General features: G+C 42.1%; 1 protein-coding gene, 1 non-coding gene and 2 pseudogenes across 2 annotated transcripts; 2 read left to right on the top strand and 2 right to left on the bottom strand.

The window, feature by feature from the left end:
• Window positions 1–28,577: 28,577 nt before the first annotated feature.
• LOC143341476 (uncharacterized) lies at window positions 28,578–29,453 on the top strand (annotated as a pseudogene).
• Window positions 29,454–35,039: 5,586 nt separating this feature from the next.
• On the top strand, window positions 35,040–35,818 carry LOC143341076 (uncharacterized). The gene has a single exon (XM_076763677.1). The coding sequence runs from the start codon at window positions 35,040–35,042 to the stop codon at window positions 35,793–35,795; it is 756 nt and encodes a 251-aa protein (XP_076619792.1). The 3' UTR covers window positions 35,796–35,818.
• A 22,880-nt stretch (window positions 35,819–58,698) lies between these two features.
• Window positions 58,699–58,871, bottom strand: LOC143341491 (U2 spliceosomal RNA; annotated as a pseudogene).
• A 7,788-nt stretch (window positions 58,872–66,659) lies between these two features.
• LOC143341558 (U2 spliceosomal RNA) lies at window positions 66,660–66,848 on the bottom strand. Its single transcript, XR_013079655.1, has one exon. It is a non-coding gene; the product is annotated as a U2 spliceosomal RNA (small nuclear RNA).
• Between the last annotated feature and the right edge of the window lie 5,241 nt (window positions 66,849–72,089).

Below are 72,089 nucleotides of genomic sequence, written 5' to 3'. Positions count from 1 at the left end.
TTTTAGACTCCTGCGCGCAATCGCATTTCCTTACACAGAAATTCGTAGATCGCGCAAAATTAAAGACAGAAAGGGTCGAAATTCCGATCACCGGTATGAACCGAATGACTTCACAAATCAATTATTTCGCGATCGCGCATATGAAATCGCGAACTACAGCATTCTCTCAGGACCTCGGATTTTTAGTGGTGAAAGAAATCGCAGATATAGTTCCATCCATACAAATAACTAAAAAAGACTTGGAAATGCCGAAACACGCCCGATTAGCGGATCCAGATTTCCACACTCCCGCAGAAATTGACGGTCTATTAGGCGCGCAACTATTCTGGAAATTACTCTGTATCGGCCAAATTAAGTTACCTTCCTCGAGCATGTATTTGCAAAAGACGATACTAGGGTGGATAGTGGTAGGAGAGATGCACGCGCAGCAAAGAGCTCCAAAGGTCAGATGCTGCGTGACGTTAAGCGCGTTGCAAGAGCAGCTCAGCAGATTCTGGGAAATTGAGGAAGGTCCACGAGAGCGATTACTGTCCGGGAAAGAAAGCGAATGCGAAAGGCATTACAAACAAAACACGCGTCGCGATCCGGAGACGGGACGATACCCGGTAAAATTACCATTTAAAGCCACGGTACAAAATCTTGGAGAATCGCGCACGACGGCATTAAAGCGGTTCGAAGCGTTAGAACGGTCGTTAGCGCGCAACCTCCAGTATTACGAGCAATATAAAGAGTTCATGCGGGAATACGAAAGTCTCGGTCACATGACCCAAGTAGATTCGCATTCACCCTCCAAAGGCTACTACCTACCACATCACGTAGTGCGAAAGGAAACGAGCCTAACTACCAAAACCCGGGTGGTCTTTGATGCATCGGCAAAATCATCGACGGGCATTTCCTTAAACGACGTGTTAATGATCGGCCCGGCCGTTCAAGAGGACCTCTTCTCTATCGTGGTCCGATTCCGGAAATATAAGTATGTGCTCACAGCCGATATTGCGAAGATGTACAGGCAAATAAACGTAGACGCATCAGATCGAAAATACCAGAAAATATTATGGCGCGACGACCCAACAAAACCAATCGCCACGTACGTCTTAAACACAGTCCCATACGGAACCGCGTCGGCATCATATCGCAACAAAAACATTGCACCAGCTTGCCGAGGACGATGGGCACACGCATCCCATCGCCGCGGCAGCTTTTCGATACGACTTTTATGTCGACGATTTGCTAACCGGTGCAGACAATTTTAAAAACGCGCTACACCTTGGAGACGAGCTCAATGGCCTCGCTGACGATTCAATGCGATAAAGAAAAGAAGACGTTAGGTTTATCGTGGCATCGCGAGCAGGACGTTTTTAAATATGAGATGACTCGTAGTGACGTACACAATCAAGTTACGAAACGGGTCATACTATCATGCGTCGCCAAGCTTTTTGATCCGTTGGGTCTCCTCGGCCCGGTAATAGTTAAGGCGAAAATATTCATGCAGACACTATGGCAACTAAAAATCGATTGGGACGAATCAGTCCCAGTAAGCGTGCACAGCTCGTGGAAGGGTTTCGAGGCGCAACTCCACTTCATTGAGGAAGTTTCAATTCCGCGGCTAATCGTAAGAGACAAAGCGGTGGACATTCAAATACATGGGTTTTGTGACGCGAGCGAGCGCGCGTACGGCGCATGCCTATATTTACGGTCTACCGATGCAGCCGGTCACACTTTGGCACACCTAATTTGTTCGAAATCTAGAGTCGCACCACTCAAGACGTAGATGATACCACGGCTTGAGTTGTGCGCCGCGGTATTGTTAGGAAAATTATTGAACAGCACTTCTCGATTCCTGAAAATTAAAATCAATCAAACAATTTTGTGGTCAGATTCAATGATCGTGCTGCATTGGATAGACACACCCCCTCACACACTCAAACCGTTTGTTGCGAACAGAGTCACAAACATACAGAAGCACACAAGTCAGGTGCAATGGCGGCACGTATCGTCGCAAGACAATCCGGCAGATTGTTTGTCGAGGGGTATAGACCCCATCGAATTAAAAGAGCACGAGGCATGGTTCACAGGCCCTCGATGGTTGAGGGACTCGCCCGAAACATGACCGAAAAAAGCTCTCGAACGATCGATGGTCAATTTCGATACAGGAAATACAGGCCGCGGCTACTCGTATCATCAAAATATGTCAAGAGGAAGAGTTTGCTGAAGTATTGCGGGGACTTCGCGATTCAAATAAAACACACAAGGGCAGGCTAGCCTCACTAAACCCTTTCTTAGACAACAAGGGTGTACTTCGCGCCGGCGGTAGAATCACGCGAGCCACGATCGCACACGCCGCGAAACATCCGATTATTTTACCCACGCAATCGCACATTACAGCATTAATCATACGGCATTTTCATCTAAAGCACTTTCACGCAGGCGCGCAAGCCACTTTAAACGCCATTCGTTAATGTTATTGGGTGATTGACGGAATAAGTAAGGTAAAAAAATACATACGGAATTGCATCGTGTGCCATCGCGCAAGGCCTCGTCTACCTGCCTACCAAATGGGTAACCTACCCATAAACCGCGTTACATTCGAGCGCCCGTTTCAGTCCACCGGAGTGGACCACTGCGGGCCCGTTCTACTAAAAGAAAAACGCCTTCGCAATACAAAGACGGTCAAAGCCTAAGTGGCAATATTTGTTTGCCTCGCGACAAGGGCCGTACACGTCGAGCTAGTAAGTGACTTGACCACGGAAGCCTTCCTAGCGGCATTAAAGCGATTTTTTGCAAGACGGGGGAAAGCGGTTCACATATTGTCCGACAACGCCAAGAACTTTGTTGGAGCTGCTCGTGAATTGCGCGAATTGCACAGGTCATTCATTCAAGCCACAACCAATCCCGTTATCCGGGAGTATATGGTGACCGAAAAAATAAATTGGCATTTCATACCACCACGTGCTCCGCACTTTGGCGGAATTTGGGAGGCCGCGGTAAAATCAGTAAAATCGCATTTAATTAGAGTAGTTGGTAAGACGGTATTAACTTTTGAAGCCATGAACACTTATCTAGTCGAAATAGAGTCCATATTAAATTCGCATCCTATTACTCCACTATCTTCCGATCCAAGAGACTTATCCGCCCTTACCCCTAGTCATTTCCTCATCGGTGACGTAATAGTAAATATTCCGGAGCCGATCGTACCTCAACTGCCATCGAACAGGCTGAACATGTGGTCACACGTCCGGCAAATGAAACAACGTTTCTGGACGCGCTGGCACAAGGAATATTTGCACCAGTTAAATGTTCGCAGCAAATGGCACAGCAACCAACCCGTTGACGTAAAAATCGGCACGCTGGTGATCGTCAAGGAGGTGCCACCTACCACCCCACTGCTGGCCACTTGGACGGATCATAGAATTACATCCTGGGAAAGACCAGATCGTCCGTATCGTAACGATAAAGACAGCTGGGGGCGAATACAAGCGGTGCATTAAGCACCTCTCTCCGCTGCCCATAGAAAGCTAACCGCCTCGTGTTAGCAGTTCGTGTAAATAGTCATTCAGCATCAATTCTCTCCCCACGCGCATTCGAACCATAGTTTAATAGCTTAAGACAATGTAAATATTCAGCGACCATACACAAAAAAAAAAACCACACCCACACACCCTCGCATGTACATAATTAGATTAAGATGCACCCCTGTGCATTTGCACACACATACATCCGCATGTATATATTGTTGATCATTTCGTAGAATACATATTGACCGTAGCCGGTCAAGGGGGGCGATATGTTCGGGCGTACAGCCGGCCCGCGACGTTGCCTACGCGCGTTATGGCCACTCTAGCATTTTTTTTCTGCACTGTATTGTTTTTCAACACGACAGAACCGAGACGATGTACACCGCGGGCATTGCCCAGACCACTCACTTGTTCTTCAAACGTGCAATCGTAACAATCAATAAAAGAACCCATACAAAACCGCTCAGTGCATTATTTATTCGGAATCTGCTCCGACGACATTGATTTGCCGAACGAGCGAGCCGGATCCTCGAGAATACCTATCCGGTACATCTCTATCTTAATTGCTCTTAATTGCAGCAATCGCATATTTTACATAATAATGGCAGGTACATTCGCCTGGTCTTTAGTACTGTATGGACGGGGCCGTACTATCTTTTAATGATTTTCATTCGGTCAATTTCAAAGTGACGAAATTTTTAAAAATTGCTAATTAAAGAGGACAAATGAGACTATATTCTCAAATTTTCTTAGACTTTTAAATTTGTCCCAACTATAAAAAAATGTATTCACAAATACCGCATTTTGTAGTGTTAACTACAAATAATTTTCATTCGGCCAATTTTAAAATGATATCATTTTTAAAGACGATAATTAAAGGGGATAAATAGGCCTGTATTTTCAATTTTTTTTAGATTTCTAAAACTGTTCCCGCGATAAAAACATGGTATTTGTTTAAAACAATTATGAAAGAAGGTAAAACCACTTTTTGTACTATAATTGTTAATATTATAAATTAATGTTTTAAGTTAAATATTATGTTATAACAGTCAATGTTGTTTATCAGATATTATAAATTTAAGTTAATATCATAGGCTAATACAATTCTGTGTATTCATTTATTATATGTTTTTTATTGTGGAATATTTCAGCATTTCTATCTGGCCCAAGTAGTAATTTAAACAAGCGTGTCACGGTAACTTAAGTGAGGTATGGTACAGGAAACCGGGAACAAGTGCAATACTTTCAAAAATAATTTGAATAAAATACGGGATTTTCCGTTTGATTCCTGCGTTTTAAATGTTTTACTTATTTTTAATGATAGTAAAAAATATCTTTTATCAAGATCATCGATGTCTTCTTAAATAGAATTACATATACTTTTATCATAACATGATAACTGAAGTCAACAAAAATCCAACAACCTATAGTATTGTGACTATAATGTTTGCTTACGTATGTAAAATTCATAATAATTAGATATGTGAAACAAATAGTTAAATAACTATGACTTAAATGAAGGAAAGTTTATTTTCGAAAGCATTTTAAATTATATCCATCAACTTTAATAGATTTCTGTAGATTCTGGAGGATACAGAATGATTTATTTTTTAGTCCTTCTTGTGTTTCGAGAATACTATTACCTCTCAGCAAATTACAAAGGGGGCCAGAGAATCATTTATTAAGTGTTTAAAAAAATGTATTGAAGTTGATAGACATTATTTTGGTCATTTTTTAAAATAAATCTTTTAAATCTTTAAAATCATTCTATCAGTTATTTCACTCTTTCCGATAATGTTATATATAGTATGTCCGTTGTACGTTGGATTTATTTTGACCTCAGCTATCACGTCGCACAGTGGTCGGAATTGAAAAATTCAGTGACATTTTTATGTAACTTTTGAACTATAGAAAATAATTACATAGAATTTGATCTGAGTAATGTAGGAATGTTAATTTACAAGTAGATTAAAAAAAATTACAATAACAATTATATATTTTAACGATAAAAACAATAATATACAGAGGTCAAATATTATAATATATGCTTTTCACTTTTATTTGGTAAGGAATTTTGCAGCTTCAGCATCCTGTTTTGTGTATTCTTTATTGTAACATTTTATTCTTATTGTAGATATGTAGGGATCAGATGTTAGGAGAAGTCTGTAAAACAGATCTTCTTTTGTTACTAATTTTGAAAATTTTCTTCTATGTTTAACTCTAAATTTCTTAAAATCTTAAAACTTAACAATAATTTTTAATATAATATATGCATTTAAAAATTGTTCTCTGAATGTTTCACTGATGCAGCTCGAATGGTTCTATTTCAACTGACTGCAGTAAAAAGATCAAAGCCTTAGTCAACAAAGAGTCGAAGATCTATCAGCACCATAGTATAAACATTTTGAGAGTGTATAATCTAAACAGTCTTTTCGAAGACCGTCCTACAATATGTTGCGTCGTTCCAGAGTTTCAACGATGGATACGCACGTATGCGCGTACAATGATACGACGCACATGGCTTTAAAATGTAATAATTAAATCAGTGGAGCGTCGGGGGAAATGATTTTTGTATAATTATGTAGAGGAAAGTGTACTGGAAATATTCCAATTTGTCCCAATGCGGGACTCCTTGGGACTTCAAAATTACACCTTATCAATTCTAAAACATTTGAAAATTTTAATAATAAATTGATAATAATAAATAAATTGAAGTCATGATTTCTTATCTTGAAAGAATGTCCTTTATTACACAAAAAAAAAATGGAAACAAAATATCAAACGAAGTCCTCAGAACATCTCGAAGAAAGAAAAGTTTCACAAATGAAAAATGCTACCTTTAGAATGTTCAACTTTTTAAGTGTTTATATAACTTAAAATTTATATTATATTTTAATAATTTTTTCATTTCCAAGATGCATGGATATTCAGAAAGCAATAAACATTAACCAGATATTGATAAGACAAAATTGATTTTTTGCCAAAATGTCACTGAATTCTTCAATTCCGACCACTGTGTGTCGTGATAAAGAAAATAAGTAGGGGGGACTGGGGCTGGAAGTTCCGGGGGTAAGTTGTTTCAAAGGTTATATCTTTAAGATGAAAAAAGATAGCGTTGTGCTTTCAATTATTTTGAAAACATAAACTGATCACGCCACGCTGTTAAACATTTTAATAGCATCCGTGACAACAAATTGTGTAGTTTTTGACAAGAGGTAGTCGCGTATCAGGTAAGTAAATATTTCACAGTCACTTTTTTTTTGTCGTATTCAATTATTTAATGTCAATATCGTTTATTGTTCTGTCGTTATAAATCAAATAACATTTAAGAACATGTTGTAAGAGCATTTATGAGAATATTTGAATATATAAACAAAATATTTGTAAATATTGCCACATATGTAAATTGGGGCTAGTTGTTTCTACGACTCGGGGCATGTTATTACTGTAACAACTTATCTCAGATATATCTTTTACAAATATAATGTTGGATGACCAACCTGATGACTCAATGCGGATAAGCGTATCGAAACCGCTGCGTCCAAAATAACTGAGTCAGTCTTGTTTTTCACATTTCTATCTTAAGTAATCCTGGACGAAGTACACAAATGTCTTATCCAGGACGAGTCATCGACAGTCAGTCATCAGGTATTAAGGGTCACCGACATCCCCTCCTCAGCGAAAAGCCTAATATATAAGGACCAGCATCATTAGAGCACGGGCTTTTTACTTTCAACCCTATTGCGGTAGCGGTCGATCAAAACAGTTATTTCCGCGTCGTTCTGTATGTGTGTCCGGAGTGTACGTCTCTCACCCGGATCCCAACAATAAAAATAATTCCTGTTGCGTTTTAGCATGCGACATATAAACGGAAAACGGGAAGAGGTATTATTTCCATCGAAATCATATGTAAGGCAGCTAAATCCGTGTTGCAAGAAGGACAGAATGTAAAAACCATCGTCAGAGATTTTAATATTTATCATATGACTCTCTCCAGATTTATTAAACAGTTACAAACCGAAGAAAAAGCCACAGTAGGTATAAGAAATAGGTTCATTTAACATGTTATTTATATTAGGTTTAAGTAAAGTTGTTAAGTTGGAAACAGACAAGCAACTTTTCCCGTTGCGACATTACAGCGATTCTATGTGTTTCCTTGTTTCGCAATTAAAACAAGGAAGACAGACAATATCGGCGTTTTTATGTCTGCTTGGTTGTTTGCAATTGCAAGACAAGGAAAAACATAAAATCGCTGTGATATCGCAACGACATTATTCATTATGTTAGATTATAGTTTTTATTTTATTACATTAATGTTTATGTATGTAATATATGTACATATATAATGTAATTTAATTACATTAGAAAATGTTCTTTACCGATATTCATGTCACTTGATGCTGTAAAAATAAAATTATGTTGACTTTAATCGATGTGAAAAATGTCGAAAACGCAAACGTGTAACTGGTTGACGTTAACGTTTGGATGTGGCCTTTGAAGGTAGTTAAATTGATTGTCTGGATACTGGAACGTTTAAAAAAAGAAATGTACGAAAAGAAAAGAATAGAATAAAAAAGGTTTTCGGACGATAAAGACACGTGATGTAAAAGTTAAATAATTTCTACAAAGGACTCATCAGTTTTCGTTGGTAAAGTTTGTTTGAGTTAATAATTAATCGTTAATTAGTTGAAAATTTTAAATACTATAAAACGAATTACGAGACAAAGGATTGGTCGCCCGAGAGAACTCGAAAGAAATAGCTTACGAATAATTCCCGATGATGTTGTTTCTCCAACATACATATGTATTTGTGTTAATCCGGAGTTAATAAACAAACCTTATTAATAAAATTGTGTACTTATTCTTCATCAGAGAATGAAATGTCTCATTAGAAAGTAACACTTATTTCTTAGTAACAACTTACCCCAGAGCGATAACAACTTGCCCCACGATGGGGTAAGAAATTCCGCTTCGACTAATCACAAAAAGTGAGTTTTTATGAAAAACTTATTGCAATATATTCAATTTGAGCTGAACATTATTTACTAGTAATTTTTTTTGTTTTCTGAAAATCGGAACTTCTAGTCCCGGTCTCTCCTGCTCGCGACAATGCCGACACGGTTTACAAATTGCAAGTATGTACAATGTATGTTTCGGCAATAGTGATACCGAAACACCCTATAGATATAATAGTAATCATATTGATATACCTATAAATAGTCAAAATGGATGTTAAAATTAATGTTTTGAACTCTGTTTAACTGTCGATATTATTTATTAGCATATCAGTAATAAACGAAAAATAGATTACTGTAGGCTTTATTTTTAGGAGGTAATGCTTCGGTGAACAAGAAAAAACAACTCTGCTGTTCTTGTTCACGCGATGTAAAGTAATTACATACATTGTATTTGAAATTTGTAAACTGTTCCAGTTTTAACGTGAGTACGACCGCAAAGCGACCGGTATAGAAATTGAATTTTTGTGTTAGTCGTTAAGGATACTATACATATGTATATGTATATGGTTGAGTTTAGAATAAAACGTACTGTCTCTTTTATTCTATGAACAATTGCTATAATTTTACAAATAAACATGGCGGATGCAGTTTTTTAAAACATTTTTGAAAATTTTTTGTCAACTCAAACATTTCCTTTTAACATGTCATGAACCATTCAATTTTAGTAAAAACATTTTTTTTCTATCTCTAATTGTTTCCGATGTGCACAGTGCACTGGTGTACATGATAATTCAAAACCTGTTCAACCGAATTTAATTAAATTTGGTGCACATATTGACATAACATTCTCTATCAGTTGAGAATGTCGGTTTTTATTTTCTTTTTCTTTAATTAGTTTTTGAGATATTAATAAAAAAGCATTCTTGAAAGATCTATTTTTCTTTAAACTGCTATAATTTTTTAAATTTTTTGAAATTCTAAAAAATCATATACTGACCGATAGAGAATATTATTGAGAATGTGTGTACCTCATTAAATTCGGTTGAATAGTTTTTGAATTAACACATACGCCAGCATACCGTACATGTTTCGGAACAATGCCATTTTCTTCGTTATAAACATAGGCATTTAAGCAAAATTTTTTTCAAAAGTTCAAGAAATGATTTGTACGTGGTAATTAGGTCATTTCAACTGTGTGCACACATTCCCTGTAAAAGATTCATGAAAATACCGCTCGTTTTGGACCCACCAAGGTGGTGTAACGCTTTAAGAGGTAGAATTTCGATGCCACGTATTACGAAAACGTGTAGAAGGTGAAAATTCGCCATTCATTCTACAGTACGCGCAATACCGTAACATCGGTAACTTCCAATAAGATTCTTCGATAGGTAGTTCCCTCGTCGACACCATGAAGATGACGGTCGTTTTGGTCGTTTTGGACGCCTTAGAAAAGAACAGCAACATGCATAGCAAAGGATGGAATATAGTACGAGCCAGTGCTTAAATAGGTTTGGCTAAAAGTTAGTCGATAAATGGACAACATCGCCTCTGCTATTGCCTACCTCTCAGAACTTAACTTAGACGAATTCTAGGGCACAGTAGGTTTGATTATAGGCAGATCTCAATTATTCTTTGGTAACTCCAAACGACTAGTAACGAATCAATTGACACACATGCTGATTCAAAATTTTACTACTGGACGTCGGGTTTATTTCAATCGTACTCTCCCGAATATTCTAATGATCGTACAGTCCACCCATATTCCTCATATTCGACAGAGGGCCGATTTCTTTCAAGTATACTCTCTTATGAAATCGGTGAAAATCAGGCGATCATATTCGGGGATTCTCAGACGGACGGTCGGTTAAAGGTACGTTGATACACATCCGTGTCGTGTCCGTTCCGTGTTACGACCGATTCCCGGACACGAAACGGTACCATAGTTCCATATGAAACAGTTTATACATCGTCCGTGCCGCAATTGACGATCTCCGATATTTTTTTGCTTCACGGCCTGATCACGTAAGGCCACGGAAATCGCTCGGTTTTGTATAAACGTGTTTAGACGTGTCCCGTCTGTTACCATACCAAACAAGTCACTGACAAAACCTAAAAATGGATGACGAGAAACTCATAGAATGTGTACAAAAATACAGTATGTTATATGATTTATCTCACGAAAAATATATGGATACAAAATTTAAAGAAAGAATGTGGAAGGAAATAGGAGAAATACTAGAACAACCGGGTTAGCATATAAGTTACAGTAACTTTATTTTCAGTATAAGAATAACAAATAATATTTATCTTAATTTGTTACATTATAAACACCAGTTGGTGATAGAAAATAGTTCATAAATAGCTCTCTAGTATTAAAAGCGTCACGAGATGCATTTCCTCCTTGAAACACTAAATTTTGAAATGTAGATATTGTTGTCAATGTTTCTTCAATAGAAGTTGTAAAACCATCGTACTTATGAATGAAATTATGAAGAATACAGGTCGCCATTATAATATGTTCAACATTTTCAGGAATTGCCTGTATTCTTCTATTATAAATTCTAAATATTTGCACTAACATGCCAAACGTATTTTCGACAATTCGACGAGCTAAAGATAACCGAAAATTAAAATTTCTGTTGGCCGGATTCTCTGCTTAAGAACCAGGATAAGGTCTCAATAAATACCGTTTCAAGGGAAATGCCTTGTCACCTACAATAACACACGGTGCTAGTTGTGTTGAATTAGGCAATATTTGATTTGGGAGCAACTGCAATGTTCTGTTAGCGAGAGCTTTTCCAAAATTTGAATGTAATAAAATTCCACCATCACTGTTTTTTCTAGAAGAGTCGATATCGATCATAATAAAATTTTAATTTGGATTAACTATGGTTAAAAGTACAATCGAAAATGTCTCTTTATAATTAAAATAATTCGAACCACTTTTTGGTGGAGCTTGAATTATAACGTGCTTCCCATCTAACCCTCCTACACAGTTCAGAAATTTACATCGATTCCAAAATTATTCTGTTATATTTTTCCACGTGTTAATATCTGGAACAGGTATTATTTCACTAGTTAATTCATTTACTATTGCCCTGCACGTTTCTTTGACTATCTGGTGCACTGTTGCTACTCCTATACGATAACTGAATGAGATGCTTTTATACGAATCTCCCGTTGCCAAATACCTACAAAAATAAATATTGAGCTGTTAAGAGAAATAAAGATAATTCGCTCCATACGCAAATAGTAGAAAGCAGTTACTTTTACGTTTTAGATTCATTGTGTAAAACCAGATGGCAAAACATTAGAGATCAGTTTAAAAAATGTCAAACCAAAAAGATCGCAAAAAGTGGTCAGGCTGCAGAGAAAATTAGGAGATATAAATACGAGGATATTTTAAGTTTTTTGCTACCTCATTTAACAGAAAGAGAGACCATATCGAATATTAATTTTGCTCCTGAGATCAGCAATGAGAACGAAAATTCTTCTGAAAATGTAGAAGTTAATGTTGAAAATTCACATATTGAAACAAATCAAAATACATCATCAGCGTCAAATCAAGTAAAAAGAAAGAAAATACGTGAGCATATGTTCCACTTACAGAATATAATAATACATTCAACCCGCCGTTTTTACAAAATGTTTCAAATTATACAAAATTTTTATTTTTACAGAATAAATGTATATGATGTATCCATATTATAAAAATATAATTTAATGAAAAAAAAACTGCCAAACTGTACTTACCGTAAACGAATAGTTAGTCGCTCTTTTGCAGAAATAGGTATTTTCCAATTCGTATACTGTTTGGATATCTGTTGTTTAATTTTATCAAGCAAAACATTAAATGTGTGCTCTGTCATCCTAAAATATTGGTAAAATTTTTCTTCGTGATCTACTAATTGCTCATAAATATTAAATTCCCCTTTCATTTCACGGTTTCGCCATAAGGGATGTACGCTAAAACGTTTTTTCTTCCATTATTTTCTTCTTCTTCGTCAAAAAGTATTGCCATTAAAGTCAAATGCTCAATTGGTAACTGCATGTTTTTTGTGCCCACTACAATGTCTGATTTCAAATTAATTCATTTTTTCGATCACATCACGGACGTTGTCCGGTTGTATATGAATAGTGACGCTTTACCGCTCGGGCTCGATTCGGACACGGAACGGACACAATACGAATGTGTTTAAATGGACCCTTAATTCAACTGTCTTCTCTTATGATTTCAAAGAGACGACCAGACCTAACCCCTGCCCTCTTCTAGGTTGTCGGTCATCCAATAGCAATATTTCGTGCACTCTCACCCTATAAATGGCTGGGGTTTTTACATCGTCCTTTCTCACAGACGCAGCTTTAATCGTTGCTGACACGCGTATACTATCAACATGCGCACATGGACGCACATTTCCAGTTTCTAGAAACTTCGAATAGCTTCGATTGCTGCTTAGCGAGCTATTCATCGTACGCAATTCTTATTTTCTGCTCGGCGACCAACTTCGAGGAATTTTGATCGTCCCTATATTTCGTCTCATTACAAAATGATTTTTCATAGTAAAATTCGGAATCTCATTTTGTATCGATATTAACAAATTTCTTATGAAAATTCCGCAAAGAAATATTGCAAAGAGGTTATTGCTAGCTTAAAAAAAAAACACTATTACATAATTACAAAATTTTTCCGATACGGGAAACTAATTTTATTATTTACTCCGCGATAGGAATTCGATAAAATCGTGGTCGACCACCGATTGTTCGTCTATCGAGGATTTTTAATATGTTGTATGCTTTAACGTCATCGTAGAGAGCTTAAACTAAACTTAAAAAACCTATATAAACGATAAAAATATGAATGGTATTTCGGGGCATGAATTTTTCGGGTTTAATCAATATTTCGTGAAAAATGGCGATATTATGTATAAGTTTGTCAGTTTTATGAAATAGCTTACAGGTGGAATCGCTTCTCCGGTAAATTATCAGTGAATACGTTACGTAAATTCGTTAAAATCATAAACGACATATGTACAGAATGTTTTATAAATTCAAAAATAAATGTTGATGAAGTTTATTGATAAAAATTGAAGAGATCGTTTAGAAAAAATGAATGCGATTGCTTTCCATTTTCATACAACTATTAATCATTAATGGTTTCGATGGTTAACCGAAGTTAACAATACTCAATGAACTTTGTTTACCTACAGCGTTATCGTATTGTTCGATTTTAACGAACAATTTACTGCGGCTTCTACTCGTACAACATTAAATTAATGTTTACACTATGGATAGTTTGAAATATGTTTCCATAACAGAAATACTTTGAAAGCTTATGAAATTGAATACATGAATACGATTCTAAAAAGTTTAAACGACAACTGTGGGAACAGGATTTCGAGGAACTCGCAGAATAATATTTTTGGACAAGTATTTTAAGAATACAAATGGAGATATATTTTGTTAGATATATTTATGCAAAAGTACAGGCATGTTTCAACTTTCCTTGTTAATTCCGACCGGCTAGTAACGAATTAATTGAACCCATGCGGATAACAGGATAAAGGATACAAGAAATCGTAGAATTGCTCTGCCAGATTTTTACACCTTTGACGCAAGAATTTACAAACAGGCGTCCGGTTTATTTCAACCGTACACTCTTGATCGGTGAACAAACGTCACTCACGTCTTCAATCTGGCAGATATAACAGTATAGTGATCGAGTAGTCGTCACTACTTGTTATTTATAGGGAGTTCGCTGCTAATCGCGAACGGGCCTAATAAATGCGTGGTCGTTCATTAGCGATTTTGCGAAGCTTCGATTACTGTCAACCGGTCTATCGATCGGTCGCAGTTCCTGTTTGTTTCCATGGAGGAAAGTTTCTAAAAACTTTGATTATCAAAGGACAAACATATTGATTGGCTGCGATTCTTATTTTCCATAACGAAAATGCTTCTAGAAGTTTCGATTTGCAGCCAGTCCGATTATTGATTGGTGCTAATCTAACTTTTGAGATGACAACCGATTTCGCGAACGTTCGATGACAATTGTAGGCGTCGTATTATTACACAACTTAGTTTTTCAAAGCACGAAATAATGTTATATATTTTATATACAGACGCGCGAAAGCTAATAAGCAAAAGTAAAATATAAACATTGCATTAAGGGAGGAATCTACATTAAATATTTAACACAAAAATAATTTTTTCATACACTTTCCTTAAGTTTTATGTGTCAAAAACATGATTTTATATAATTAAACTGCAATATTAAAAACTAGCGAAGTTATGAAATTGAAAGATAATCACACGCAGAGTACATGCTTGTTAGATCATTGAAAACATGATTCACAATCAGTTGATTTGTTGATACCTGTACTCGTATTTAGGTCATAATGTGATTAAATTAATTATTAAATTTCTATTCTTATAAATGCATCACTTTTTCTGTCAAAGCTCACTATTTTTCTTTAGATTGTTATCATTTCAAAAATTTTGTATATTTCTTCGTCTTTGTACTATACTTATAATTAAACACAAAACTATGCTAATTTTTAGTTTCGAATTAATAGAATTAAAAAAATCTGGGCCGTCAAGATAGTTCTTTAGTAAATCATTATTTCTTTGCGCAAAGAATAACTGCTTTCATAAAATGTGCGTGAAAAATTCAGTGAAAAATTCACAAAGGAACATCTTTCTTCAATTAATCATAATTTTGTTCTCTTCTTTTACTCGTTTAAGTACACATGATAAAAGAAATATAAAAAAAATATTAAAAAATAACACTCTTGAAACTATCACAGATTAGAATTTAAAAATAATTGCAATATTCACCGTTAGCAAATATGTACCTACTCGCTTTCCTTGTTATTTGAATTGATAATGTTGGAAACGTGAGAAATTGTGTCTCGAAATTCATCAAACGCATAATGCAGAGGAAATATTGATACTTCTTATAATACAGTATAATATTTTACGTCAATAATACATTTAATTTATCATACGTATCTTTATGTGAGTATACAAGATGGAACTATGGTTACCGGGTTGTGCCATTATGTCGTAGTCTTCCCGATAGAAAAAAATACACACGTTTATAAAATACGATTTACCTGGCTATCCCTGGTAGCAGAAAGCGGTTCTGATGTAATTAGTGTTCAATGTTCGATGTATACATTTCGTAGAATAGTGTTCAAATAGTGGATTTATATCGAAAAAATAAAAACTACAAGTATTAATAAAATATATCTATTAAATTATTACGAAAGTTAAATTATTGAAACAAAACTTCTTAGTAATGGACAAGTTTTGAAATTTTATAATATACGAAAAGTAAAATGGAACCTTTAATTAAGTGCCGTGATTGCAATAAAGAAAGTTGAAGTCTTTTGAAGAACATATGCATCTCTCAAAAGCAAACAAATAATAGTATTAAAAAATTTATAAAACTGTATCAAAAGTGGCAAAAAAAGAAAAGGAATTTCATGAATCACTGGACGACCTTTTTGATATTATCCACCAAGATGTGTTAAGCTTAATCAAAATGGAAAAAAATAGACTTTTCTTTTAAGTCAAGGGAAAAAAGAAAGACTAAGATTCAATGATCGTTGCAAACAGGAATTGAATAAGAAAGGTGCATCGAAAAGATATTCGAGAAGAAAGAGGAAAGTCACCGAAAATCACAGAAGTAACAATTTTATGCGATGACAGAAATGGAAGGTATATATTTGCCGAATATATTTCTAATTTGAAATGTATTTATATTATTACTAAATTTGAAAATATGTCACAATCATCAGCACTTAGAATTTAATTGTTTAAAACATTTCTAAAAGATCAGCCTGCAATTGATAAACGTAATTATAAATCAAGTGTAGGAGATATTTGTGTGCGTGAAAAATTGATGACTATAGAAGAAATATAGAACTTTTACTTAAATATTATTGTTAAAAAGTTGATGCTTCTAACGACGAGGTCCGGATAGAGGTACAGGAGTTTTCAGGGAAAATTATTACGGGCGTCTGGTTTTCTTTTCGTCGACTTTCTACGCCGACCTTTTATTACAAAAATAAAAAAATTTTTATTAAGAAAATTGAAGCGTAATTTTGCCAACTTTCTTGGGTCTCAATTGTTTATACGATCGAGACGACCGCTCAATTCTGCACGGAGGGATCGAACACCTTACTGGTGTATGTTCTCGATCACTCCACAGGATATCGAACACCCTACTGGTGTATTTTCTCGATCTTCTGCCGCAGGACTGATGTCGTGGAATCTCGATTTGGGAAATCCCATACAAGATTCCGGGGCGTACTTGACCGAATCTAAACTGATCCGTTTGTCAAGGAAAAGGCGGATTATTTCCACACTTTTCTCGAGTTTAACGAATTTTCAGCTGTGCGAGGTCAATCAGTGGACCCGCACCAGACTGAACATCTACTCTTTACACCCGTCAAATACAGGCAGAATCGTTCTGAATATTAAACAATTCGAACTTTCCTTTCGTCAATCTTTCCGTTCGAGTGTAATCGGGAGCCGATCCGCTCTAGTTGGAAGTCTACGTAGGACTGCGCGGATTGACAGCCGAAGACGCGGCCGCGTTACTCTAATTAGTCGTTATGCGGCGCTGTCTAAATTTCGGCAGTCTTTCTCCATCTAATTCTTAGCGCACTACTCTCTCACGGTACTGACGTCATCAACACCGTTAGCACACTGGAATCGAAGGTAATGAGCCGTTACCGATGCCAGAAAAACTAGTAATAAACGCATTTTTCTATCACTGCTCGCTGTACAAATTCTCTTAGAGATAATCTCCCGATTAGTGTACGCTAACAGGATTAACAGTAATCGCGGCCGAGGACAATCGCTCGGCATTATGCAAATCTTTAAACAATTATTAAGCAGTGGCATCTAAAAGTCGATGACATTGAACTTCTAGAATTAATGATTGTTTTCCTTGTTGCAACATTAATAAAAGAAAATATTTTCTATATTCCTGGAGCTTTCCATTATGCCAAGTGGATTACTAAAGAAACTGATATTTAAAAAGTATATTTTTTTCGCGAGGAATTTTTTCTTAAGTAATAAGGAATTTATAGGAATTAAGGATTTATGCATATTTGTAGCTAATGTATGCATACATATATTAAGCATAGTTTAATCAATTGCTGCAAAAGCTTCACATCGGGGTTTGAAGTTCTTAAAACCATTTTATACATATAAAGAAATTAACGAGAGCATTATAGTCGAATATTTATGTGGCGACTATTGTATCGCCATTACGTCCTTAACATTGTGTGTATGAAATGTGTGATTATGATTAAAAATGTATATAGCATTCAAACAGAAACCTCGATCAAAAAAACTTATTTTGAAACATATAGAAAATCATGATGATATTAATAGAGAAAATTACATTTCATCTGAAAGTTGTAAATTTTTACTAGATTTCAGATAAATACTGACTTTTTACAAAAAAATCCTTCAAATTGGCAAACCAATGATACGTACAAAAGTGCAGTAGAAACAATACAAAATTTAAAATTAATTAATGACTCTGTAGAACGAAGCGTGAAGTTGATTACAGAATAGTAACAAAAGTAACAAAAGACGAAGATAATAATAATATCTCGATGTGAACAAATGTATTTTAATAAAAGACATTATTTAAAAAATATGCATTATTTATAGCAAGTTCCCCTTATTCTTTATTATAAATATATTTACAAGTTAAATTTAAATAATATTATCTACTTATCACCTTCATTTTTTACATCAATATGAGAAAATATCTGTGAAATACATTCTAGACTATGACGCCTGTTTAAACTGGCTTAGTGCATTATATAATATTTTCATGAAACAATTTAAAGGTTTTGTATATCTAAATCTTTTAAAATAGTATACAGACGTGACTATTATACATGTAAAACATTACGTTTACATTGAAAAATATTCATTATTACATTTAAAACAGCAAAATATATTTATATTAAAATCAACATAAAATTATGACAATTGTTAAACTTTAACTCGAATACGGCACGGATTCTCGATGTTCGATCATGTTAAAATTTTACACACATCAGTTTCTTCTCAAAGGTCACAATTAAGGAGGGTAACACACGTATTAGTACTCACCTTTCTGAAATTGATGCTCAAAAGTACATATTGTTGCGTCGGGGAGAGGTGTTTCTTACAGAACTCATTAACAACAATAAAACTTAGAACTTTATTTGTACAGGTTTAATAACGCGTCCGTTCTCTTCGAGATTTTTCATAATTCTCTTTTTCAAATAGTTGCCGGTTCCTCTTGGCAGCTGGAAGGAACAGATCCTCGCCTCTGCTCGTTTGAAGAAGCAGCTTCATATGGTTGCGGAACAATCTTCACGTTGCTGCAACGATGCATCTTCAGACCGTAAAAAACACTGCTCCCTCTCTTCAAAACGCGGACGTTCCGACCGCGGCAAATTCAACTCGGGCAGGCAACTTCAGTAGAAGCTTCTAACCTCCGAATCCGCCTCGAGTTTAAACACCTCTTCCTGTAAAGGAGATAAACCAATAAACTGAAACATTTACCTGAGTGGCCTTTAACAGACAGAAGCGCCTTGACATTTGTCCACCGTCTCAAGGAAAACCACCCAAAAACCTTAAGCAAGACGCCGGTGTATATCCTTCGAATATTTCGCCTGATCGAAAAATTCCTCTAGATGAACCTGATCTCAGAGACATCTTCGAGGATGAGGAAATTCCGAGAGCTCCTCGCCGTTTTCCTTGATTTCTTGCGACTTGCGCGCTTCTTTCTTGAGGACTTCTCGGGTGTGAATTCTCCCAGCTAAACGGAACAACCCCGCTAGGGATGTTCCCCAATCATTGAGGAGAATTTCCTCAATGAAATGATTGTCCGGAACTTTGCAGTCCCACAAAAATTATTAGATTGGGCAACTGTCAATATTAAAAATATACATTTTGAATTCAGCTCAAAAAAAGAATATAAGGAACATTCGGAATTCTTGCTGGAAAGATGTGAACGGGCTACAACAATCTGTGGATCAAGTAATTTTCATTCATTTACTCCAATCAAAGAAATAACACATTTGAGTGTCCAAATTTATTCAGGCAGTGAAAAATCAAAAGTTGTAGCTGATATGAAGTAAATAATTGTATAACAAACAATTTATTCCGGTAGGCCATCATTCATACAATCCAACCATTATTCCTTAACCAGAACTTAATCCCATCATACCCTATCTCACCTCCCGATTGAAGAATACTCACCACCTTCTCGTGGTTTCTATTGAACATTGACAACTTAAATGTGTATAACGCTAAGTATCATTGACAAAGAGTGAGTGTCAAGTAACTGTTACACCTTCCAGCAGTCCAACACCCTGTGGCGTCGCCTCCCATGCTCGCCACCAGAGGGGGTCGCGCTCTCACAAGCGCTCGACCGACCTCTCAGTTGCTATATATACACTCCTCGAACGACTTCCCAATATCTCAGTCGTCTAAGGCAGGGCCTGCTAGAAAGCCTTACTGATGAGTCCACTAGCAGGCCCGGACGAAACGCGCCCCCTCCTTTCCTTTTCCTGCCCTCCTACGTCCTACGCTGCGTGCGGTCTGCGTTTCCTGGAAATTCTCGAGCTGCATCCTTAGTTGTCCTTATCCACCGTCAAGTGTCACCAATTTGTGGTGCTGCTTCGTTGCGGGGTGGGGCCGCTCGTGAAAATTAGTAGGACGGTTCGGAAAAGGAAAGGAGGGGGTGCGTTTCGTCCGGGCCTGCTAGTGGACTCCATCAGTAAGGCTTTTTAGCAGGCCCTGCCTTAGACGACTGGGATATTGGGAAGTCGTTCGAGGAGTGTGTAATATAGCAACTTGAGAGGTCGGTCGAGCGCTTGTGAGAGCGGCGACCCCTCTGATGGCGAGCATGGGAGGCGACGCCACAACCCTATACAATATAACAATAGCAGGTATAGCCGTTTAGCTGTGCAGGCACCGCGCGACTTGGTCGGTCGAGCCAGCGTGCCACAATGCGACGCAGCATTACATTTAATTAATTTTCATAACGCCAATTTTAAAGTGTTCGTATTTCTAAAACTTGGTCCGTAAAGGGGACAAATAGGACTATATGCTCATTTTTTCAGATTTTTAAATATTTCCCCACTATAAAAAAATGACGTTTGTTGTTGTTACGAGCGCGAGCGCGAGATCCTGGATTCGGTCGAGGACAGTACTCGACCGGTGGTTTTAGGTATGGTTAGGAGAGAGAAAGGAGTTCCGGACGAACCAGGGGCTCTATACCCTGGGAGCCGCTAGAAAGCAGTGGATGAACCAGGGCTTTATACCCTGGGAGCCACGTAGGTTTTTAGGAAGTTTTAGGATCTTGCCCTATCTTAATGGTACACCTCGAGCGGTAAAATGTTCAGTGTAATCTAAAACGTCTTGCAAAAAAGTTACGCTTTTTCGCAGAAGAAGAACATGTGACATAAAATAGTAAGAAGGGGAACAATGTGTATGTAAAATGGTTGAGGCTCAATAACTCGCACAATTCGTAGATCCATAAAAGTAATGTTTTGTAACATAGTTATTCGTTGCTTTAATAAATATATCATATTTTTAAATCATCAAAACATGGTATCTAATTTCTTTTCCACGGTAAGGCTCTCCATATATATATTACAGAATTCTTTGTCTGTGAATGCAGTGTATACGTTTTGCAGAAGTTGCGTTTTTGCACGTGTTCAGTGTAATCTAAAACGCCTTGCAAAAAAAGTTGCGCTTTTCGCAGAAGAAGAACATGCGACATAAAATAAGAATATGAATAGCGTGTATGTAAAATGACTAGGATCCAATAGCTCGCAAAATTCGCGGATCCCAAAAAAATTATTGGGTACAACGTGAACGTAAAAATGATCTATGCCGCGAAGAATATTATTTGGTTGCATCATCCTGAGAATGCAATGTTATACGCTTTGCAGAAGTTGCATGTTTAGACGTGTTCAAGGTAATCTAAAAGACATTTTTGCAAAAGTTGCATTTTTCACAGAAGAAGAACATGTGAAATAAAAAATTCCTCCCCCCACAAATGATCTATGTCGCGAAGAATATTATTTGGTTGCATCATCCTGCGAATGTAATGTTATACGCTTTGCAGAAGTTGCATGTTTAGACGTGTTCAAGGTAATTTAAAAGACATTTTTGCAAAAGTTGCACTTTTCGCAGAAGAAGAACACGTGATATAAAAAATTCCTCCCACCACTACGCGCCACCCGCTTCCCCTGGTACATATGATGCAACATTGCATTTAAGTGCTGCACAATATTCACACTCGTTTGATAGTATCGTCGTGAAACATTATCTATTGAATTCTACGTTCAAATTTTGCTGAAAAAATGAATTACTGCATTCCTTGCGATACAGCATGCACAAGTAATGAGTAAGTATTATTATCACCATTTTTTCTTATCGTCATTACTTACCTTTCATTCTTTATTTACGTAACAGTAGCAAGAAACAGCGTTCAACGCCTCATATACTGGGAAGGAGGATTGCCCTCACATCCACAGCATACAAGTATTTGGATATTGCAATCGGTGTAGGACCTGTATCCGCTGTTACGAGCGCGAGCGCGAGATCCTGGATTCGGTCGAGGGCAGTACTCGACCGGTGGTTTTAGGTATGGTTAGGAAAGAGACGGGAGTTCCGGACGAACCAGGGGCTCTATACCCTGGGAGCCGTAGGAGTAGGTTACGTGGACGAACCAGGGGCTCTATACCCTGGGAGCCACGGGGGTTAAATTTATAAGGAGAAATGTATGGTTTCACGGACGAACCAGGGGCTCTATACCCTGGGAGCCGCTAGAAAGGAGTGGACGAAACAGGGGCTTTATACCCTGGGAGCCACGTAGGTTTTTAGGAAGTTTTAGGATCTTTGCTCTATCGTAATGGTACACCTCGAGCGGTAAAGGTGTACCGGGTCCGTGAGATACTCCTCGTCTTACCGTTAATATGGTCCAGGGTTGTATTGATTGAATAATGCAAGTCAGTATAATTACTTGTATGTATTCTATTCGATGCTCAAATACAATGGTGTATTAACAAAACTAGTATTATTGCTAGATTGCCACGACGGCGAGAGTTTTAAATCGGCTTTTACGCGGCGCGTTCGCGGGAGCTACTACTCGGTTTAGACGTTTGAAACTCACAGTTAAAACCACTAAGGTAGGATGTTGCTCGAAGGGGATTATAGCCCGATCTTGCCTCGAGTATCAAAGTGACGTCGTCTTGAGAGTTTTAGGAAAACTGTGCTCCCCGAGTAAGAAAATGCGGCCCTTATATACTGGAAATTACTCGATACAGTGGCGGGGCATTACCATATAAGGTAATGAAAACTGGGCCGGGTGTGCACATACGGCATGAGTCAACCCCGTTCGAGGGGTTGTGCGCTAGATGATCGGGTCAACGCCCAAGCCATCAAACGTTTCAGTCCCATACATGAATGATATGTAACATTGTAAACAATTGCAAAATAAATAGTCAAACAAATTTTTTTTTAATTGGAATAATTTTTATTCGGTGCTCCCATGGATCTACTACAAGTACCTAAAAGCACAATTTTTTCACTTTCGTACTTTAGCAGCTATTATTTATTGAAAAACGTGACCTCTATATTTCAAGCAGATGTAACACCAACAATTTTAAAAATTTTAGAAAATCCTTCGAGATACGTTTATATATCACTAAAGACTACAACATATTCAAATTAGAGCAAAATCCGACATGGTACTTCAAAAGGTGTCCGACTTCGCATGGAATGACCCGTACGGCAGTGGCGAATTTCAACACCAGCAGATATTTATAAGCGGCGATATCGTCAAGCCTCCATATCGCCTTTATCTTTTGCCGACAGCAGTAGTCGACAACCGAAGAAAAGGACAGCGTGTGAGAATGAGTGAGACCGAATCAGAAAAAATAAACGGCAGTCGAAGAGAAGGATAACGAATGAGAAAGAATGAACGGAAGTGGAAGAAAAGGACTCTGTATGATTTTTCGTCTGCTCTGTCCATTTCAAATCAGTGATTTAATGAAATTATTGATGTTCGTGTCATTCTATGACAAATTAATCACTTTTTAGACAGGCAATTAGCTGATATTACGTTCTCTTCGTCTAATATCACAGCAGAATCACCATTCATATAATTCTTCTTAAGGGGGTCTTCTAGTGTGAATTGCATGTTCTTAGATTTTCTTAGGGAATTTTTGGCGAATGAAGTATAACACTTTTTGCAATCAAATTTATAAGGTTTATTTTTACCTGTTCCAATGACATTTCTAAATTTTTTTGGTAAAAAAAAGTTAAAACTGATGATACCGCATACTTTAAACAAACTCGCTTTTAAAAAAGGTTATCTCGCAGTGTCCATGATTCCGACCATTTTATTTATTTGAAATGAATAAACGTGAAAAATTTTTAATTAGTATGAGCACAGACGAGGTATACGAGTAGACCAATCACCTTATGGACTTTCGCGGCCGAATCTGACTGCCATACCGACCTGAAAATTCGGAGATGATTTTAGCGGCCTCTTCTCATGGATGGCGGTCAGTTGAGAAACTATTCACTGAATTAGTATTGATGGGCAGAAAGCTGTAGTGTGTGCGTAAATACATGTGAGTTGGCAGTGCAGTATTATCAGACGGCAAGCCTGTGGCCAAAGGAAACTGCCCCTCCACTTAGACACACAATGCGCAACCACCTTTTTTATGAGTTCTGGCGTTTCGTAAAGCTTCGGGGATTTGAGAAAGGCGGCGAATGTGAGTCTACCCTTCTTGCTCTCAACACAACTGGAATTCGACCTAGCATCACTGGCATGCGATATCGAATCTCGACTGTCCAGGCATTTTTTACTTTCCGACCTATGTATGCGCATATAAGCAAAATACCATAATGTAAAAAAAATTCCAAAATTTTTTTTTACGGAAATACACGTTTCAAGACTCCCTAATCATATTTTAACTATTAAAAAAAAGACATTTTCTTACTATGCTTATGGACGTGCGTTCATATATTTATACTATTCATGCGATTGAGTCTAAACAACCAAATGAATTTCAATGTAATTTAAAATTTTTAAATCTGAAAAAATTTGGAAATACTGTCCTATTTGTCCTCTTTGTTTAGCAATTTAAAAAAACGCTGATTCGTTAAAATCAATCATATTAAAATAAAAGACTGGCAAATTTTTCTTCTTTCAATGAAGGAAAACTCTTTTACTTAATCTTTTTCGAAGGCGAAGGTGAAAAAGTCGATTTCGCCACGGCAACAATGGTTGGACGCGACGCATGGACGTTCCCCCGAAATAGGGGATCGGTTTTTGTTTTCCAGAAACGCGAGCGAGGCGATCGAAAACGCGAAACGCATTAGTTGGATAACGGAGAGTCGCGAGGTCCACGCACCCGTTTGGTTGTCCAGGCGGCAGGGGAGGTGAACCCCTACGTGGCGCGTCCCCAGGTGGCGGATAGGGGTAGCCGCTGGGATAATTGCCTGATATCGGTAGAAAGAGAAGGGGAGAGAAATTAGATGCATCTGGTAAAAAGAAGTGGTAATTATCAGAGGTCGATAAAGAGGAGGTGGGGAAAGAAATTAGACGCCTTTTGACTGTTTCGAAAAAGTGATATATTTAATTTTTTATCACAATTCAATGCGAGTATAAATTGTGTAATTCTATTTCACAAAAATTAGATACAGTTTTTTATTTTTAGTTATTAATAGCATCATATAAAATGTTATCCAGCGCATATGCCAACAGCTCGCAATCTACAGGCGAATTTCTGTCGTAATATTCACGAAGGATTTTGTCAGCCACACGTTTATGCATAATACTATTCCATTTTAAAATATTTGTAAATTCTTGGTATTTCTCACCAACATAGTGCGTATTTTGGCATAGCTACGAATATGCATGCTCGATGCACTGTTCCAGTTCGAATAAAAATAATAGAGTTGACGGTTTCATATACATGCAAGCATCATGTAATTTCACTTGTACAATGTTCATGTCGCGCATTGCAACAACCGTAAGCACCAAATCACAAATTGATAACGATGTTGGAGAAGGAGCTGATAGCACATGTTGTTCGATATCCTCGCGTTTCCGGATAAACACCATCCATGTTGAGTAAGGCAGCAACAATGTATTTCCTCGAGTATCACCAAGAATAATTTCTACGGCGGTGTTACATATCATTCATGTATGGGACTGAAACGTTTGATGGCTTGGGCGTTGACCCGATCATCTAGCGCACAACCCCTCGAACGGGGTTGACTCATGCCGTATGTGCACACCCGGCCCAGTTTTCATTACCTTATATGGTAATGCCCCGCCACTGTATCGAGTAATTTCCAGTATATAAGGGCCGCATTTTCTTACTCGGGGAGCACAGTTTTCCTAAAACTCTCAAGACGACGTCACTTTGATACTCGAGGCAAGATCGGGCTATAATCCCCTTCGAGCAACATCCTACCTTAGTGGTTTTAACTGTGAGTTTCAAACGTCTAAACCGAGTAGTAGCTCCCGCGAACGCGCCGCGTAAAAGCCGATTTAAAACTCTCGCCGTCGTGGCAATCTAGCAATAATACTAGTTTTGTTAATACACCATTGTATTTGAGCATCGAATAGAATACATACAAGTAATTATACTGACTTGCATTATTCAATCAATACAACCCTGGACCATATTAACGGTAAGACGAGGAGTATCTCACGGACCCGGTACACCTTTACCGCTCGAGGTGTACCATTACGATAGAGCAAAGATCCTAAAACTTCCTAAAAACCTACGTGGCTCCCAGGGTATAAAGCCCCTGTTTCGTCCACTCCTTTCTAGCGGCTCCCAGGGTATAGAGCCCCTGGTTCGTCCGTGAAACCATACATTTCTCCTTATAAATTTAACCCCCGTGGCTCCCAGGGTATAGAGCCCCTGGTTCGTCCACGTAACCTACTCCTACGGCTCCCAGGGTATAGAGCCCCTGGTTCGTCCGGAACTCCCGTCTCTTTCCTAACCATACCTAAAACCACCGGTCGAGTACTGCCCTCGACCGAATCCAGGATCTCGCGCTCGCGCTCGTAACAGCGGATACAGGTCCTACACCGATTGCAATATCCAAATACTTGTATGCTGTGGATGTGAGGGCAATCCTCCTTCCCAGTATATGAGGCGTTGAACGCTGTTTCTTGCTACTGTTACGTAAATAAAGAATGAAAGGTAAGTAATGACGATAAGAAAAAATGGTGATAATAATACTTACTCATTACTTGTGCATGCTGTATCGCAAGGAATGCAGTAATTCATTTTTTCAGCAAAATTTGAACGTAGAATTCAATAGATAATGTTTCACGACGATACTATCAAACGAGTGTGAATATTGTGCAGCACTTAAATGCAATGTTGCATCATATGTACCAGGGGAAGCGGGTGGCGCGTAGTGGTGGGAGGAATTTTTTATATCACGTGTTCTTCTTCTGCGAAAAGTGCAACTTTTGCAAAAATGTCTTTTAAATTACCTTGAACACGTCTAAACATGCAACTTCTGCAAAGCGTATAACATTACATTCGCAGGATGATGCAACCAAATAATATTCTTCGCGACATAGATCATTTGTGGGGGGAGGAATTTTTTATTTCACATGTTCTTCTTCTGTGAAAAATGCAACTTTTGCAAAAATGTCTTTTAGATTACCTTGAACACGTCTAAACATGCAACTTCTGCAAAGCGTATAACATTGCATTCTCAGGATGATGCAACCAAATAATATTCTTCGCGGCATAGATCATTTTTACGTTCACGTTGTACCCAATAATTTTTTTGGGATCCGCGAATTTTGCGAGCTATTGGATCCTAGTCATTTTACATACACGCTATTCATATTCTTATTTTATGTCGCATGTTCTTCTTCTGCGAAAAGCGCAACTTTTTTTGCAAGGCGTTTTAGATTACACTGAACACGTGCAAAAACGCAACTTCTGCAAAACGTATACACTGCATTCACAGACAAAGAATTCTGTAATATATATATGGAGAGCCTTACCGTGGAAAAGAAATTAGATACCATGTTTTGATGATTTAAAAATATGATATATTTATTAAAGCAACGAATAACTATGTTACAAAACATTACTTTTATGGATCTACGAATTGTGCGAGTTATTGAGCCTCAACCATTTTACATACACATTGTTCCCCTTCTTACTATTTTATGTCACATGTTCTTCTTCTGCGAAAAAGCGTAACTTTTTTGCAAGACGTTTTAGATTACACTGAACATGTGCAAAACATACAATACATTCGTGGACGAACACGCACAAAGAAACACGATTTCTGCAAAACGTATAACATTGCATTCGCGGACACAGATTTCTGTAATATATCGCGAGCATCACCGAGAGCATCATCGGGACAGTGATTTTTGTAATATATCGTGTACATCACTGTACACATTAGCACGAAAGATGACAGTATGGATCATCAAGAGCAGGAGCTGTACGAGCGGGCCGCTCAATTAAGATCGAAGGAAGAATACAATTTATGGGAACATCGATTTGGCGACTATCTCAATTCGTTGGAGGAACGAAGCCGAATCAAGGGACTGCGACTCTCAATCGGTGAAAAACAATCATTGATTGCTCGTATCGCTAGATTGGAAAGTCTAAAAGATTCGACACGCAATCGATTTGTATATGTGGGTGCTGGATATAGTGCAAGACTCAGATGGCGTGAAATTGATACGGCTTTCGTTAACCATATATTGACCGGTGCGATGATAAATTCTAACCACATAGAGCCTCGCAATTTTTTCGAAGATACGAGGGACATTGTAGTTGATCATGTGCGAAACATTGTGCTGAAACATGATAGTGTAAAAATAAATACTATACTTAACGGTGAATTTGTGGCTGGTAACAAATGTGCAAACAAAAGTGTTAACACGAAAAATTGTGAACTTTTTCGCTTGTCTGACCTACGTGAATGGTATGATTTACGCGTCATCGAACCCATTCTAGTATCCTTAGACAAGTTTCAGGAACGTGATAGTGGGTGGGCGCTGTCGCGTATACGCAATTTAATCGTCAATGTAAATAAATATATGCCGATGCATGCGGGATGTGCCATATAATTACCGCGACAGATACGACTAAAGAAAGCTGTAATCAATGTATGCTCGACGGACAATGCATGTTTCGCATGGTCGGTGGTAGCTGCTCTGTATCCAGCCGAAAGTCACGTATCTCTGGCATCATCATATTCTCATTATACGACAGTGTTGAATATCCAGGATATTGAATTTTCAATGACATTGAACCAAATTAAAAAGTTTGAACATGTCAATAACATCTCCATCAATGTCTATACCATTGAGAATAAGAAGGTGTTACCAATACGAGTCATCGATAAGAAGATGGAGAGGCATGTCAATTTGTTGTATTTAGAAGGAGCAAACGACGTGGGACATTTCGCATGGATTAAGAACTTATCTCGCCTCGTGTGCATACAATTGAGTAAACATAATGGCAGGAAATACTTTTGTGATAGGTATGTACATAATAAATCTTTTAAATATTTTATGTTAGATAAAAATTATGTCTCTTATTGCAGATGCTTACACTACTTTAGTTCGAATGAGAAGCTGGAAGCTCACACCATGGATTGTGAGAAAATGAATGATTGCGCAATCATATTGCCAAATGATGATGGCAGTAAGTGGCTCAGCTTCAGCAACTACAACAGGAAAGAACGTGTTCCGTTTATAGTATATGCCGATCTGAAATGCATCCTGGAGAAATCGGATACTGATCGAGAAGCGTCAAGATACACGTATCAGCATTATCGAGTATTTAGTGTGGGATATTATATGCGGTGCTCGTACGACGACTCGTTATCTACCTTGAAAACGCAGATGAAGAATCGAACTCGTGCAAGCGCATAAAATTGCAATTCATCGATTCGTTTAAATTTTTAAATACAAGTCTCGAGAAATTGGTATCTTTTCCTAGTAAAGATAAACTTGAAATTACACGATCCGAGTTTCAAAAATTATCTGCGGAAGATTTTGATTTATTGACGCGGAAAGGGGTGTTTCCGTACGAGTACATTGACTGTGTCGAAAAGTTGAACCAATCATGTTTACCATCGCGCAATTCATTTTACAGTTCCTTGACTGGCGATACTGTATCTGAAAACGACTACGCACACGCCGTCAACGTGTGGATGCAGTTTTCCATTCAAACGCTCGGCGAGTGTAGCGATTTGTATTTGAAGACGGATGTCTTCCTGTTGGCTGATATTTTTTAAAATTTTCGCAATAGTTGCATCGCAAGTTACGGACTCGACCCCGCACACTATTATACTTTGCCAGGTTTTACGTGGGATGCCATGATGAAACATACACGTATCAATTTCGAATTTCTTACCGATATCGACATGGTCCTATTTATCGAACGTGATATACGTGGTGGTTTGAGTCAATGTTCCAACAGGCGCGCACGAGCCAACAACAAGTACATGCAGTCGTACGATCCATCGCAACCTATTCCAATAGGTTATGGGCCCAGGCTACGCCGCGTATTAAACGTGTGAAAAAAAAAACAGACAATATAAAAATAACTGTAAGTGCTAAGAGTGTGTGAAAGTAAAAACTTGTGCGTCGAAAGAAAAAAAAACGTGAAAAAGAAACAGATACTGAAAATATACAATTGTTTTGTGAACTGTGAACAATGTGTGATTCAAGAGCAATGGAAACCGCGAGTGTTAAACGAAACATTAAAGTGTTCGACGGAGAACGGTATGGAATTTGGAAGTTTAGAATTCGTGCCGTTTTAACCGAACTGAACGTTATAAAGGTGGTGGACGAAGATAGTCCGTTAAACATTACAACAGAGTGGAAAAAAGCTGAGCGTACTGCAAAGGGGATAATAGTAGACTATTTAGCGGATTCTCTCCTGAGCTTTGTAACGCCAGAGAAAACTGTAAAAGAAATATTTAAAAATTTAGACAGTATATACGAAAGAAAAAGTTTGGCTACGCAGTTAGCTTTAAGAAAAAGACTATTAAGTTTAAAGTTACAGGGAGACATGCCTCTAATGAAGCATTTTACAGTTTTCGACGGTTTAATAGCCGAGCTCGTGGGGGCAGGGGCAAAATTAGAAGAAATAGATGTAATTTCTCATTTGTTATTAACAATGCCATCCTCATACGATGGGGTCATAACGGCCATCGAAACGTTATCGGAAGATAATTTGAGTTTGGCATTCGTAAAAACAAGACTATTGGACCAGGAAGTGAAATTAACAAACGAGAATAAAGACACAAGTACGAAAGTGCTTCATGCAGTGAGGAAACGTGCTCGTGACTTTCCGACGATAAATAAAGATCGTCATTTTAATAATAAGAATAATAAATATAAATCTACAAAACTGTTCGCGACAAAGTGCCATCAGTGCGGGAGAAAAGGCCACATAAAAAAAGACTGCTTCCATTACAAACGATCTCTACAGTACAAGCAGAACGAGATAGGAAGGACCCTGCAGACCGTGCAACTCGCACAACCACTAACTGAAGGTGCGAATATGTCTGGCTTCGCTTTCATGACAGGAGATTATGAAATAAATGATCAAGACCAGAAGACAATATGTTTTCTACTGGACTCTGGAGCTTCGGATCATCTCATCAACCGAAGAGATTTGGCGGTGGAATTCGAAAATCTGAAGTCACCAATAAGGATCTCCGTTGCCAAAAACGGAACATACATTTTAGCAACGAAGAAGGGCACGCTGAATGTTGTCAGCGACACGGGAATCAGCGGTCAGTTGAAGGATGTTCTCTATTCCCTGGACGTTCCCTACAATTTGCTGTCTGTAGCAAAAATGCAAAATGCGGGAGCAACAATAATCTTTAATAAGGAGGGAGTACAAATTCTAAATGGTAAGGAGATTATAATGAGGGGTAAGTCTTTGAATAATCTAATAGCTGTAGACCTAGTGATTAAAAATAATAAAATAGAAGTAAGTAAACAAGTATATAGTACAACAAATAGTAACTATAAACTATGGCATAAACGACTAGGTCATGTAAGTAAAAGTAAATTTTTAGAATTGAAAAATAAAGAAATGGTAAGCGATGTAGAGTTAGTAAATGCAATTCACATTAATGAAAATTTGTGTGAAGCTTGCATTAAAGGCAAACAAACACGTTTACCATTTAACACAGCAAAAGAAAAAGACTATATAACAAGGCCATTAGTAATAGTACATTCTGATATCTGTGGTCCGATTGCTCCTTCTACGGTAAATAACAAAAATTATTTTGTTACATTTATTGATGAATGTACACGCTATTGTGTGGTATATCTAATGACAAATAGGTCAGAATTCTTTGCAATGTTTAAAGATTACGTAGCAAAAAGTGAAGCACACTTTAATTTAAAATTAGTTAATCTGTATTGTGATAATGGTAAAGAGTATCTGTCTAATGAGATGAAAGATTACTGCGTTCAAAAAGGTATCAGCTATCATTTAACTGTTCCGCGAACTCCACAGTTAAATGGTGTGGCGGAGAGGATGAACCGAACCATAACAGAAAGGGCTCGGGCAATGATAGCTGGTGCGTGTTTAGATAAAGTTTTTTTGGGGTGAAGCGGTTCTTACCGCTACATATTTAATAAACAGAACCCCAACTAGAGCGGTGAAATTAGATAAGACACCGTTTGAATTGTGGCACGGTAAGAAACCACAAATAAAATATTTGAAAGTTTTCGGTTCTACGGTATACGTACATAACAAAACCAGTAAATCAAAATTTGATGACAGATCATGGAAAGGAATACTGGTAGGGTACGAAACAAACGGATATAAAGTTTGGGATGTCGTTGTTAGAGACATAATTGCAGATGAAACAAATTTTCTAAAATCTAGGCCAGGAATAAGAACCGAAACGGTTAATTCTGAAGAACCTAGAAACGAAATTGATGTTTCTGACGCAATGTCAAAATCAATAGTAGAGGTTGAGAAATCTGATAATAGGAAATCAGATGTAATAAATTTGAGAAATTCTGGAAATGAAACTGATGTTACTGACACACAGTCAAAATCAGTAGAAAAGTCGAATACATCTGATGATAAATCAGATGGATTGAGTTCTGAAAGCTCAAACAGAATTTCTTTTAACGAAAATAAAAATGAAACGCAGGGTAGTAGTTCTTCTTCTCAAATAGACATAAACAATACAGATGATCAAGCAAATAAAAGAATATTATCAGAACCCAGAAGGAGTGATCGGAATAAAAGACGTCCCCCTATTTCATATAATGAAGACGATATACCGGATGATTATTTAATGTGTGCTCAGTCAATAATGTGTAAAATTCCTCAGTCATATGAGGAAATCGCAAATAGAGATGATAGGGATAAATGGGAAAATGCAATAAAAGAGGAAATAAATTCTCTCTTAATTAATAAAACGTGGACTATAGTCGCGAAACCGGAAAATAAAAACATTATTGACTGTAGATGGGTATTCACAATTAAAATTGATGAAAAAGGGAACCCATGTAAATATAAATTATATATAGCACGTTTAGTAGCAAAGGGATTTAGTCAAAAGTATTTAGAAGACTATAATGAAACGTTTGCACCGGTTGCAAAAATTTCGAGCTTTAGATTTATCATAGCATTTGCAAATCAGTTTGATTTATTAGTACATCATATGGATGTTAAGACTGTATTTCTAAATGGTAAACTAAAGGAGGAAATTTATATGAAAATTCCTGAAGGAATTGATGGTAGGGGTAACCAGGTATGCAAATTGAATAAAGCGTTATATGGACTTAAACAAGCAGCAAGGTGCTGGTTTGAAGAATTTGATAACGTTTTAAAAGATAGAGGTTTTGAAAGTTCGCCGGTAGATCGTTGTATTTATATTTTAAATAAAGGGGACATATCAGAAAATATATACGTAGTATTATACGTAGATGATCTCATGATTGTGACAGCAAACATGGAGACAATGAACAGTTTTAAGAACTATTTAATGAATAAATTTAGAATGGTTGATTTAAAGGAAATGAAATTGTTCCTAGGAATTAGGGTTAATAGAGAAAAAGATACAATAACTTTAGATCAAAGTGCATACATAAAATCAGTTTTAAATAAATTTAATATGCATGATTGTAGACCTGTAGCAACTCCTCTCGAAAATAAGTTGAACTACGAAGCATTGAACTCAGATGAAGAGTATAATGCACCTTGTCGGAGTGTCATTAGTTGCCTAATGTATGTGATGGTATGTTCACGTCCTGATATATGCATAGCAGTAAATGTATTAAGTAAATATACAAATAAAAATAATGAAGAACTCTGGAAAAGCCTGAAAAGAGTTTTAAGGTATTTAAAAGAAACGATAGATATCAAACTAACGTACATCAGGGCACAATACAATTACATTCTGACGGGATATGTTGACTCGAATTGGGGAGGAGATGATACAACGGACAAAAAAAGTACCACAGGCTATTTATTTAAACTATTTGAAAAATGTACAATATGCTGGAACACAAAAAGGCAGCAATCAGTAGCGGTTTCAAGCACTGAAGCTGAATATATGGCGTTGTTTGAAGCAGTGAAAGAAGCACTTTGGCTGAAATCACTTGCAAATAGTATAAAAATAGATATATTAAAATCAATTATAATTTTTGAGGACAATACCGGTTGCATCAGTATTGCAAATGATCCAACAAGTCATAAAAGGTCCAAGCATATTGACATAAAATATCATTTTTCTAGAGAACAGGTAGAAAATAAAGTGATAACTTTAAAATACATTTCCACAGATCAACAACTGGCTGACGCATTGACCAAGCCACTTCCGAAGACTAAATTCGTAGACATGACAATTGGAATGGGTTTAACATAATTAATAATTAAGTTTAATAATGGTCTGATCGTGGTTTTTCTGGGTTTCCCACGATCCTTAGCAACAAATGTTGGACCATATGTAGTTCCCCAGAAATAGAAAAGTAAAAAGGTATATCTTAGATGATTAGTTTTAAAGGCAATACTTTTATAAAAGATTTTCCGATTGATTTTTGAGGAGGCGTGTTGTATTTCCTAACCGTCTTGTTATGTTACAAAAATCATCTCCAGTGACGATTGTATATGTCTGGAGTTTCCTTCAGTTTTGGCCATGGGTTCTACGAACTTATGGTGTTTATTATACGAAGATAAGAGTTCGTCGCTAGGGCGAACTGCGCTTCACTCTCGCCTTTCTTCTGCGGGTGAAGTCACAGTCTCGAAACAGATCTCATAGAGAACGGTTCAAAACTCTAAAATATACCTTAGCGTATTTAATAAAAGCGTTAATAAATTTACCAGTAATCATTGTCGTTTTAATTAATCATACGTCCCACAACCCTACCTATTCCAATAACATCGAACTAAATACAAAGTACAGAACTCTTGCTACAAACGATTTTGAAAAAAATTTATACAAGTTAATGAATAATGCAGTGTTTGGCAAAACCATGGAGAATGTGCGCAATCATGTAGATGTAAAATTAGTAACGAAATGGGGAGGGAGATATGGTGCAGACGCACTGATCGCTAAGCCAAATTTCCACAGTCGCAGCATATTTTCGAAAAACCTAGTTGCGATCGAACTGCGTAAATTGTCCGTCAAATTTAACAAACCAATCTATGTGGGTATGTGTATACTAGATATATCTAAGGTTTGTTTGTATGAATTCCATCACGATTACATGTTAACCACACATAGGAATAAATGTAAAGTTATGTACACCGATACAGACAGTCTAATCTACCACATCGAGTGTGACGATATTTATGAACTTATGATACGCGATATTGCTCGCTTTGACACGAGCGATTATCCCACAGATAATCGATATGGTATTCCGCTTGCTAATAAGAAGGTACCGGGTTTAATGAAAGATGAAAATAATGGTGCGATTATGACCGAATTTGTTGGATTGAGAGCGAAGATGTATGCCATGCAAGTCGATGGCAAGAAAGATACGAAAAAGGTGAAAGGTGTCAAGAGTAATGTTATAGCGCGAACTATAACATTTGATGATTATGTGCAATGTTTGATGGGCGAGGTTGAAAAGATTTGTCACCAATCGTGTATAAGATCCACGTTGCATGAAGTGTACACGATATCAGAAACAAAAATTGCTCTGAGTCCATATGATGACAAACGATATATTGTACCATATTCAACCGAGACGCTGCCATGGGGGCATTATAAAATACCGCTTTAGACGTACCAGTATACATATGTTTGTAACTCCATAAAAGATCCAAGAACGCAAAGTTTGCAGAATGCTGTGGGAGAAGCTGAGGGCATGCAATTCTACTAATGTTGGCAGATACGAGCGAGTACCACTCCCATTCCTAAGAAGACAAGTCCTCCCCCACCCGAGTAATGCACTATATAAAGAGTTGTACGACCAGCCCATGCCATTTATAGCAGAAGTGATTTTTGAAGTTTTACATAAAAAAAAAAATAAAAATTTTAACAATGGTTGCGGACAAGTGGGACGAAGGTATGTAAAACAGGAATAATTCTTATCACATTAGTTTGTATCATATTTAACAATCTCAATTACAAAATATAATATTCTAATATGAACATTCTCGCCCCCCACGCAGTAAGAGTTAGCTTGGATGGTGCTGGCTCATATGCAGAGGCTGTATTACTTTCGTCGCGATATAACATCATTAATAAGAGGTATTGTTTATGGGGAGGTGAATGCTATAGACGGCGACGGGAACTGATGCGAATTTGCGAGCAATGCTTAGCCGCGCTACCAGATCATGAAACAATGGAGTATGACAAACAACCAACACACATTTTGGTGATGGTGTCAATGTGTGGTGAACATCATAACATATTACATTGTGGCGAATGTGGTGCACAAATATACAAACTCGCTGATGCACTACATTGTATGGGATGTGTTGACACAATCACAAAAATCCCATTACATAGAATATCGAGACAGGCAATAATAGTTTGCGAAAACTTGTATTAATCATTTATATTTTTCAATCATTTTTATATTTTTTTACTCATTTTATATTCTTCACCGTTTTCATAATCATTATATATATATTTTTATTTATATTTTTATGTATGTATTTTTAATTTTTTAATCATTTTATATTTTAATCATTTTTCATATTTTTAATCATTATATATTTATATTTATATTTTATGTATGTATTTTAATTATATTTTAATTATATATTTTTTCTTATTAATCCTTTTTGTAATTATAGTATGTAATAAAACAATTTATATATGTTGCCGCCACGTGAAGGGTTTCCGCTGCAGTCGACATTGAACAGTGCCGCTTTTGAGGAAGTTACAATTTTTCACGGACCGCATGCAATTTCTAAAGGACTAGGTCTGGCCGGATGCCGGTTTCAGATTTCTTTGGAAACGGTCCCCGGTTAGACCACCCTCGACGGCAATTGATGTATTGCAAACCCTCACGTGTTGACCACCAGTACTAGGACTGTAAAAACAAGAAGGGTAATAAATAACCCAGGGATTGTGCAACGTCCTGCAGACCTTGATTTGCAGGATGAAACAAACCAGGCTGTGGGCGTTGTACAATCCAAAAACTGTCCAAAATTCGGATTGGGCAGGACAAGGCCCAATCCAAACATCGACGCCTCCAAGGAGGCAATAAGAGGGAGATACGGAGTCTTCCTCCAGGACTGGACATTGGGAAAAAGCAGAATCCGCTGTATTCTCAACGAACGTGGACCTTTGAACTTGGTTTCGCACTGGACGCGAACAAGTGAACTGTACTTTTTTAAACTTGGACATTGTAAAGGATATCACCTTACAAGTGATATCACTTTTAACTTTGGATTTACTAGATCACCTTACAAGTGATCGACATAGTTATTGTTATTGTTTGAATAAATTGTTTTTGCAAATCGATTAAATATTGATTGCTACATATTTAACTCCCCGAATCACCTACGGAGTTAACAATATACATAGTATCATGATCAGTATCTCTACACATCTCCCTCACCCCAATTTGTTATTAATTTTACATTATGAAAAGTTCACAGTAAAAAAAAAAAAAGAAAAAAAGAAAAAAAATTTATTTCTGATATTTCAACCACCCGTTGTATAATTTAAATACATTTTGTAAAGCACAAGTCCTTTCATGGTTGTTGCATCGCAATGTATTAGCACGATCGAGATTTTTCAAACACTTGATATCTTCGTAATCGGCATCAATGGTTTTAGATTTATTCTAAAGTTCATAATTTTATAAAAAGATACATTTATTTCCAGTATTTCAACCACCGTTAACTAGTATGAAAGTTCATAATTTTATAAAAAGATACATTTATAACCAGTATTTCAACCACCATTAACAAGTACATGTTTTTTCAGAAGCTTACAAAAGCATTAAAAGATTTTTAGACGTATTTTGAAAGTTCATAATTTTATAAAATTGCTAGGAAGGATGGGAGATGGGGAAATTAGATGTATTTTTTAAATGACATAAATTGATTCAAAAAGATACATTTATTTCTAATATTTTAACCGACAATTGTGTAATTTAAATACATTTTGCAAATCAAAAAAGGTACATTTATTTCCGATATTTTAACCACCAATTGTATAATTTAAATACATTTTGCATAGCGCATGTCTTTTTATGGTTACCACATCGCCATGTGTTTGCACAATCAAGATTTTTTAAACATTCAATATCACCATAATCGACATCGATGTCCTCAGCATTAATATGTTCAGCCACCATGTTGGTTAACCAATCACGCTTTTGAAACCCTTTTACATATACAATTGGGTTTGACTCATCTACTATTACCGATATAATAAGCGTTTTGGTCATGCTGTAGGGTATAAAGCCGTCGTCCCACGACAGCCTGTGATGATTCTTCGTCATCCAAGTAGCTCGTGATTTATCGGGCGCAGATAATAAACACCATTGATATGGATTTTGGAAGATATAATGCGCTAGAGTGCTTCCTTTTCTCAGCACTGCCACTTCCTTTACAACAAACTCTGTGTCGCTAACGAATCCTTGTATGTCAACAAATGTTGGTACCATCATAAAATATCTTTGAAACTATGCTGCAATGCGGTGTGTCCGCCTGTTATATATATATGAATATTATAAACATTGCTGATGTTACAGTTTATGTAATCTTGCGCACAACGTTGGACAGTGGACAGTATTCGACAACGCGATCATGCAAAATAAGACAATACGCGGTAGTATTTGCTAGCACGTTTTCTTTACAATCAAATTCTATTCGCACATCTATGGTAGCGCTCTTGATTGATTCGTTCTGTCGCGAGCAATTGATGACTACAAACGGCCCATACAACGAAAAGTTCTCCCTGTTGCAAAGCGTTTCATAACAGTCGTATCCGTAATAAGCTTTACGAAAATGTGCATACATATCAAAAAGAATAGCATATCTGTTTTTATCAAAATCAAGATTCAAGTCATCATACGAATAAAAGTCAGAGTTTAGATACAGTTTCACACTGGTCAAGTTACATTCATCGAAGTTGCTCGCATCTTTAGACATGTTGCTCTTCCGACCAGTCTGCAGCGCAAAAATGACGTATTGCGACTTCTCCAGCTGAGTTGCAGTTTTAACAGCCCATGAATGTTTTGTTGTACTTTGCAATAATGGGTACTCGTACAGGTCCCACGAACGAAAACTCATGCTTAGGTATTGTCCGCTTTCCAAAATCCGCACATCGATAGTTTATTCGTATCATTCGGTATAATGCGCGGCATTCGCCACTGTATCTTTAGTAATTCGATCTCTGGCTCCAGTGCGGAATTTGCAATGATGCAGTTGTTATCATTGCGAGCGCGTATAAGGATGAGTTCATGTCGAGCGTTGACTACTATACGCTTGTAATCTTCGCAAAAACCCAAGAGCATGTTGAGAGGTACACAAAAGTTAAAGTAACCTGTCGGTATGTTTGATTGTGCGGCCCATCCAGCATTCCGTAAAATTAACGATTTGTCATATGTTGAGGACACGAATGTTTTGATGGTACTTGTTATCCCAACGTTTCTGTTACGATCGATCTCCACACCATTGAGTTCATATCGAATTTCATCAAACATAAATGCAACACAATTATTTCCGAGGAATGCATCCAACTCATTGTTTGGCTTCTTTACTGTGAGTCTTCCTTCAACGTATAGAAAGCTCTCACATGGTAGTGTGTATAAATCCTGCTGTTGTATAGGTATTCGTATCTCATCGTTGTGTCCAAACGTTGTGTTGGCGTATGGGTTGTACGTGTGAGTCTCAATCTTGACAATGTGATCGTCAAAGATCGGTTCGCTTCCAATGTTTAAGATATTAGCCATTTCGTACAACAAAACCCAACGATTTCAGAAATTCAACATTCGATGCAGTAAGTTTCGTGGGTGATCGAATTGTCCTCTCGACTGATGGTTTTAGACAGTCAATATTCGATACAGTGTGGTGTGCAAGCGATTGAATTGTCTTCTCTTTATTTTCGCGCGTCGTCTGTTTCACTTGCTCCCCTTCGTTCAGCACAAGCATCTCCCACTACAGTCGTTGTCTCCGCACATGCAGTCGAACGGTGATCTGTTCCCCTCGAAAATCGAGCAATTGATCGTCTTGATTCACAACGCGAATCGTCAAATCCGAAATGCTTCGTGCAGTAATCGGAAGGTAAATGATCTGTGTTGGTCTTTCCGATAACTTATATCCTGGTGGAACGGTAGGCGAAAACTCATGTATCGTGTGCGCACACTTGTTATTGCTGTAAGCGCCAGCTGTCACGTTGCATTCAATGCGAATGATATTTACATTCATTATATTAATTGTTGCATCCGATTCGTGCCATTTTCGTGGTTATAGCACCCGATTCGTTGAAAACCCCAGCAACGAGCCAATAGTATTGGGTTTGATAAAATTTATGCTATAATTACACTTGATTTCGCTCTTCATCGTATTGTTGTTAGCTCTAAGCATCAAGGATAGGTTCCCTTCATTATCCCATGAAAGCGATCGTTGCAAATACATGTGAATGTCGTCCAACTCATAAGATCCCTCGGGAATAATGATTTCCTTATCATCATTATCGTAATAAAATGTATTATTTGACAAATTTACATTTGGTATTGTGTAATATGTTTCAAAGTCCATAAGACCGAGTTCGTAATCACCATTGCTGAAATCGATGGTTGGAAAATAGCTTGCTGCGAGAATACTACTTTGCCCGGTGAGCGTTAACGTCAGCGACATGTTCCAACGGATACTGGAGTTAAAATGTACAATGATTGTCTTTAAATTGATTGTCAACTGTCAGCAGAAACTGTAAACACAGCTGTCCACAATTGCTTTGATTATAGCGCTGATAAGGCATGTGATTATACTCGATTACACTATTCTTCAAATATTGTATCAGTTCCCTCGGCGGTTGAAGATTGCCAAAACTATCAAAATATATGGCGCATGTTCCCCGTTTTGTGTATGCCACCCAATGAGTACCTGATCCCTCAACAGTATCCAAATTTACGATCCCGCTCTCATTCCAACGTTCTATGTATTGTCGGTGCCGATTATAATGCAAAGTCGCGCAAGATTCGTCGAGTAGCACCACCTGTAGAGGATGGCGATGCTATCAGCAAACTATACTTGCAAGAAAACATGACAATTATAAAAAATTGACAAGACGAATTCGACAAGAAGATGATCATGTTTCAAGATTACGTTCAGAGTTTGAAAGATCAACTGAATCACTTGGAGAGGGATATTATCGAATTCCGAAATCAAATGCATCAATAGCTGGACGTTGGGACGTTGAGACGTTGGGGTGTTGGGGCGTTGGGATGTTGAGGACGTTGGGGCGTTGAGACGTTGAACATTGATTGATTGATAAGATGTGTACGTTAGGTCTTCGCGTCAGTGGCGAGTCATACATGGCTGAGAAGAAAACCTCCAGTATCGAGAAACGATGTCTTGTGGAAGAATTGCATGCTCCGGCGAGAAGGCATTTTCCCCGAAGACGCGTCATAGTACATGGGTACGACGACCTATGGCAAGCGGACGTGGTCGAGATGCGACCTTACACGCGATATAACAGAGGCTTTCATTACATACTCACTGTTATCGATGTGCTGAGTAAGCATGCGTGGGCTATACCCCTCAAAACCAAGAATGGAAATGAAGTTTCTACAACGATCGGGAAGATAATCCGAGTGTTAGAAACGTAGAAATAGATAAATGCCCGAAGCGGGCCATGTGCTTCTTTTTGGCGCGTTTCCCCCTCTTAAAGGAGGATCGGCCAGGACACTTAGACAAAGGAGGGCCGTACTGTCAAGGGTGCCCTCACGACCCTGGTTCTCTGTCAGGGTACAGATTTGTATTGGCTCTTGCCGTGAGCAGATATACGTCGAATATAGTTTTTGGAAAGTCCATCGTGTCTTAAGTTTTATTTAAAACGCCCGACTGCTATCCTGACCGTAATAGCAACATTCTTACAAATCAGAAGCGGGATAGACCGTGGTACGCTAAACGCGAGTACATTTTATTAGTGATATTGCTAAATACACCGTGCAAAGACACTAAGTGCGAAGTGCCGGGTATAGACAATAGAAATATCACTAGTGGACAATAAGTGTATTTTAGTTCGTAGTTATATAAGACATAGTGAAGTTAAGTTTAGCGTAAGTGGACTTTTGTTATTAATCTAGTGACTCTAAGTACATATTATGAGTAATATGGACCGTGCGTCGTGCAGCCGAGATGTGGATACGGCATCGAATGGCACCAGTGTCATGGAATCGCGCCTCCAAAAGCTCAAAAGCATGATGGAGGAGTTTTTGCGATCATCGCGCGCACGATCGCATGCGTCCCGACGGCGGGAATCGCGTTCACGTTCACGTCCGCGTTCACGCAGCCCGGCAAGACGATCTCCGCCGCGGAGACGATCACGCAGTCCGCGAAGAAGCGAGTCGGAGTCGCAGAATGCTCGTCTCGATCGCGTGGAACGAGACCGTTCTAAAACGCGAAGTTCTGCGTCACGTGCGAAATCTCCCGGTTACGCACGCCCGGGGGACGAAAATTTAATCCCCATCTACGACCCGTCGAAAGAAGATCTTTCGATAGAAAATTGGGTTCGTCATGTGGACGACTTGGCAGCTCGATTCGCATGGGACGACCTTAGTGTCATGCGATTGATCGCGACGAGATTGCGAGGACATGCCCGCCAATGATATGATACGCAGATGCGAGTCGCGACCACGTGGGCCGAAACGAAGGTGTTTCTCGTCGCTCAGTTCGATGCGAACGAAAGTGAAGTAAGGAGTTGTGTCTTCTGTTACATACACGACAATTCCCGAATGTGCAATTGATAATGTTGTGATTAGGTCGTAGACAGTTTGGACAAAGCTTTGCTCTTTTTACAGTTTCTAAACGATCGCGAACCGTTAGTCTTAAAAATTGCGGGCATGCGTATAGTGCTACTCGAAATGTAGATCGTCCGATGTATATGTGTTGATCGAAGGACCCAATGTAAGTCTTTCGAGGTATGATATGTGACCCGGTTGTATCCGGCTCGAAGGACCAAATGTTGAGAGCCTTGGTAAGATGTGCGTCGGAGGCTCTTCTTGCACGTCTGGTGATATGCAAGGCGTTGGTTGTGTAGTGGACTGTATATCTTTTGGCGTGGACCCTCTCTCGTTCGTGCGACTTCGCGTGTTGGAGTTCGACGTTTTGTCCTCGACGTTTTGTCCTGTTTGCACGCTAAATGTCGCGCCTTATATCCTAATGCAAGAAACCAGCCGCATCCAATCAGAACCTTTTTCGTTCAGGATTGGTGCGCTGGTACTTCTTGCATTTCACGTTCGCGAGGGTGGACTGCGCGTCCCAGGTATAGGGAAAAACCCTGGCCCAACGGTCAGGACCAGGTCGCGAGGTTGCTGAAGCGGGCCCTTTATCACTAAAACCATTTAGCGTCAATGTAAACGCCGAATTGTTGTTATGAGCGGAACGGGGTGTTTCGCGACGCAACATGTCCTATTTGTCCTCTTTGTTTAGCAATTTAAAAAAACGCTGATTCGTTAAAATCAATCATATTAAAATAAAAGACTGGAAAATTTTTCTTCTTTCAATGAAGGAAACTCTTTTACTTAATCTTTTTCGAAGGCGAAGGTGAAAAAGTCGATTTCGCCACGACAACAATGGTTGGACGCGACGCATGGACGTTCCCCCGAAATAAGGGATCGGTTTTTGTTTTCCAAAAACGCGAGCGAGGCGATCGAAAACGCGAAACGCGTTAGTTGGATAACGGAGAGAGTCGCGAGGTTCCGTTAGAATAAAAAGACACGACCCCTAGCAACAGCATGCGTATTTTGTTTGCCCCACATAGTCACTCAAAGGCTAAAGCCTGAAATTAAAATCAAAATAAAAATTAAATATACAATATAAAATTTTTCTATATTGCAGAAGATAGGGATAAATTGTAGTTAATTGTATTATGTAAAATTTATTTCAAACACTTGAAAAATCATCTTCAGTCTTCTACATTCATCATCAAGTCTTTCTTCTTTGAATGTAGATTAACTTGTTTTATTTCCAATTAATTTATATTTACAGGCATGTCTCTATAAATTTCAAATCAATTAATCAATTTGAATTTGTGATATTATGTCAGCCAGTTTCGAAAATATGGTTTCAAGAAAAACACATTTAAAATTTCTGACATGATTATTAACCGCTGGGTACTCTTCCCTTTAAATGACTATAACTTTGTTACTTCTACGAATTTTAATGAGTCTACGTTTATAATAATTGCTAAATAAGGAGGACGAGTTGCAAGCCAAAGATCAGTTGCAGGGTTTTTAAAAAAGACAGATTGGCATTTTTCTTCTCATTGTTTGCGGCGTGTTTGCGAGGGATGTGTCCGATATATACATATGGATATAATCAATTCATTTTCCTTCAATAATTCTTCATTGCAAAAATTCTACAGTATTCTTACATTTTTTCATATTTTAAAATTTTCCCATATTATTAGAAAGTAGGTATACGGTGAAAGCTATACAACTTTATATATACAGGGTGTTCGGCCACCCCTGGGAAAAATTTTAGTGGGGGATTCTAGAGGACAAAATAAGACGAAAATCAAGAATACCAATTTGTTGATGGAGGCTTCGTTAAAAAGTTATTAACAATTAAATTAAAAAATTTCAAATCATTCTGGAAAAATTATTTTCGGTTGCGGGGGTCAATTACAATCATTTTTTATGAATACACATATCTCCGAAATCCTACTTCCCTTCGAGAAAAAAATTCGGGTAGGTGGTGAAATTTTTCGACGAAAAAAAAAATTTTTCAAATCGTTCTAAAAAAAATATTTCCGATTGCAAGAGTCGATTATAATCATTTTTGGTCAATAGACATACTCTCGAAATCCTAACCATTTTCGAGAAAAAAATTCCTTACCGAAAATATAATTTCAAGCCGAAAGCTTCCCGTAAATTTCATGCGAATCTTTAAAACGCCATAACTTCTGAACGGATTAGACGATTTTAATGTTCAAAAAGCCAAACGCCGCGTATTTTAGTGTAGAATATGTAGCAATTATAAAAATATTCGAAAGGTTGTTCCTTGGCCCCGTAATGTTAGAAATACCCCATAAAAATGGTCCAATTTTCAAACAGCCATAACTCCTACAATAGTGAATATATTTCAATGAAACTTTTTTCTGAAGTAGAGCTCATGGGTACCTACAGAAAAGTATTAGATAACTTTTCTGTAGGGCGTCAAACAAAATTACTAAAAATCAAAAACTAATTTTTAAGAAAAATCGACAAGGTGCCTAAATTTTTCGACAAAAAAAAAAAATTTCAAATCATTCTGAAAAAATTATTTTCAATTGCGGGGGTCAATTACAATCATTTTTTGTCATTAGATATATGCCCGAAATCTTATCCACTTTCGAGAAAAAAGTTCAGTATTGGCGGAACTTTAAACGTTAATAACTTCTTAACGAAGCCACCATTAACAAATTGGTATTCTCGATTTTCGTCTTATTTTGGCCTCTAGAATCTCCCATTAAAATTTTTCCCAGGGGTGGCCGAACACCCTGTATAGTGCATAATCGCTTCGTATGGAAAGTCAATAAATCTTCAAAAAGCGTCCAGGTCCGATTTCGAGAAATGTAAGGTCTGTCAGTCACTATGGCTTTTGCCGTTTACTGACGATTCGAACGTGTGGCGATTGGCAATGCCAGGCCTGCTTTCGAGAAATCTAAGCGACGTCAACGATGCAAGAGCGAGAGGGAAAGTGAGTATCAGCCTGTTCTTCTCGCCTCTTCCGAAACTCTACGAGCTCACGTATACGCAATTGGGCATAGTGTGCGAAAGTGGAATGAGGAGTTCCTGGGACCCCCGATGCGCGGTTTGATAATACTGATTTCGAGTCGTAAATACGTTTTTGCGGAGTTATTTTTTAAATAAATGATGTATTACAATTTAAAATAAAAAATAGAGGATTTGCAGTATACGTATCAATGAGATACATTCTTAGGTATTTTAATAATCTTGAAATTTGTAAATAACCTTAATCGATTGATTACTCCAATGAAATTAATCGATTAATGTCCAATTATGGACCGTACAGCTTTCATTTCGTTAAAAAATAATACAATTTCTGAAATTTAATTTTCTGTCTCACTTCCTCTTTTGTTCATTTCTAAATCTGTTGGTAACGTTGCGAGTGCCGAAAAAATACATTAGGTGATAGGTCTACTCGTATACCTCGTCGGTGATATTTGTATGCGAATGAGTTGAAATTAAATTCGCTGAAGCAATACGTACGCCCTGTCTTTAGAAATTGAAGTGATCGAAGAAAACAAAGAAAAAATCTAAGATGATGGAGAAGACATTATTTGTTGGAGGTGAAGAATCGGAGAGGAGGTTAGAAAGAATTTTTCTATAAGCTGGCTGTCGACAATGAAGCTTTATTTAAAAACTTTATGCGAATGTAGAGAAAATTTTGAATACTTATTGGAGAAAATCCGCTGATTACAAAAATTAATATATTTAGCTACCGGCGATAACTATGTATACTTTGCTTTCGTATTTGTTCCGGATCTCTGAATTGAGTATCTCAAATATTATTTTGTAAGTGTAAAGAATGATATTACTATACATATAATTATATTTACATATAAAATGACATACGATAATAATATAATACTGATGTATATAATAATAGAGTATAAATTATTTATTGTCAATATTATTTATGCAAAAATACTAAATCTCCTTCCTTCTATGCTCTATCAGCAAAGGTACAAACTAGTTGTGTATAACTATTTCTAGATAGCAAAATTTCTGAGTGTAGCAAATAGATAGATTTTGATTCATATCTGCTTTCATTATCGTAATATGAATTCTATGCATCATATTTTCTGGAAGATGCATTGAGTAGTATATCATTTATGAAATGTATTGCAACTATTTATGTTTTTGGCCTGATTTTTTGCAGTTCATTTCCTACATATTCCCCATATGTTAAACAATCATCTCTCCAAACAGCATGTTTTAAAATAGCATAAACTTCTACTTTGTGACATGAGGTAGATACAAAGTATTATTTTTTCTTTTTACTTTTTTTAAATGTTTTCTTTCTATTTACTTGTCTTGTCTTTTGTTCCTATTACAGTGTGATTCATCAAGTATTATTTCTGAACTTTAAATATCTTGTGCGTTTTCAATATTTTACGAATGTATAGTTTGGCAACAAGCTAAAGTATTGATTTAAATAAAGTCAGATCAGGGATTGACAAAAAAAAGCTGCAGTTATTTCGAACGTTTTTGTGTAATTTTTTCTTTCTCCCATGAAATCTTTGAAAGAAACAATCATTAAGTGTCTCTGCTACAGAAGTGATACAACTAAAAAAAAGCAGCTTGCAAATTGCAACTATAAACCATGTAATTTAACTTTATGGTTGCTATTCACAAAGTGTTCTCTTTTGAATTGTGTCACATTCGTAGAAAGAGTGCGATATACACTAGTGCCCACATAAATGACCAAGCTCAAGACCAGCCTCAGTCATTTGTGTGGGCATGGTTAGTTCTCAGAATTGAACGGAGATAAGGAAAGAGGATAAGTGCAAGTGAGATACAATAGCTGGCACTGGAAATCATTGTATAATTCAAATCGATCCGTCTACAGTAAACATTGGATATGCAGCAATGATTCTTAAAATAAACATTGCTCAGTTTACGTACAGTGGAGGCGAATTTCGACACCAGCAAATGTTTATATACAGTCAGTCCCATAAGTATTCGTACCCTCGTTGCTTGTAAAAAAAATTTGTTGAAATCAAAGGATGCATTTAAAGTTTTGCAATAAATTTTTTATTATAAATGAACACATGTATAAAGTTTATTTATACCAAATTATAACAAAATTGATTAACTAATAACAAAAACATTGATTTTTCTCTGCATAGTACATAACACTCCACAAAAGTATTCGTACCAGTGCAGATTTTGTCAAAAAATTGCATATTATGGTAACTTTTTTACTTTTGTATTATTTTTGTAGTATTTTGTGGGCCCACCTTTATGCTTTATTACATCGTTTAATCGATTTGGCCTACTTTCTATCAGTTTAAAGTGATATTTGGTTCAATACTATTCCAAACTTCTACAATTTTTTCTTTCAGTATTTGTTTATTGGAAATTTCATGCTCGCGTAGTCTTTTATCTATTTCCGTCTATAAATTTTGTATAGGATTTGTATCTGGACTCTGAGGTGGTGTACATACAAAATGGGGAACGTGATAAAGTAATGATTCACGAACAATCTGAGCAGTATGCTTCGGGTCACTGTCGTGTTGGAAACAATAGTCATTTTGCGGATCCAGTTTAATCGTACTTGAGTGTAGATTTTCTTCGAGTATATTTTTATACTGTATCTTATTCATAATTCTATCAATAAAGACAAGATTGTGTGCTCCGGATGCTGCCATGTAGCCCCAAACCATCACGGAGGCTCCGCCGTGCTTTACAGTCGGTTGTAGATTCTTTAATTCTAGTTCTTTATTAAGCTTCCTTCAAACTTTTCCTTTTCCGTCACATCCAAAAATATTAAATTTCGACTCATCAGAGAAAATAACTTTATTAGGTATAACTTTAAAGGTATTACTTTAACTTCTATACTCTTTCGCAAATGCTAATCTCTAACTTCTGTTAATTTTACTAATAAAGGACTTCTTTCTCGGTGTTCGACCATGAAAATTTTCACCTCTCAATATTCTTCGATAAGTTTCAACAGAAACTTTCTTATTGAACATGTTGTTACACATTGTAGCTAACTTAGGCGTACTAAGTTGAGGATTTTGTTGCACTTTACCTATTATAGTTTTTCTTTCTCGAACGGTTAAAATCTTTGGTCTTCCAGTACGTTCGTTATTTAACAAATTATCACTTGTTTTTATCCGTTTAGTGATGAATTGGATAGTTGATTTACTTCTGTCCATTATTTTTGCTCTCTTGGTGTAATTTGAAAATTATTTGATGCTCTTCTAGAGTAGTCTTGGACTTCTTTTGACTCATTTCTGATTATTGATGTTATTTTAACATAATTTCAAACTAGACTACTTTGTTGGCACTCACTCAACCAACTGTAAACTCTGGAAATTATTTTCGATGTGAAATGACATTCGAAACAGAAGAAAATTGACTTTGCTAAGAATGGTACGAATACTTTTATGGACTATTATTACGTAGTATGTAGAGTAAAATCAATATATTTTTGTTATTAGTTAATCAATTCTATTATAATTTGATATAAATAAACGTTGTGCATGTGTTCATTTACAGCAAAAAGTTTATTGCAAAATCTTACATGTATCATTTGATTTCAACAAATTTCTCCCATAAGCAATGAGGGTACGAATACTTATGGGGTTAATTATACGGCCATATCGTCAAGACTCGAAATCGCCTTTTGCTTTTACCGATAGCCGTAGTTGATAACTGAAGAAAAGGACAGCGAGTGAGAACGAGTGGGAGCGAATGAGAAAAAATAAACGGCAGTCGAAGAAAAGGATAACGAATGAAAAAAAATGAACTGAAGTTGAAGAAACGGACTCTGTATGATTTTTTGTCTGTTCTGTCCATTTCAAATCAGTGATTTAATGAAATTATTAATATTTGTGTCATTCTACGACAAATCAATTACTTTTTGGACAATCAATTAGCTGATATCACGTTCTCTTTAAATTTGCAAGGTTTATTTCTACATGTTTCAGTGACATTTTTCAATTTTTTGGGCGAAAAAAAGTTAAAACTGACGATACTGTATACTTTCAAACACAGTCGCTTTTAAAAAAGGTTGTCTCACTGTGTTCATGGTTTTGGCCATTCTGTTTGTTTCAAATAAAAAAACGTGAAAGATGTTAAATTAGTATGATATAACGCGTATACCCCCCTGCGAACCGATCTCCGTCAGAAACAGCTCTGCGGCCGGTGGTTCACCGCATGGCCGCTAGGAGTCCCCGCGTTTTCGCAATTAATTACGGGCCGTGCGAATATTAAAACCGGGCTACCGGCTGGATTTGGGGAGTCGTATCTTGCTCGTCAAAGCTTGGTGCAGTGGAATGAATTTCAACGAAACTTTACATTTAAATTTTATGTTCTCGTTTCAAGGTCTGATTAGATTTTGAGCGTGATCAGCTCCCGGATAATGATGATTATACGTCTTATAGTTTTATAATTATTTCGATACATATACATTATTTGAAAAAAATTTTAATACAATTTATATAAATCTTAAGAAGGATTAAGATCAAACAAACTTTTCTTCTATTTTTCCTAGAACGGAAAAATTAAACGAAATCTTATACATTGCAAACTTACCTAAATCATATTAAAAACGTATTCCACAAATATTTTAGAATAATGTTGTTCAAAGCAGTCTTACTCTTAAAGGGTTAATTAAGAAATAAATATTTAGAAATCGGAGTAAGTAAAATTTATTAAAATGAAAAATCACTCTTAACCAGTACCGCGCATGCTGTAACAATCTTCAATAACAAATATTTTCTAAAGATATGATCTAAATAGGAGAATGAATTGCTACAGAAATAGATTAATACTGACTTTTCCCGCTATGTTTTTCAATAACCGTATCAATTTGTTACACAGAATCAAATGTTATATATTTGACTTAACTTTGCGTAATAATATAATCGAAATATTGGAAAAACAATTGCGTGCACGTTACCGTTCAATGGAAATCTGATGGATCTCAATTACCCTCCTTACATTAGGATGTAAAAAATAGTTATTTATTTGTACACAAAACAGTTTTTTATTTTTCACATTCGTCTTGCCTTTTTCTTTATTCCCCACTGAATTCATTGCTGTGAAATGGAATACATTAAATTGACTGCTATTCATGCAATAGAATTTTATTTTTAATTCTTGCCCTTTAAAAACCTACGGAGATTAGGCTATGTATGTATATCTACGCCCCTTCTTTCTCCATCCTCGTCGTTTCTACGACTTAGTGACCCGCGAAGAGTATAAACAAAACTGTTGTCAACCTGCGTGAGTCACTGCTGTAACAGCAGATAGGAAAAATAGAGATAAAGTTTATTTGATCTTAATCCTTCTTAAGATTTATATAAAACGTTTTAAAAAATCTTTACAAATAATGTATACATATGCATCGGAATAATTATAAAACTATAGGACGTATAATCATCATCATCCGGGAGCTAATCGCGCTCTAAATCTAATCAGACCTTGAAACGAAAACAAAAAACTTAATTGTAAAGTTTCATTGAAATTCATTCAGTTGTTTAGACGCAATCATGTTAATAGCATAGGAAAAAAAAAAATTTCTTTTTTTTTAATAGTCTCGATATGATCAGGGGGTCCTAAAACGTGTATTTCCGTTAAATAAAATTTTCGAAATTTTTCTTTCATTCTGGTACTTTCCTTATACCTTACATAGGTCGGAAAGTAAAATGCTGGGGCAGTCAAGACTTGGAATCGTATGCCGATTATCGCGAGATCGTATTTCAGCTGTTTCAAGAGCAAGAAGGAAAGGCTTACACTAGCATTCTTTAACGATTTCCCAAAGTTGTGCGAAGTGTCGAACTCACGTACCCGTGGTTTGTGCGGTAGGATATGCCTGCTATCCCCATCACACCGTTAGACGCTCAGGAAGTTAGTCGTCACTATTGTCCATTTTGATGCACTCAATAATGCCCGATGTGCCAGTGTGGCCAGATCGGTCTTAATTGAATGCATCGAATTCGACACAATTCCGGGAAAACGATAAAGAACGTTAGTGTGAGCCTTTCCTTTTTGGTCTCGTAAAAGAGACGCAGCTGAAATACGACCTCGCGACAATCGGCGTACGATTCCAAGTCTCGAATGTCCCAGCATTTTTACTTTCCGACCTACAGTGAGTCACAGCCCAAACCGTACACCATATACGAAAATATGTTTAATTCGAAAAATGAAGTTTAAGAATGATTTGGAAAAAAAATACGACAAACATATTATTGCAAATATATCTGTATTTATTGTGCAACAATAATAAAATAAATGAATATTGCTTAACATAAAAAATGTTTATTCTGCCTCCCTATTCGCCACGTCTTACCCTATTCGCCACGTCTTCCTTATTCGCCCAGTCTTTGCCATTTGCACCGCCCCGGTATTCGGTCTGTTTTCGTTGTTCGCCCCGTCTTCGCCATTCGGCCCGGCCCCCTATTTGGCCCGTTTCGCTGGCCGCCCCGTCTTCCTTATTCGCCCCGTTTTCGTTGTTCGTCCCGTCTTCATCAATCGCCCCATCCCCCTATTCGTCCCGTTTTTGCTGGTCGCCCTGTCATTCCTATTTGCCCCGTTTTCGTTGTCCGCCCCGTCTTCGTTAATCGCCTAGTCTCCCTGTTCAGCCCGTCTTCGTTAATCGCCTACTCTCCCTGTTCAGCCCGTTTTCGCTGATTGCTGATGCGCCCTGCCCCTTCGTGCGCCCCGTCTTCGCCATTCGTCCCGTCCACTTATTCGGCCCGCTTTCGCTGGTCGGCCCGTCAACCTTATTCGCCCCGTCATTCCTATTCGCCCCATTTTCATTGTTCGTCCCGTCTTCGTCATTCGTCCCGTGCCCCTATTCGGCCCGTATTCTCTGGTCGCCCCGTCTTCTTTATTTGTCCAGTCATTCCTATTTGCCCCGTTTTCGTTGTCCGCCCCGTCTTCGTCAATCGCCTAGTCTACCTGTTCGGCCCATTTTCGCTGTTCGCCTCGTCAACCTTATTCGCCCCGACATTCCTATTCGCCACATTTTCTTTGTTCGCCCCGTCTTCGTCATTCGTCCCGTCCCCCTATTCGGCCCGTTTTCTCTGGTCGCCCCGTGTTCTTTATTTGTCCAGTCATTCCTATTTGCCCCGTTTTCGTTGTCGCCCCGTCTTCGTCAATCGCCTAGTCTACCTGTTCGGCCCGTTTTCGCTGGTCGCTCCGTCATTCCTATTCGCCCCCTCCTCGTTGCTCGCCCAGGCTTCGTCAAACGCCCCTTCCTTCAATTACGCCCGTATTCGCTGATCGCCCCGTCTTACTTATTCGCCCCGTCCCCCCATTCGATCCGTTTTTGCTGGTCGCCCCGTCATTCCTATTCACCCCATTTAATTTGTTCCCCCCGTCTTCGTCATTTGTCCCGTCCCCCTATTCGGCCCGTTTTCTCTGGTCGCCCCGTGTTCTTTATTTGTCCAGTCATTCCTATTGGCTCCGTTTTCGTTGTCCGCCCCGTCTTCGTCAATCGCCTAGTCTACCTGTGCGGCCCGTTTTCGCTGGTCGCTCCGACATTCCTAATCGCCCCGTCTTCGTCAAACGCCCGTTCCCCCAATTCAGCCCGTTTTCGCTGGTCGCTCCGTCGTTCCTATTCGCCCCATTTTCGTTGTTCGCCCCGTCTCTGTTAAGGCCCCCTCCCCTTGTTCGCCCCGTCTGCGCCATTTGCCCCGTCCCTTTATGCGACCCGCTTTCGCTGGTCGCCCCGTCATGCTTATTCGCCCCGACATTACTATTCGCCCCATTTTCGTTGTTCGCCCCGTCGCAGTTACGGCCCCCTCCCCTTGTTCGCCCCGTCTACGCCATTTGCCCCGTCCCCTTAATGGGCCTGCTTTCGCTGGTCGCCCCGTCCCCCTATTCGTCCCGTTTTTGCTGGTCGTCCCGTCATCCGTATTTGCTCCGACATTCCCATTTGCCATATTTGCGTTGTTCGCCCCGTCTTCGTCATGCCCCCCGCCCCCTGTTCGCCCCATCTTCGCCATTCGCACCGTCCCCCAAATCGGCCCGTTTTTGCTGGTCGCCCCGTTATTCCTATTCGCCCCATTTTCGTTGTTCGCCCCGTCTCTGTTAAGGCCCTCTCCCCTTGTTCGCCCCGTTTACCCATTTGCCCCGTCCCTTTATTCGATCCGCTTTCGCTGGTCGCCCCGTCATGCTTATTCGCCCCGACATTCCTATTCGTACCATTTTCGTTGTTAGCCCCGTCTTCGTCAATCGCCCCGTCCCCTATTCGGCCAGTTTTCGCTGGTTGTCCCGTCTTACTTGTTCGCCCAGTCCCCCATTCGGCCCGTTTTCGCTGGTGGCTCCGTCGTTCCTATTCGCCCCTTGTTCGTCATGCCCCTCGTCCCTTGTTCACCCCGTCTACGCTATTTGCCCCGTCCCTTTATTCGACCCGCTTTCGCTGGTCGCACCGTTATGCTTATTCGCCCTGAAATTCCTATCCACCCCATTTTCTTTGTTCCCCCCGTCTTCGTCATTTGTCCCGTCCCCCTATTCAGCCCGCTTTCGCTGGTCGCTCCGTCTTCTTTATTTGCCCGTTTTCGATGTCCGCCCCGTCTGCGTCAATCGCCCCATCCCTCTGTTCGTCCCTTTTTTGCTGGTCGCCCCGTCATTCCTATTCGCCCCATTTTCTTTGTTCGCCCGCTCTTCGTCAATCGTCCCTTCCCCCAATTCGGCCCGCTTTCGCTGGTCGCCCCGTCTTACATTACCTTCGCTGGTCGCCCCGTCTTCGTCAATCGCCCCGTCCCCTATCCGGCCCGTTTTCGCTGATTGCCCAGTCTTACTTGTTCGCCCCGTCCCCCATTCGTCCCGTTTTCGCTGGTCGCCCCGTCGTTCCTTTTCGCCCCATTTTCGTTGTTCGCCCCGTCTCAGTTAAGGGCCCCTCCCCTTGTTCGCCCCGTCTACGCCATTTGCCCTGTTCCCTTAATCCGCCTGCTTTCGCCGGTCGCCGCGTCATCCTTATTCGCCCCAATTTCTTTGTACTCCCCGTCTTCGTCATTCGTCTCCTCCCCCTATTCGGCCCGTATTCGCTGGTCATTTCGTTATTCGTCCCATCTTCGTCATGTCCCTCGTCCCTTGTTCACCCCGTCTTACTTGTTCGCCCCGTCCCGCATTCGTCCCGCTTTCGCTGGTCGCCCCGTCGTTCCTATTCGCTCCATTTTCGTTGTTAGCCCCGTCGCAGTTAAGGCCCCCTGCCCTTGTTCGCCCCGTACCCTTAATCCGCCTGCTTTCGCCGGTCGCCGCGTCATCCTTATTCGCCCCATTTTCTTTGTTCGCCCGGTCTTCGTCATTCGTCTCCTCCCCCTATTCGGCCCGTATTCGCTGGTCGCCCCGTCTTCTTTATTTGCCCAGTCATTCCTATTTGCCCAGTTTTCGTTGTCCGCCCCGTCTTCGTCAATCGCCTGGTCCCCCTGTTCGGCCTGTTTTCGCCGATCGCTCCGTCAACCTTATTAGCCCCATTTTCGTTGTTCGCCCCCCCTTCGTCATGCGCCCTGCCCCTTGTTCGCCCCGTCTTTGCCATTCGTCCCGTCCACTTATTCGACCCGCTTTCTCTGGTCGCCCCGTCATTCCTATTCGCCCCATTTTCTTTGTTCGCCCCGTCTTCGTCATTCGTCCCATCCCCCTATTCGGTCCATTTTCGCTTTTCGCCCCGTCTTACTTATTCGCCCCGTCCCCCCATTCGACCCGTTTTCGCTGGTCGCCCCGTCATTCCTACTCGCCACATTTTCTTTGTTCGCCCCGTCTTCGTCATTCGCCCCGTCCCCCTATTCAGCCCGTTTTCGCTGGTCGCCCCGTCTTCTTTATTTGCCCAGCCATTCTTATTTGCCCCGTTTTTGTTTTCCGCCCCGACTTTGTCAATCGCCTAGTCACCCTGTTCACCCCGTCTTCGACAATCGCTCCGTCGCTTTATTCGGTCCATTATCGGTGGTTGCCCTACCATTTCTATTCGCGGCGCATTCGTCTCTCGCCCCGCTCGTCTATTCGGCCCGTTTTCGCTTATCGCACCGTCATTACTATTCGCCCCATTTTTGTTGATCGTCCGGTCTGCGTCGTGCGCCCCGTCTTCGTTGTTCGCCCCGTCCCCTATTTGCCCCGTCATCCCTATTTGCCCCGTCATTCCTATTCGCCCCAATTTCGTTGTTCGCCCAGTCTTCGTCATGCCCTTCGTTTGTTGTTTGCCCCGTCCCTTTACTCGACTCGCTTTCGCTGGTCGCCTCGTTATGCTTATTCGCGCCGACAATCCTATTCGCCCTCTTTTCGTTGTTAGCCCCGTCCTCGTCAATTGCCCCGTCCCCTATTCGGCCCGTTTTCGCTGATCGCCCCGTTTTACTTATTCGCTCCGTTTTCGCTGGTCGCCCCGTCGTTCCTATTCGCCCCATTTTCGTTGTTCGCTCCGTCTGCGTCATGCCCCCCGCCCCTTGTTCGCCCCGTTTACGCCATTTGCCTCGTCCCCTTATTTGACCCGCTTTCGCTGGTCGCTCCGTCATGCTTATTCGCCCCGGCATTCCTATTCGCCCCATTTTCGTTGTTAGCCCCGTCTTCGTCATTCGTCCCGTCCCCCCATGCGGCCCGTTTTCGCTGGTCGCCCCGTCGTTCCTATTCGCCCCATTTTCGTTGTTAGCCCCGTCGTTCCTATTCGCCCTATTTTCGTTGTTCGCCCCGTCTTCGTCATGGCCCTCGTCCCCTGTTCGCCCCGTCTACGCCATTTGCCCCGTCCCCTTATTCGACCCGCTTTCGCTGGTCGCCCCGTCTTCCTTATTCGCTCCGTCGTCGCTATTCGTCTGGGTCTTCGCTATTTGCTCCGTCTTCGCTATTGGCCCCGTTTTCGCTGTTCGCCATTCGCCCCGTCTTCGCTATACGCCATTCTCCACGTCTTTGCTGTTCTCTCTGTCTTCACTATTCGCCTCATCTTCGACATTCGCCCCGTCTTCCCTATTCGTCCCGTTTTCATTATTCGTACCGCCTGCGCTGTTCGACCGGGGTTCGTTCCGCACCCCGCCTCGCGTCGGCCTGGCCCTTCCGCAGAACAATGTTATGCTCGGGGCAGCTGTCGTATGGCACCACGCACCCGTTTGGTTGTCCAGGCGGCAGGGGAGGTGAGCCCCTCCGTAGCGGTTCCCCAGGTGGTGGATAGGGGCAGCCGTTGGGATGAGATGCGGGGATGAGGTCGCCAACCTGAGAAGGCTGGTGGCTGAATCCCCGCCTGGCATCCCGGAGGTGGGAGCGTAAGTTCCTGCGGACTAAACACCGGTATGAATGCTTTGCATGTGTGAATGTGTGTGTGTGTGTGGCCTGGAGCATGGGACATTTGCCGCGGGTTTTACCTAAGGCTGCAGGTTGACGGTTGACTGCGGATGAGTTCTGCGGGCAACGTAGCCACGCGGTCGGCGTCTTAGTCCCATGTCACGGGGTCGCGGATGCTGGTGCCCAAGCGCCTGCGGTTGAGTGGGAATGCGGTGGGAGGAGTGCCTCTCACCCGAAGGGGCCTGAAAAGGCACTACGCGGCGGGGGACTCTGTGATGTGTCATTAGAGTTCCCGGTCCCTTGCCAGGCGTCTGAAGATGGTCACCGTGGGGTTTTAGCCCTTCAGGTGAGCCCGCGGGTGTTCATGAGGATTTCCCCACGTACAAAAAAAAAAAGAAAAGAAAGGGCAGTGGTGTTACGACAGGTATCGGAATTGACCCCCGAACCACCGAGGTCGTCGTCGTTGCCGTTATCATCGTCGTCGCCGCCGTTGTCCTCGCCGTCGTCGTTGTTATGGGGGGAGGAATTTGTCCTGCAGCGGGAGGTCGATACCGCCAGCGCTGGTAAGCGTCTTCTCACGCATGGCGGTTCGCCTCCTTGCACAGTCGGTCAACCTGCTTCGTCAGGTTGCTGGGCCTCGCTTCTCGCGCCCTTCTAGCCCCCCCCCCGCAGGTCCGCTGGCCGGGGATGCAGATCCGGTGTACCACTAGTATGGTTTGCAGCGTGGTGTTACTTCACCTTCTTCAGTGCATAAGCACTGTCGTCGGTGAAGCCGCACTTACCGCATTCAAGCCTCCGCGTTATACCTGGGTGGTGAACTTTAAGATGTTTACCTAGATCCTCGTGCCGCTGGTACACCGCCGCTCCTCTTCGCAACGTCGTGATTCTATAGTGACAGTGTGGAGAATTAAATTCCAGGGGGAACGGAAATCGCACAATGGCCGTGCTTGTAATTTAAACCAAAAAGAGAAAAGGCCAAGAGAAGAATGATTTAAAGGTAGTTGTTGAGCGTCGTTCGAGTGACGGGTTGTAAGGTCGTCGATACTCTGTTGCGAATCCGCAACCGTGCTCGCAGATGCGCTATCTCCACGAACAAATTAATAATGCGGAGTTGCGTGGAAAAAATACGGGTAAATAGGCGAATGATTGAAGCACTGATATTGTGTGATTCGAAACTGTTTATTGTGGTGTGATATATATGCTGGTAACAGAAGGACTCAGATTTCAAACGTGTTAGTCGGAGGTGTCGGAGTAACTGCCCTCGTTTGGCAAGCGCAGGGATGCGCTCGCGTGGGGGTCGTGGAAAATTCCACTGCGAAAACTCCTTGACTATGCCCAAATATGGGCACAACGCCGTTTTATGGCCTTGCCTGATACCCTTCAATGATTCTTGTTGCGTTACGAAAATCGCATGTTTTTGACTTGGGACGCAACAGTAGTAGAAATGAAAAACTTGAGAAATTTTGAAAAGTTGAAAAATTGGAGAATTGAAAAAGTAAATAAATAAATGAATAAATAAATAAATAAATGAGATACTTGTATATTAATCTAATGAGCCAATCCTGGCGGCACTGCAATGCTAGGCTGACTCGCGACAGAGGTAGATCAGGCTTCTATTGATCCGTCAATTTCAAAAAGTCAGATTAATATTCTGACTCTTCAATGGGGAGTATATTAAGCTGATAAGAACAGATAAAAGCAGTTTATTTCAATAAATGTTTCTCAAGTACAGAGTATACATATATATATATAAATCATATAGCATAACTAGTAAAATTGTAAAGGGCGCAGGGACAGTCCCCCTGCGCCCTTATCGTCGTAACACTTTCACATTTGATTTTCGCACTGGGCGTCCAGCTAATGTGTGTATAAGGTAGTCCATTTTAGTTCCTTCCTTGTCAGGTCATCATGCGGATTTTAACAATATATATATTAACGTGAATGCTAGATAAATAAATAAATAAATAATTAAATGAATAACAACAAAGAAAAAGAAGAGGGTAAATCATAATAACAACGGAGAACAAGAACAGAAACGGAAATATAAGGAAGTACAGCAATTCGACGGTGTATAGGGCCGCAAAAAGAAAGAAAGAAGGGAAGTATAAGCAAGCAAAGAAATATAAATATAAAATATAAAATAGCATACAGTCGACTAGAATAAAGTAAAATGGGATCGAGTCGGGTATGGTGGACTGCGTGGAGTGCCATACATAGAGTGACTAGACTAAAATAAAGTATACTAAAATAGGACGAAATAAAGCATAGCATATAAAAGTATATAATGCCGCTGGCCAGATGGGACGCCCACTACTCGTCCTCTCGAGTTCGGGGCAGTCCGCTGGTGCTATTACTTCCGACCCCTCGTCCCCCACGGTCCTCTTGCAAGATAATCAATCTTCTCGACGCCACCGCGTTCTCGTTAGCTTCGGGCGCCGCGATCGGAGCGGGGTACTGCCGGATCCCAGAGACGTGCTCCACGTATATGTCCCTGGACCAGGCTATGGTCTCTGATACCATGAGCCGTCTCATGGTCCTCGCGTAGAACCGTGAGACGCGCAGCGTTTTAAGAAGGGATTCGTTGTCCGGGTGCCAGGCGCCCAGTGCCCCGACAATGAACGCGACCACGTGGACGGTGTAGCCGCGCCGGCGGAGGGCACACGCTATGGGCGCGTATTTCTGCAGCTTCTCCGCCTTGGCCTCTTCGAAGGCCGCAAAGGTGTTCTCGAAGGGCACAGCCACATCGACCAGGTGGACGGTCCGCGACGGCTCATGCGTCACGACTATGTTGGGATTTTGGGAAGGCCGCCAATTCGTTCAGGGACACCCGGGACTCGCCGGTCAATCCGGATGTCGCCCGGAAGACGGGTCGCCCTCGCAAGCCTGCGAACCAAGCCGTGGTGCCAGAGCTGGCGAGCTGCCGAATGAACGCCACAGTGGCCGAGCACATGAGGAAGGCTCTCGAGCTTGTACCCGCAACGCCGACATCGCTTGTCGCCCTCCCCCCAACGGATTGCTCCGTTGAGTGGGAGAACGTCGAGGCGCGCCCGATGAACAAAGCGCCAGTCGGCGAAGCGAGTGAACGACCCCCCACGCATGAAGTGATTGCTCACTGCATGGCGGGAGGTCACCCCGAGAACCTTCCCCTGGTCTGGTTTTTGGACCAGTGTCGCCCTGTAATATTCGGCCACCGCCGCCCTGATCCGGCGGATTAACTCCACCCTGGCTCCTGGTGACACCACAACCGGTTCGCTCCGCGAGGCGATTTCCACCGAGAGCTCGGCCCGACCATCGTCCCACCTCCACCGAAAACCGAAACGCGCCGAAGACCTGATCGCGGCGGACCGCACCCGCGACCAGAACGAGGCACATCTGCTGGTTGGCCTCGCGAAGTCCCCGGTCAAACAACCCGACAGGTACTCTGCGAGGTCCCCCTCTGTCGGAGGTCGACGCAGCTTATCCAGCACTGCTGCGTCAAGGGATGCTCAGGAGTCTGAACGCATGGGCCACAGTCGTCACGTCGGCCAGGTCTGCCAGCGGGACCTCCCCGACGGCGTCAGCACGGTGTGTTATGCGGATGACACACTGGTGCTGGCCGTTGGGGCGCACTGGGGGAGGGCCATGCGTCGCGCGGAGGAGGGGTCGCAATGCGTCGTCGACCGGATCAGGGGGATGGGGATGACGGTGGCGGTCCATAAGACCGAGGTGATTGCGTTTCATTCACCTCGGCAGGATCCGCCACCCCCTCTGATCCGGGTGGGTGGGGCTGACATCGAGGTGAAGCCCCAGATCAGGTATCTAGGGCTGATCCTCGATAGCCACTGGCGTTTCGAGGAGCATTTCCGCTGCCTGGTCCCCCGGTTGGAAAGGATGGTTGCGGCTCTGGGCCGGATCCTGCCCAACCTGGGGGGCCCGGCGGGCCGAGTTCGTCGCCTCTATGTGGCAATGGTCCAGTCGGTGGCCCTATACGGGGCCCCCGTCTGGGCGGACGACCTGGCTGCCTCCCGGCGCAGCATGACTATGCTGCGTCGGGTGCAGAGGCGCATGGCGCTCAGGGTCGTCCGCGGGTATCGGACCATGTCACATGAGGCGGCGACGGTTCTAGCGGGGATGCCGCCCATGGACCTGCTCGCGCGGTCGCACGCGGTGATGTACCGGCACCGCGTCGACCGTCGCGCGGGGGTGGGGGCGGTCCCGGGCGGGCAGGAACCTGCTTGGGGCGATTTGAAGCGCCAGGCCCGGCAGTCCGTGTTGCTCGCGTGGCAGGAGCGGCTGGCTCTGCCAACCGCGGGGCACCGGACTGTCGGGGCTGTTCGGCCACTCCTGAAGGAGTGGCTGGACAGAGGCCATGGCAGCCTCACCTACCGGCTGGCACAGGTATTTTCCGGGCATGGCAGCTTCGGAAGATACCTGTGCCGGATAGGGAAGGAGCCGACGGCGCGTTGCTGCCACTGCGACGCTGAGCAGGACACGGCGGATCATACCCTGGAGGTATGCCCCGCGTGGGAGGGGGAGCGCCGTGTCCTGGTCGGCGTCGTCGGGCGGGATGTCTCGCTACCGGGCGTGGTGCGCGCCATGCTCGGCAGCGAGGAGAAGTGGAGGGCCGTGGCCTCCTTCTGCGAGAACGTAATGTTGCAGAAGGAGGCCGCGGGGAGGGAGCGCGAGCTTCAGCGGCGCGCTGAAGCTCGCGCTCGTGCGGTGGCCCGAGGTCGTCGCCCGGTCGCGAGGCGTCGCGGGCGGCCGCCTCGGCGTGGCGGATGACCTAGGCTGGGAGGGGGGTCCTGAGGGGACCCTCCTCCCGCCAGGTGGCGCCGGGACGGACCGGTTGGGGGTAGGAGTGCCTCCCCCTACCGGTCCGACGCAAGGGGAGGCACCCTCGGCGGTCTGGTGCGGCCATGAACGCCCGGCCGCCGAGGGGTGGAAACGGGGTCGCGGGCGGTTGTGAGTTGGGGCTCGCAGCCGCCACTAAACGCGGCCCCGGGACGGATAGCGGCGGGATGGAGTGGCCCCGTCCCGCCGCTATGAGGCAGGGTGTCTACTGGGGCGACCGATTGTCCCCCCGGGGGATGGGCGCGAAAGCGCGGGCACGGGGAGGATACCGGAAGAATGCTTCGAGCGATTCCCGGTATCCTCCCAATGCGTGCCGAAGGGTCACCGTGGGGTTTTTAGTGGGTAGGTCCCGCGCCTGTCGTTGTACGGGCGCGGGGAATCCCACACACCCCTCCCACCTCTCCCCAAGGAGGTGGGAGGGAGTCTTTCGAAGATTTTCCCCACGACAAAAAAAAAAAGGTCTGCCAGCGGGAGGAGCCCACATCCACCCCACGAGGGGGGAATATAAACCACCTCCGCGCTAGCCCGCTGCGGCAAATTGAGCCATCCCTTGACCGTGCACCTTACAGCCTTGTCCACCTCCGCCAGTGCCGATTTCCTCACGCTGACACCCCGCAGCAAGAAGTCCAACCGTGGAATTATAACCGACTGTAAGGTTTCCACCTTCTGCCACGGGGCTGGTAAGGAGCGGTCCACCGCCCCCAGGTCCCTCAGCACGTCCCGGATCGTAGAGTAGGGCGTCTGGTCGATCCGAACCCCAGTGGGCACGCCCAGGTGTTGAAAGGCATCCCCGTCTCCGAGCGCTGGAACCAGTCCCTCGTTGAGGCCAAACTCTGTCCGAGCCACCACGCCGCTCCCGAGGACGTGTAGCGTAGCACACTTCCCCGGGTTAAACGTGAGGCCCAGATCTCGAGCCGTGGCCTCCGCTGCACCCAATAGCCGACCCATGCTTTCGGGGGACGTCGCAATCAGTGCGATATCGTCCGCGTAAGCCAGGGTTGCTACCCTAAGACCCGCCATCTCGTACCCGGCCACCGACTCCGTGGCCTGACGGACCACAGGTTCGATCGCCAGGTTAAAGAGTATTGGGCTCACGGGGCAGCCCTGCCTCACTCCCGACCGCATAAGGATCCTATCGGTGTATCCTTCAGCAGTACGGACCCTTGTCGTGCAATCGGTGTATAAGCACCGGACGAGGTTAACGGTCGCACGAGGGGCACCGGCACCAGCCAGCGCACCCAGGATGGTGGCGTGGGGGACCGAACCAAAAGCGTTGGAGAGGTCCAGCCACGCCACCACCAGCTCCCTCCGCCGTCGCTTCGCGTCGGCAAGGGCCTCCTGCAGAACAAACTTGTGCTCAAGGCACCCCTCATACGGCAGGAAGCCCTTCTGTGCCGGGGAGAACCGTCGATTTTGTACGGCCCAGCGGGTGAGACGGTCAGCCATCACGGCGGCGAATAGTTTGGGGACTACGTCACCCATAGCGATGGGACGCCAGTTGCTGAGGTCATCCCTTTCACCTTTCTTGTATAACAAGATGGTGTTGGACTCCTTCCACAGGGAGGGAATCGACTCCACCCGACGACACGCATTGTATGCCGCCGTCAGGACCTCGGCACCCGGATCGGCTCCCCTCAGGTCGGCGTAGGTGATACCATCCGGTCCAGGGGATGATTTCTTCATGCGTGGTGGAGCGCCGGGAAGTGTTCGGAACGATCCCGAGCTGCATATATAGAACTAAAGTGCCCTTGGGCAATGTCCTTGGGCACCTGGCAGTGCGGAGATTGCCCGGCTAGCACCTTCTGCACTGCCCGTTTGCGGTTCGCTCGGAACAAACGCTGGATTCGCATTGCTTCCCGGACATGTTCCGTCCGTGTGAGAGGAGCCCCGGTCACTCCGTTGCAACTGGTATCCCCCCGGGGACGCGCCCCCACGCACCCGGCCTTCCATCCCTTCCCCCGGTGGCTCTTGCGGCATCCCCCCCCCCCTTCCACGAGCAGAACACCTCGAACCAAAGAAATCCGCCACAAGGGCGGCAAGGGCCTCTAAGCCCTCCGCTGTTTCCACCGCCTCCGTGGCAGCGACGATTTGCGCCCTCTCCCTGGATGCTTCACGATTGCGTCGGGGTCGCGCACCGGCCCATGCCTGAGCCCCACGCACGCCCGCTGCATCCGCCTACCTCCGGTCACCATCGGGTCACCACGTGTGGACGTTCCCGGGTTGGACGCACTCCCGCGCCCCCTCGTCGCCGTCTGCCTCCGATTCACGACGGCGTCTCTCCTAACGACTGCAGGGGTCGCACCACTCGGGGCCGGAATCCTTCTAAAAACAGAGCCCCGGTTTGACCCGGGGGTGTTAGTTGGACTGCCCCGGCTCGCGTCTTTTAAGTTAAAATTAAAATTAAAATTAGAGTTAAAATCCCTTTGCGGGTCGTCAAATATATTAAAATTTATAGGGCTGGTAGCCCTATCACAGTACCTTTTGCCGTTATCTTTATTCCTGGTATCTATGCAACTAATATTATAATCACTAACTGGGCCATGGTTAATGTTTCGGCCCCGTTCCGTCTCCACGGAGGGACCGACCATTCCTGCGCTGCCGGGGGGCGTTACTCTTCTCTCCGTGGTTCCCTGTCCCCCTGGCACGGGGGTTCGCAGCCCAGCCCTCATCCTTCCTCTTCTGGGGACCGCCACTGTCCAGTCTACCTTCGGCGGCGACGACGACAGGACCGCTGTCGCTTCCGCTTCCTCCTCCTCTCCTGACGACGACTCCTCGATGACCGGGAATCTCCTCCTCCTCCCTCTTCTTGTCGTCCCCACTCCGGGTGATACGGGGGCGGTGGTGTTGCCCCCCTCCGTCGACCTCCCGGGCGGGAGGGACACGGCCCGGGAACTTGTTCCCCTCCTTGGGGTGGGGCACCCTATCGCCGTCGGGGATGTCGTCGGCGGCGACCTACCTCCGGCCGCGACTGATATCACCGCCTGGGGGGTGCCGCGGATCCTCCTACTGCGTCGTAATGTACCCGGGGTCTGCTGGGGGGGCTCGGTGGCGGCTCTCCTGGCTCGCGCCCTCGTCCTGGGCGCGAGCGCCGGCGGCGAGGTGGAATTGCCGTCGGCTGACCCCCTCGGCGATGGAGTTACGACCACCGGGGCAATCCTACCGGCCGACGACAGATTGCCGGAGTTGGTCTGGGTTAGTTGTCCGGGGGGGGGGGGGGCTGGATGGTGGTGATCCCCCCCACTGTCGTCGGTCCGGCCGGCAATGGCGTCTTGGGCGTTGTCCTCTTCTTTTCCCTCGCCGTAGCTGTCGTCGTTACCCCGGTGGTGACGGCCGGTGGCCCCCGGGTGACCTCCGCGAAGGTGGTGGTCGGAGTCACCCTCCTGCTGCACCCCCTCGGTGCAGCAGTTGCAGGCTCGGGCTGCGACCCGCTGCGTCTGGCGGCGACGGTGACAAAATTCTTCAATGTAGTGGTGGCGGGCTTCTTTCCCGCCACCGTCTCCGCCGTTGTCCTCCGCCCTGTCGTTGTCCTCGCCGTCGTCGTGGGGGCGGAGGACTTTGACTTACCGCGGAAGGTCGAGGCCGCCACCGCTGGCACGTGTCTTCTCGCGCATGGCGGCTCGCCTCCTCGCGTGGTCGATCGATGCGTTTCGGCGGATCGCGGGGCCTCGCTTCTCGCGCCCTCGCGGAGGGAGCCCGTCCCCCCCGCGGGTCCGCGGGCCGGGGATGCAAATGTGTCGCCCGGGGCGGCCGATGGTGCACCAGCGGCAGAAGAATTCGGTGCACCATTCGCGTGGTTTGCAGCGTGATGCTGCTTCACCTTCTTCAGTGCATGGGCATTGTTGTCGGTGAAGCCGCAATCACCGCATACAAACCTTCGCGTAATACCCGAATGGTGAAGTTTGAGGTGTTTACCTAAATCCTCGTGCCGCTGGTACACCGCCGCTCCCCTTCGCAGTGCCGTAATCCCTCGATGGCAGTAGGGACAATTAAATTGGTCGGGGAACGGAAACTTGACGATTACCTCGTTCTCCCGGGCGACGCATCCGGATCCTTCGGCCATGCCTAAAACTTAGAGAACAAAACAAGCAAAGAGAGAAGGAAGAATCAAAGTGTATGAAGAAGTTAAAATTAGAAGAAAGTCAGAATATAAAAATTTTAAAAGTTAAAAGTCAAAAGTTAAAAAGAGTCAATAAATAAATAAGTAAATAAATAAATAAAAAGGAATACTTAAATCTGATTTTGGTGTAGTTATTGAGCCAATCCTGGCGGCACTGCAATGCCAGGCTGACTTTTTTTTTTTTTTTTTTTTTTTTGTCGTGGGGAAAATCTTCGAAAGACTCCCTCCCACCTCCTTGGGGAGAGGTGGGAGGGGTGTGTGGGATTCTCCGCGCCCGTACAACGACAGGCGCGGGACCTACCCACTAAAAACCCCACGGTGACCCTTCGGCACGCTTTGGGAGGATACCGGGAATCGCTCGAAGCATTCTTCCGGTATCCTCCCCGTGCCCGCGCTTTCGCGCCCATCCCCCGGGGGGACAATCGGTCCCCCCAGTAGACACACTGCCTCATAGCGGCGGGACGGGGCCACTCCATCCCGCCGCTATCCGTCCCGGGGCCGCGTTTAGTGGCGGCTGCGAGCCCCAACCCGCAACCGCCCGCGACCCCGTTTCCACCCCTCGGCGGCCGGGCGTTCATGGCCGCACCCATGCCAGGCTGACTTGCGACAGAGGTGGAGCAAGCTCCAACTGCTCCGTCAATTTCCAAAAATCAGATTAATATTCTGACTCCCCAATGGGGAGTGTATCAGATATTAAGCTGATAAGAACAGACTACACTTTGATAATAGCCATAAGGCCGAGAAGCGATCTCACGGTCGTCTTTAACATACTACAATGTATGTTTGGCGGCTGGTCGGCCGATGGCTTACAGAACCAAGGTTTCTTGCACGGGCGTGAATTGTTGTTATTGAGGACTTAGTTATTTCTCGCTTTCGTAATGACCAGTCGAACCCTTAATTGGGTTCGACGTGTTATAAAGCTATAGTGAGCGTCAATACATATAAAGTTAACACTTGAAATTATCAACTTCTGTTTGAAATCATTTCAAAGGTATGAAAGAAAATAGGAGAAAGGTGTATGATATTGAAAGCTCAGTTTATCTTTTATAAAAACATATATTTTTTTTAGTAATAATTTAACAATAAGCAAACATATAATGCAAAGAACAAAAAATTTCCTTTTTCCTTGAGTCGATATAAAGTTAACATCTATAGTTATCAATAACAATTTTTCCTTTTTTTTTGTAAAATTAATATTTTGTTGAACGTCCGCTGTTTTCTACATCTTCGGTCAATCTATTTCTCACAGATTTGACCAATGGAAATGTATAATTTGCTAAAATTTGATTCTATTCTTCTAAAATGATATTCCTGAGAGTTTCTTTCAATGTCATCTCTCTTTTTCGTATTTTTCATTCCAGATAATCCCATAGATTTTCTATGGAATTAAGATCTGGAAATTGCGGAGGATGTTTTAATTGTTTTGATGTCCTGTAAAAAGGCCATTCCTTTGCCATGCGTGATGTATGCTTCGGATCGTTGTCACTTTAAAATGTCCATGTTCTTGATAAATTCAATTTCGTAACAGAAGGCTCTAAGTTTCTCCGCAATATTTCAACGTAATCCTCCTTTTTCGTTGTATCTTCAATGAACACGAGATTTCCAACCACGGAAGCAGCCACACACCCCCAGGCCATCACAGATCCCCCTCCATGTTTGACTATATGGACTAAGTTTTGTTCCTTCAAAGCACTATTTTTACTTCTCCATACTTTCGGCGGTTTTCTGTCTTGATAAATTTCGAATTTGCTCTCATCAGTGAAGAGAACATCATTCCAGAAAGATGCATTATATTTGAGGTGGTCTTTAGCATATTGTAACCGTTTCTTTCTCGAAACTCTTCCAAATAACTCTGCTCTATTCAGTGTTCTACTTGCACTAACCGTTTCTTTCTTTAGATTACTCAGTTCTTCTGCTATTTTTACAGCACTGGGAAAAGGATTTTCTTTTACTTCTTTGCAAATTTGCCTCACATCACTCTCATTGACTTTTTTCGGTCGCCGTTTATGATCGATATTACTTAATAATCCAAGATTATTATATTTGTCAATGATGTTTTTCACAGCCACATGGCTTCTTTGCACAACTTTAGCAATTTCTCTTAAGGACTGTCTATTTATATGCATTTCGATTATTATTTGATGCTCTTTAACAGTTGTTTGTTTCCCCATTTCGAGATTATACAAATAGTATCTCCTTCTGTTGTTTTGCCATGGAAACAAGACACGGGGATTTCCTGAGATCATATTAGTAAACAGTGATGTCAACATAACCAGAAATTGTTACAATAGTTATAACTATGTACATAACAGCAGGGGTATTAACTTTATATTGACTCAAGGAAAAGGGACTTTTTTTGCTCTTTGGATTATATGTTTGCTTATTGTTAAATTATTACTAAAAAAAATATATGTTCGAGGTTACATTTCGCACAGACAACGGGCTCTTACGTGATTTAAAAGCAACAGGCTTTGAGACTTAGAACACAGGAGCAATGGGCTAGTTATCTAATTGGAAACATCGGGCTTCCCGAAATATTCTAACAAAATAACAAAATTATATGTGCAATTATATCCGTGATACTCAATAAGTCCCATTGTGCACAAAATTTTAATTCATGGAGTATTAATTATAAAACATGCTCTACCACTGATTCGAATCTTTTCCGAAGAGGTAGTTGAAACAAGAAATAAACATTTACGGGAATACAGGGAAGAATTTACAGGAGAATTTTGTAGGAGAACATGTGATATGAATATACTGAATCAATTATTACTCACGTCGGACCCTTTGCTAGCAATCATGAAACTAATCCCGAAGAAAAAATCATACATTTTTCTCCCTAAACCAATATTGAAAGACAGGAATCAAAGAAAGAACATATAAGACATCGGAATGAAGAAGCAGATTCACCAGCAAAAGGAGGAATATTACAGAAAAGATATTCGGACACTTCTTGTGATTAATTAAATTAGATTATTGAAGGATTGTTCAGTCCACAAGTAATGGCATTAAGTAATCATAGAGATCAGGCATTAGGCCTGCGTTTTTCCTTTAGTTTCTGCGGCTATGATGTCCATTCGTCGCGTACCATCGTGCCATCGTTCATTCAGAGTATAAACATGAAAGTGTTATGTGATTGAAGAGCCATGTGATGTACCAATTTGTTATCTACATTAATTGTATGTTCTATATTAAATGTCTTTTCAACTCATTCAAGTAAACATGAGTTTTGTACTGAATAACCACAACAATTATGCTGTTACATCGCAATGTATTCCAGTCTCAAGGCCATAGTAATTTCGACCTCAGCGCAAAGAAAAACCCTGTAGCCCTGTACCTGCCGATACAAGACAGTACAGAACAATAGCGACATTTGGCTGCCAGAAACTTTCCCAAATTTAGATAATAGCAACATATTTTTACAGCCTAGGCACCGTCATCACTTGCATCAACCGCGACTTTCTATTTTCAAGACCACCCCTTAGTTCCGATCGTCCTTTCACTTTTATCCCTCTTCTCCAAAAAAGCCATCCACGACTTTTCCAAACACCAATTATAGAATTGTATCCTCCGATGTCTTTTTACCACTTTTTTTTTTTTTTTTCTATTTGTCGTGGGGAAAATCTTCGGAAGACTCCCTCCCACCTCTTTGGGGAGAGGCGGGAGGGGTGTGTGGGATTCCCCGCGCCCGTAGAATGACGGACGCGGGACCTACCCACTAAAAACCCCACGGTGACCCTTCCGCACGATTTGGGAGGATACCAGGAATCGCTCGAAGCATTCTTCCGGTATCCTCCCCGTGCCCGCGCTTTGCGCCCATCCACGGGGGGGACAAACGGTCCCCCCGGTAGACACTCTGTCTCATAGCGGCAGGACGGGGCCACTCCATCCCGCCGCCATCCGTCCCGGGGCCGCATTTAGTGGCGGGCTGCGAGCCCCAACTCGCAACCGCCTGCGACCCCGTTTCTACCCCTCGGCGGCCGGGAGCTCATGGCCGCTCCAGGCCACCGAGGGTGCCTCCCCGTGGGCCGGACCCACCCGGTCCGACCCTTCGCCGCCTGGCGGGAGGAAGCTCCCCTCAGGGCCCCCCTCCCAGCCAGGGTCATCCGCCGCGCAAAGGCCGCCGCCCGCGACGCTTGGCGCCTGGGCGACGCCCGCGCGCCACCCTTCCCGCGGCCTTCTTCTGCAGCATTACGGTCTCGCAGAAGGAGGCCACGGCTCTCCACTTCCTCTCGCTGCCGAGCATGGCGCGCACCACACCCGGCAGCGAGACTTCCCGCCCTATGACGCCGACCAGGACACGGCGCTCCCCCTCCCACGCTGGGCATACCTGGAGGGTATAATCAGCCGTGTCCTGCTCGGCGTCACAATGGCAGCAACGCGCCGTCGGCTCCTTCCCTATCCGGCACAGGTATCTTCCGAAGCTACCATGCCCGGAAAATACCTGTGCCATCCTCAGCGCCATCCGCCTCTGCACCCGACGCAGCATCGTCATGATCCCAGTCCGCCCAGACGGGGGCCCCGTATAGGGCCGCAGACTGAACCATTGCCACATAGAGGCGGCGAACTCGTCCCGCCGGGCCCCCAAGGTTGGGGAGGATCCGGCCTAAAGCCGAGACCATCCTCTCCAACCGGGGAACTAGGCAGCGGAAATGCTCCTCGAAGCGCCAGTGGCTATCGAGGATCAGCCCCAGATACCTCATCCGGGGCTTCACCTCGATATCAGCCCCACCCACCCGGATCAGAGGGGGTGGCGGATCCTGCTGAGGTGAATGGAACGCTATCACCTCGGTCTTATGGACCGCCACCGTCATCCCCATCCCCCTGATCCGGTCGACTACGCGTTGCGCCCCCTCCTCGGCGAGGCGCTTGGCCCTCCCCCACTGAGCCCCGACGGCCAGCACCAGTGTGTCATCTGCGTAACACACGGCACTGACGCCGTCGGGGAGGTCGGCCCGCAACACCGCGTCGTACGCGATGTTCCACAGGAGTGGCCCGAGGACCGACCCCTGCGGAACCCCGCAGTAGACCTCCCTCCGCATATCACTATCCCGGCCCGGATACTCGATCCACCTGCCGCGGAGATAATCCCCGACGACTGCCCTGAGACACGGGGGGACCCGATGATATTCGAGCCCCCTCCGTATCTCCCCCCAGGGAAGGATGTTAAACGCGTTGGCAATATCCAGCGATACCGCCAACGCCACCCCTCCCCGGGAGACGGCCGGGCGACCTCCTCCTCTATACTCGGCAACTCGGCCGCCCCCTGCGGCCAAGTTGTAGCGTGGGCAGCTGCTATCAGGGCGTCCTTGTCCAGGCGCCGAAGCGCCCAGCGGCGCGGTGGGGTACCACCCGGACGGTGGCGTCGGGATGCATCCCCCGCGGCGGCAGAGACCTCCATCCGGATATACCGGTGGTCCGAGAGTGTCTCTGCCCCCGCGACCACGTGCCACCCCGACACCATGTGCACGGCGTTGGGGGTCGCGAATCCAACATCCACGATAGACCCCCCATATCGCCGCACACACGTGTGTTCCGACCCCCGGTTCAGTAACCGAAGGTCGAGCCCCGCCGCCCAGTCGCCCAGGATCCCGCCGCGAACGGAAGTCCTGGGATGTCTTTTTACCACTTAAAATATCCTACATCAATCAGGACTCCTCCGACATGTAATGCTAAGTAAAAATTGTCATCGCAAACAGTTTGTTTCAACATCGAAACCATAGAGAACCTAGGAAAGCGCTCCTTTAGTATACCAACCAATTATATAATTCAAATAGTCCCAATGCGATTCGGTTACGTCTTGTAATCGAACAGTGTATCCGCGATACACTGACCAAACGCTCGTCTACCACGTTTAACATGAACTTAGATGTCGTTTGATAGTTTAGGTGTACATATTTACACAATTAATTGCGTATTAATTTGTTACGAATTAATTCATTGAAGTTTATACAGATTATTGGAAGTACTTAAAAAATGGTGATGAT

This window comes from Colletes latitarsis, chromosome 4 (genome assembly GCF_051014445.1).
Source record: "Colletes latitarsis isolate SP2378_abdomen chromosome 4, iyColLati1, whole genome shotgun sequence".
Classification (NCBI taxonomy): domain Eukaryota; kingdom Metazoa; phylum Arthropoda; class Insecta; order Hymenoptera; family Colletidae; genus Colletes; species Colletes latitarsis.
The sequence above is the reverse complement of the archived record's forward strand: the minus strand, read 5'-3'. Positions and strand labels throughout refer to the sequence as shown.

Coding starts and splice junctions, on each gene's coding strand:
- LOC143341076 (XM_076763677.1), top strand. CDS start 35,040: ATGGAGAATGTGCGCAATCATGTAGATGTAAAATTAGTAACGAAATGG.